Source organism: Hydra vulgaris, chromosome 11 (assembly GCF_038396675.1).
Source record: "Hydra vulgaris chromosome 11, alternate assembly HydraT2T_AEP".
Classification (NCBI taxonomy): Eukaryota; Metazoa; Cnidaria; class Hydrozoa; order Anthoathecata; family Hydridae; genus Hydra; species Hydra vulgaris.
Window position 1 is genome coordinate 18,914,750 of NC_088930.1, and position 72,089 is coordinate 18,986,838.

The 72,089-nt window shown below is 29.8% G+C and overlaps 4 protein-coding genes, 2 long non-coding RNA genes and 1 other non-coding gene across 10 annotated transcripts in view; 2 read left to right on the forward strand and 5 right to left on the reverse strand.

The window, feature by feature from the left end:
• LOC136087488 (uncharacterized) overlaps positions 1 to 1,638 on the reverse strand; it is a 4,587-nt gene extending 2,949 nt beyond the window's left edge. For 2 of the 3 annotated variants that reach the window (XR_010641821.1, XM_065810362.1), the window contains exon 1: positions 1 to 1,638. This exon is cut by the window's left edge and continues 39 nt beyond it. Coding sequence is in view for 1 of the 3 variants with exons in the window: in XM_065810362.1 (XP_065666434.1) it covers positions 1 to 1,558 (1,558 nt within the window). In the remaining 2 variants the exon portion in view is untranslated. The other variant, XR_010641820.1, reaches the window with a different exon arrangement.
• Positions 1 to 3,849, reverse strand: part of LOC136087489 (uncharacterized) — a 14,485-nt gene extending 10,636 nt beyond the window's left edge. The window contains exon 1 of the long non-coding RNA XR_010641823.1: positions 3,782 to 3,849. This is a non-coding gene — a long non-coding RNA (uncharacterized LOC136087489). The remainder of the gene's footprint in view (positions 1 to 3,781) is intronic.
• A 16,856-nt stretch (positions 3,850 to 20,705) lies between these two features.
• Positions 20,706 to 24,448, reverse strand: LOC100205984 (small ribosomal subunit protein uS15). Its single transcript, XM_065810363.1, has 6 exons — positions 24,302 to 24,448; positions 24,103 to 24,151; positions 23,738 to 23,816; positions 23,452 to 23,621; positions 21,153 to 21,253; positions 20,706 to 20,787 (listed from the first exon to the last, which is right to left on the reverse strand). Exons 1-6 carry the CDS (start codon positions 24,322 to 24,324, stop codon positions 20,754 to 20,756), a joined length of 456 nt encoding a protein of 151 aa, XP_065666435.1. The 5' UTR covers positions 24,325 to 24,448; the 3' UTR covers positions 20,706 to 20,753.
• A 9,901-nt stretch (positions 24,449 to 34,349) lies between these two features.
• On the forward strand, positions 34,350 to 43,804 carry LOC100209532 (proteasome subunit alpha type-2). The gene is made up of 8 exons (XM_065810364.1): positions 34,350 to 34,630; positions 40,659 to 40,735; positions 41,031 to 41,104; positions 41,978 to 42,036; positions 42,364 to 42,486; positions 42,570 to 42,725; positions 42,812 to 42,869; positions 43,535 to 43,804. Exons 1-8 carry the CDS (start codon positions 34,590 to 34,592, stop codon positions 43,652 to 43,654), a joined length of 708 nt encoding a protein of 235 aa, XP_065666436.1. The 5' UTR covers positions 34,350 to 34,589; the 3' UTR covers positions 43,655 to 43,804.
• LOC101235420 (cuticle collagen 34) lies at positions 43,803 to 44,994 on the reverse strand. Its single transcript, XM_065810365.1, has 3 exons — positions 44,837 to 44,994; positions 44,557 to 44,648; positions 43,803 to 44,452 (listed from the first exon to the last, which is right to left on the reverse strand). The coding sequence occupies exons 1-3, from the start codon at positions 44,863 to 44,865 to the stop codon at positions 43,998 to 44,000; spliced, it is 576 nt and encodes a 191-aa protein (XP_065666437.1). The 5' UTR covers positions 44,866 to 44,994; the 3' UTR covers positions 43,803 to 43,997.
• A 2,803-nt stretch (positions 44,995 to 47,797) lies between these two features.
• trnar-ucu (transfer RNA arginine (anticodon UCU)) lies at positions 47,798 to 47,874 on the forward strand. The gene has a single exon. It is a non-coding gene; the product is annotated as a tRNA-Arg (tRNA).
• A 16,592-nt stretch (positions 47,875 to 64,466) lies between these two features.
• Positions 64,467 to 66,890, reverse strand: LOC136087490 (uncharacterized). Of its 2 annotated transcripts, none has more exons than XR_010641824.1 (2): positions 66,734 to 66,890; positions 64,467 to 66,314 (listed from the first exon to the last, which is right to left on the reverse strand). It is a non-coding gene; the product is annotated as an uncharacterized LOC136087490 (long non-coding RNA). The 2 variants fall into 2 exon arrangements; XR_010641825.1 differs by having other exon boundaries at positions 66,683 to 66,890.
• Between the last annotated feature and the right edge of the window lie 5,199 nt (positions 66,891 to 72,089).

Sequence of the window (72,089 nt, forward strand, 5' to 3'; positions counted from 1 at the left end):
CAATGTTTGCTGCAATGCAGTCTCTTCCAAAAAGTTTCCCTTTTGAAGTCTCTAATGCTTTAAGTGAAGACTTACAAGAGCTGGTCATTGTGTCTAAGGGGTGAAGGTGACAGTTTAGTTCATTTAATGATTTCTGCCAAACAAGGTTTAACTTTGCGATTGTTGCATGGTTTGTTGCAACTCTGTCACTCATTGTATTTGTTATGTTCCCAATAATAGTGCTTCTTACGTCAGTATATTTGAGCTGATAGAAATCACTATATAACTTAGCGAGATTATCAATAGACTTTGTAATATGACTCTGATAGTCATAAGCTGTACCGCCAGGAAGTTGATCAATAGCTACAACCATACATACTGATTCTGTTGTCAAGTGCACAGCATTTACATGAACACCCTCCTGGGTTGTTGCATCAAAGCCAAGTGTCAGATCCTTTGTTGTAAATGCTATCTCAGCAGCCTGTAAGTCTGAAAGCACACCAAGCTCACGCATCATTTGTTCTACAGTTGTACGATGTGGAATTTGACTAAATCGATAGCCAGTATGTTCCCCAATTTTACGGAGCAGAGATGGCACACTTTGTGTAGGAACTTGGCACACAAGCATGTCATATATAAGTCTCCTAATATCTGCTGAGTAGCATTTTTCATTTTTGGTGTTTTGTGTTACTTGCTGAATTTCCTCCAACTCTTCTTGTAAATTCAGAATGTCATTTTGCAGTACAAGAATTGCAGCATTTTTTTCAGCAAGTTGATGGCTTAACATTGCTTTTTGATAAGAAAATTTTCTTTGCGTGGATGTCAACTGTTGTTTCAAACAAAAAATATGATTTTGAAGTTTTTTTAACTGTAAATTTAAAAACTTTTCTTTTAATTTTTTTCTAAGTTGAGAAATTAACTTTTCCTTACGAGTAATAACTTGATTTAGATATTTAAATCTGTATGCTCTAGCCTTTGTCTTATCTTTTAAACCTTTAATATCCTCTTTATGCTTTCTCTTCTTAATTGCCATTTCGTTTGCCAAAATGGTTAATCTCTTTCTCATAACCTTTTTTCTGGGACTCAACTGGTCAGCTCTCAAACTGGATAGTGGTTCATGAGAAGAGGTTTTTAAAGTAGGACGAGATAAAGGAGATAAGTGATCACTATTTGATACAGATGAAACACTGATTTGTTGAGAAGAAAATGAAGAACATGTAGGAAAGTCAATTGAGGTTGCATTCGATTGCGATGTTTGTGCCACAGCAGATGTTGTTATTTGGTATGCAAAGAGCATGTTGCAGATGTCAACAAATGGTTTCGAATTTCGTGAAAAATGGTTTACAAAGACTTTCGATGTTCTAACTAGTTGCTGAATCTGACTTATACAAATTTTGATGTTAAAATACTTACCGATTAGTTCTACAGTTACTTTATATGAATCGTTGTTAGTTGCAAATATATGCAGTACATGTCCATTTCTACAGCCAATATTTAAATGAGCTGGTATTGGAAAATTACAAGCTAAATAAGTTTTAGCTTTACCATAAAAAAGATTTGTTTTCTTGTGAGGTCCCATGATGCACTAAATTAAATTCAACAATCATAATACTACTATTTAATTGGGTCGGCTATTAATCATAATTAAATAATTTAAAAAATCGCCATTAATCTATAAAAAATTTTTTAAATATACGTATAATTTTTATATATCATATATAGCTTAAGGTGGCTATATGGTAAATTATGGGTATGGAAAAAGCTGAGAAAATGCTGTTTTATGTTTTTAATGAATTTTATGCAGAATCATCGTAAAATAGTGTTATACAATTTTAATTTTAGCAATTTAAATTTTATTTGGCAGAATTTTGCCTTTGCACTAATTTTGGTGGGTGAAAAGAGTTAGTTATCAAAAAAAAAATTAATATATAACCACCTTAATACTTGTTAGTTTTTGTGTACATCATTTAACAATTTTAAAAAGAGAAAACCCAAATACCCTTAGTAGTAAAAGGCTATTAAAAATAAAGTTTGTATAACAGTTCTAATAAAATATATCATTATAATGAATAAAAAAATCAAAAATACTGAATTCTCCACTGTCAAAAACCGCCCCTCCCCCTAACACTATGTAACGGAAGTGGAAATACATACCTCCACTGCGCGGAACAATAGGGCATGTGGTCATGAATATTTTTTGATGAAATTTGGCAGGCACATAGAAAATAGATGTATACAGTTGCCTTAAAAATTTTAAATATGTACCAACATGCCTTCAATATTAACGCACCTCCGGAACAGAAACAAAATTTTAAAAACGAATGAAAACCACTGGTAACTGTAAAAAAAACTACAGAATTTATAACAAAAAGCAACAGTAACAATAGCAGAAACAGTTTTATAAAGTGTAACAGTAACAGTAACACTAAAAGAGGTGGAAATGGTACCTCCACTGGGTCGAAAAATACGGTATTTGGTCATGAATATTTTTTAATGAAATTTGGCAGGCACATAGAAAATAGATCTATACAGTTGACTGGAAAATTTCAAATGTGTACCAACATGCCTTCGATATCAATGCAGTGCCAGAACAGGAACGAAATTTTAAATAGCAATAAAAAAACTGAAAAATTTATTACACGTAAAAAAAAACCATAATTTATTCAAGATAAAACATTCTACTTTTTTAATAAAGTCTAAGCTGATATAAAATTCTAAAAAAAAAGACAAATAAATACATCTTTACCACACCGACTTCGAGCACGCTGTGAAAAAAAAGGTCACAAATTTTTACTTTGAAATCGGTGCCGTAAAAAGCCAGATACGCACGTACCTATATAATATATATATTATTTTTACTTTATTTACAACACCATTTGATATACAACAAACCCCTACAAAGCTTACAATAATTCAGTTAAGATTCAATCTGATTTATTGAAACGTAATAAATTTAACATCAATAGAAAAGTAAAGCTGTCATCATTTAAAATATAAAGGGTGTTGTCAAAATATGTTGAAAATAAAATTGAGTTACTAATAAAATCACGTTCAACAATGATAAACATTCTTACTGTAGTAAAAAATAGTACTAACTGATAAATTTGAACAAATAAATATAGAATTAACAAAAAAAAAAAGAATAAATAAGAACTTTAACTTGAACTTTAACTAAATCTTGAATTTGAATTAATTGGTACTAATTTGTTCAAGCATAACCTTAAAAAATAAGTTTTTATAACAAATTATATGTATAACTAGCTATACATATAGTTAGCTATCAGGAGTTATATGTATAACTATATGCATTTTAAAGCATATTATTTTATTTAAACATCACTTTAGATCATATTACTTTGAAAACTGGACCCTGAGGCTTTATTCTCAATAACACTGTGGTACTCCAGATTAAAAATTAAACAGTTTCTGTAAATATCCTGTTTTTGTTCCTCAATGTAGTTCGTAAGTCCCTTAAGTCTTAGGGACCTTATTATATCTAAAGTTAAAAGTTTTGGAGCATAAAAAAAGTTACAGAAACCTATCTCCATCCTATTTTTTTCTTTTTATAATAAAGAAAATTGGGAATTCTTCGACTTTCAAAATTGCATTTTTTTGTGGGACACTGCAGTGTCCCATGCATGCAAGATTGGTTTTTGACAACATTTCAACTTGCATCAGTTGTTTGCAAATAATTTACTCAAGATATATATTCAAATAACTATTATATTATCCTAATAATAAGTCTATTTGCACAAATCTTAATCTTATTTCTATAAAGAAAGATAAACATTATTCGTGATACTTATATACTTGCTTGCCATTCTCTATATTAATATAAAATATTTTCACACAATGTAAACGTAACGCAATGCTATGTCGATTTAAAAAAAATTTTTTTTAGATTTTTTGAAAATTTTTTTTTTTGTTTCCAGCTTTCAAATTAATTCCCATGCAAATCCCACAGGAAACCCACGTGGGATTTCCCATGTGTGTAAATACCATATGGTTCCCACACGTAACCCATGTGGGATTACCCACATGGGTTTAAGGTGACAAATTTCCATACGGATACCACATGGGAAAAACCGTCCCACGTAAATCCCATCAATCCCACACGGAACCCACGCGTAACCCATGTGGGACGCGGTTTTATTTTTCACTGGGAATAAGAAGAAAACGTTCTTAAACTCATTAGTGCAAATGAATAAATAACGAGTGACAGACAACAAAAAGCAGAATCAAATATTATTGACAGTATGGAAAAAGTTAAAAGACTCAAAAAGGATGTATTTGATATAAAAAAAAGCCTAAAATTTTCACGAAGAACTCATTGAAAAAAAGATTAAAAGTAAAACTGAATCTTCTGAGAAAGAGTTTCTAAAAATGTAGCACATAAAAATATTGAGCTTACCAACCCTAAAAAAAAAAAAGAGAAATCGAAGATCGGTCACGAAGAATCTCAGGATTGATGGACTGAAAGAAAACGAAAATGAAACATGGGCGGAAAGTGAAACAAAGATGATCAAACTGTTTGAACAGAATTTAGGGGCAAGAAATGTTAAAATTGAACGAGCTCATCGCTGCGGACGCAAAGATGCTAAGAACAATCATGATAAAATTTTTAGATTACAAAGATAAAGTCCTCAAGAGAACATACAAATTAAGACTAAAGCAGTTGCAAATTCGTGGATGGATAAATCACTGATAAAATGCTCAAAAAAGAAGCAAAAACTCTATAATAAATTTAAAAAAAATTAAAGCACTGAAAATGAGATAAATTACAAAAATTATAAATATTTTTACTAAGATCTTATCAAAAGGCTAAATATAAATACTACAGTAATCAAATCATTAAATGCAAATCTGATAATAAAAAAACTTGGTCCATCATTAATAAGATAATGGGAAGGAAAAAAATAAATTCAACTTCTTTACCAAAAAGAATTAATATTAACAACACTGACATATTTTGTAGAAAACAAATCTCGGAAGAATTTAACAAATATTTTATAAATATTAGTCCTAATCTTGCTAATAAGATAAGTCCAACATCTGATTCATTTAAAAACTACTTAAAACCCGCAAATAACGCTATCATGTATGATAATGAATTCAACTATAAAGAATTTGAAGTAGTCTTTCCTCTTTAAAAAAAAATAGAAAGCACCAGGGTTTGATGAAATAACTAACGAATTTAGCTATCTTCAATAAAATCAGTCTTAGCAGACCTCTGATCCATATACTTAAGCTATCAATAACATCGGGGATTTTCCCTGATGTACTTAAATTAGCAAAAGAAGCTCCTATTTTTAAATTTAATGAACATTCAGACATAACCAATTATAGACCTATATCAATACTTTCTGTATTTTCAAAACTTTATGAACGTGTAATTTATAATAGAATCTATAATCACTTCACTAAAAGCAAATTATTTTACCCAAACCAATTTGGATTTCAAAATAACCTCTCAACAGAACATGCAATCATTGAATTAGTTAATCAAATAACTGATGGTTTTAAACAAAACAAATTTACTCTAGGAGTATTTATTGACTTATCAAAAGCTTCTGACACAGTTGACCATTGCATCCTATTAGATAAACTAAAGCACTATGGTATAATTAATAAAACTTACAATTGGATTAAAAGTTATCTTACCGATAGAAAACAATACGTGTGTAATATATAATCTGGAGTTTTAAATGTTTTATGTGGAGTCCCCCAAAGATCTACCCTTGGTCCAGTCCTATTTTTAATTTATATAAATGATTTTTGCAATGCATCTTTAAAACTTAATTCAGTCATGTTTGCTGATGACACAAATCTATTTTTTACTAACAATGATATCAAGAACTTATACTTAGGTATGAATATTGAACTAAATAAAGTGAATAATTGGTTTAGGGCTAACTAACTCAGAAAAAACAAACTATATATTATTCGATAAAAAAAATACCAGAAGAAAACCTTCCTCTTAAGTTGCCTAACCTTATCTTAAATGATAACTTAATTAAAAAACAAGCCAGTATTAGATTCTTAGGAGTTTTGTTGATGAGAATTTATCCTGGCTTCCTCAAATAAGATATATTCAATCTAAAATCACTACTATAATTGGTATGATGTATCGAGTTCGCTTATATATCAATAAACAAAGTCTTAAACTAATATATTTTGGACTAATTTATTGCTTCATCAGCTATGCAAACATAACATGAGCGAGTACGCAACCGTTTAAACTTAAAAAAATTTATAGTCCACAAAAACATGCTAGCAAAACCAATTACTCTAAAAATAAGCGTGAACACGCCAAACCTATAATGAAAGATAAGAGAATGATGGATGTTTTTGAAATAAATATCTATCAGCAATTTTTATGTTTCGATTCAATAATAATCTCTCTCCTGCAAACTTTAATAACAAGTTTGAAATAAACATAAATGAAAGCTATTATCTCAGAGCTAATATAAGTAACTCATATAAACTGCCTCGAAACCTTAATAAATATGCTGAATATAGCATTGCATATCGAGGACCAAATATATGGAATAGTTATCAAAAAGGATTCAAATGTATGGCAAAGTCATTAAGTTCATTTAAGTTTCTAATAAAATAAAAAAAATTTTAAATTTGAGTATTATTTGGTCTTAAAGGGATCACCAAGTAATTTTAATTATTTTAGTATTTATTTTATTTGATCTTTTTTTGATTTACTGATTAGCGCAGCAGTTTTGGGGTCATCCATAAATGATGTCAGTGTTTTTTCTCAATTTATCAACTCCCCCTCCCCCATTTGTCAAACTGTCAATTTTTGGCCAACCTCCCGTTATATATGATGTCAGTTTTTGTCACTAAATTATATATTTATATAATAGTAGATCTCATCAAATTATATTATAAATAGTCGATATCTCATTAAATAACCAACTAAGCAAATAGTATTATATATCTTTAATATAATCTTCCCATGGGTTGTTGAAGTGATCATCGATTGAAACAATAGGTAGTGAATGCCCTCCGCGCTCTAAAAGGATATCGTATTCTTGAGGTACAGTCAAATTCGTTGCGTCAACTTCATTTTCATCTAACCATTCAGCAGTTTCCTAACTCTTCTGCAAGGCGATGACTGCCTAAAATTCTGTCTGACGCTTGGCAGCGATACGAACAGGTTGGACCCTTTTGATTAGAGTTTGAGTGTTATAGCAGAAGAATGGATAGAAGCGTGCTTTTTCAACAAAGCTTGAGAGGCAAAGTAGATATTGCACTTTTTACAGATTCTATCAGCTAGGCCATACTGAATTGATGGACAAAACGCATCATACGGCAAAATTGGAAATCCTTTAAAAGTACGAGTAAGAATACTTTCAATGTTTGATGCGACGAGCATAAAGACGGATGATGGAAACAGTTCTTTTGCTCCTTGAGACATCTACTGCTTAGAGCCCGTCTCTCGTTTGGTTAACAGGGACAGGTGGAGGAAGAAATCTTGCTCTATTTAGAGTAAAGTAAGAGCTTCTAATAGTCCGACAACAAGAACAGTTTTCACATTTCACAATTTGAGTAAAATATTGACTTGAACGAAGATGATCGGCAATCCAACGTTGATCTTGTAATAAAAGGCTCTTTGACTTTAGCTCTGATTTGTCAGAATCAATATACTCTGCAATAATTGGATAACCGTCAATTTGTAGATCAGACCAAATATCACCCAAAGCCTGTCCAGCAAAACCAAAGTTCTGTTTTTCTAAATTTTCATCTACTGTCCTGCCTGATTTAAAAATATATGTTGGTTATTATAGGTTAAAAATGATATTAACATTTTTACAAATTAACTTTTGTCAAAGTAATTACCTTGAGAATCAAGATGAGTTCTGTAATATTCGTGCGGAAGAATCATCCCAGATAATTCTTTACTTAGAGGAGCCATTCGTCGCTCAGCTCTGTTGAATGCACTGCGGCCTGAAGCGTTCGTCATGATGAAAAGAGCGTCAAGTTTATTCTTCAAGAAATGGTGAATCCCGATTTCAATTACTTTCTGGTATCTGGGATTTTCGTCGGGTCCTCCATCGACGCTAAACACAACGATAGGCTTAATCATATTAGTTTGAGGATCTCTGGAGATCGAATTAGAGTCAAATTCTTTGATATCTAAGAGTCGCTGAAAGTCTATCCATAGGCGAAGGCGGTCGAGAATGCAAGTAGAAGTTTAAAAAATTCTTTTAAATCAAAGGGTGAAAATATTTTCATTAATGAAGATTTTTACTATGAAAGTAACGTAATAAGGGAAAGAACAAAAACGGAAAGGCAGCTGGGAAAATTTGCATGTATATCGTATAAGCTAATTGCGCGCAATTGGGTATCAAAGAAACCATGTCAAGAAAGCAAGAGTTAAGTTTTATTGTTTTAATTGTGCGCGATTGGGTATCAAAGAAACCGTGCCAAGAAAGCAAGAGTTAAGTTTTATTGTTTTATTTGCAATTTTGTGTATAAATAAAAGTCTTTTTTGTTTTCTATTATTATTATTTTATTTTTTTAAGAAAACAAAAACAGTTGAATAAAAAAATGGAGGAAAACCTAATGATTAAATTCTTTGATGAAAATATCATTCTCAGGGACGAGAATGGCTTTGATAATTTTAATCAACAAATATTTGAAAGTCAATACTATAAAGATTTTGTTTTTTTTTATCATCTTCGCTTCCAACAAGGCTGCAAGCAACCATTAATTAAGGTTGGAAGTTACTGGAAGAGAAAAGATGAAGATTGTAGAGCAAGATAACGATTGACAGACGACTTAAAAGATTGCAAATTATATGAATCAGGAAACCAAGATAAACGAAGCGAATTCCAAAGAACTGATGTTCGAAGAAAAAAACTAGACGAATAAGAGTTTTTGGAGTACTTAGGAACAGTCAAAAAAAAGGGATGAGACTTAATTGAATGACGAGTAACACGAGAATAAATATTAGTAGATGGCACAAGAGATGCTAGCTCCTTAGATCAGTTCTTATTATAGTATTTGTAGAAAAGAGAAAGAGAAGCAATATTACGACGATATGATAATGGTTGGAGGTTGGCTGCAAGACCAGGTCCAACTATGTATACAATGCGTTTTTGCACTTTGTCTAAAAGAGAAAGGGCATCATTAGAAGATTCGCCTCAGATATGGCAACAGTATTTCATACAAGGACGGATTTGGGATTTATAGAGATAAAGAATAGAACCCGGAGTAAGAAAGTGTCGAGCTCGATAAAGAGATGCAACCTTAGCAGATGCTAATTGTGTAATCAATTTTATGCACGGTTTCCAAGAAATATCGGAAGTAAGAGTTAATCCTAGAAGAGAAAGGATAGATGACTCATCGAGTATATTCATAAATATAGGAAGATCTAAACTATTGCAATAACAATTGACTGAAAAAAATAGGTTTTATCTGAATTAAAGTTTACCAACCACTGTGATCCCCATGCTGCAGCAGAAGTGAGATCCTTTTCAAGCTCAAATGTCCCTTCCAAGCAATCAGAGAGTGTTGGCTTCATATTATGACAAGAATAAATGGTAGTATCATCAGCGAACAATGCCACCTTAGATGTGAAGAAGAGTGCTGTCCATCGAGAACAACTTTTATACTACGATGAAAGGGGATTCTGATGATGCAGAAGAACGAGATTATAGTTTTTGAGGGATTTAACCGTTATCAGAAGCACCTAAGAGTAAATTTGGAGAAACTGAGCACTGACTAGGTTCAGAAACAAGACATAGGTCGAGTAGAGAAGATAAATGATTCAGATTGTCTGAAAAGCGAGTTGAAAAAATTACTATTTGAGTTAGAGATTGAGAAAGGCAAAAGTTGTGGGCTTTAATGCCTGCATTAAAGTCACCAACAACAACAATATTTGCTGATGGATAAAGAGAGAGGGGTTGGTCAATTTGATCAGAAATAACATCAAAAAGAGTGCAGTCTTTAGATGAAGGAGAACGATATAGAACAGAGAGAAAGACGATAGAGTGAAATGGTGCCAAACGGGAGCACATAAAAGAATAGTCTAAGGATTCAAACCTAGTCTCCCAACAACTGGACGAATTCTTACGAATGTAAATGCCCAGGCCAAGCATATGACTATTGGAGTCTTTACGAATTAAAAGAAGATAACCATTAACACTAAGATCACAAGATGAGACAGCTGAACTCAAATTAGTCACAAAGAGCAAGTAGGTCTGGCGAACTTTGCAAGAGATAAAACTCAACAGAAGAAAAGTTACACTGTTCAATAGCCCAAGCAATTGCCCCATAACTATTAATAAACCCTAAGCTGTAACAAAGGCCTCCAAATGTGGCCTTGACAATGCACACCAAAATTACAAACACTATGCGCAAGATGGCACTGTTAATACTCTGATATTTCACAGCTGTTGATGGAATCAGCCTCTCTGAGAGCTACCATAGAGTTTGGGAAACCTGACTACCACCTCAGAACCATAAAACTGAGTTTTAGAGGATTACCCTCATTAGGTACAGATAAGAGAATGAGTTGCCTAGTCATAAAAACAGAGACACAAGCAAAACCCATGCATTGAGTCAAGAAGATCCAGCGTTCAACATTCTAAACTGGAAACAATTTATTTAAAATACATCTGCGCCAGCCTAATAGATGAATTTTTCCAATATCTACAAAAAAAGGAAACCTTTTTTCAATTTTAAACAATAATATTCGAAGTTTTAAAAAATTTTTTAAAACTTTAAGTTAATTTTGAATGAATTAAAACACGACTTTAAAATTATTTGGCTTACGGAAACTTGGTGTAAGTGTGGTTAAAAAAATGCGCAATTTGAACTAATTAGTTACCAACCACGTAATTTTGGTATTGGTGGGGGCGTAAGTATTTTTATCCACAGCTCAATTATTTATAGTTTACGTAACGATCTCTGTGTAAATGAAATAGATTATGAGTCATTATGCATTGAAATAATAAATAAAAACACAAAAGACATAATTATAAACGCAACATATCACCATAGATCACCATCAGATATTTAAAAAAAAAATTGAAACTCATCTTAAACCATTCATAACAACTATCAATAAAGCGCGAGATCATGTCTTTTTGGTTGGGAATCTAATCATTGACCTAAAAAAGCATGCTTTAAAATAATAATGTAAAAAACTTTATAAACACTCTTCTTCAAATTAACTTAATTCCAACAATAAACAAGCCAACTAGAGTAACTAACAACTCTTCTACACTTCTTAATAATATAATCACAAATAACTTTCACAATAACCGCCTTAACACAGGTATAATCAAAACTGACCTCTCAAATCGTTTCCCAACATTCTTAGTTACTAATAAAATAATAAATAACAAAATTCCTTCTAAAACTACCTTATTTAGGCGATAGATCAATGAAAATTTAAAACAGTTTTAAAACCTTTTAAGAAACAACGTTGATTGGAATTTAGTATTGCAATCAAACGATGCTAACAACTTATATGATCTATTTCTAGATCAATTCTGCAAGCAATATGAAACAGCGTTCCTTCAAAATAAAAAGATTGTGAACACAAAAACAGTTATGACTCCATGGGTGTCTATTGGGTTACTAAAATCCACAAAAAGAATACAAAATTTATATGGTAAATACTTAAAAAAAAACTTTTAAAAACAAAACAACATATAAAAACTATAAAAATATATTCGAAAAAACAAAAAGAAACTCTAAAAAGCTTTATAATACAAAGCTATTAAACAAAGCAAGAGGAAACGCCAAAAAAACTTGGAATGTAATTAAAAAAGTGATTGTAAAAATATTTATGCAAGAAACGCTCTGCCAAAAAAAATAACAGTTGATGAAAAAAATATTTATAATAAATCAATTATAGTTGAAAAAATAAATAGTTTTTTTATTAATGCTGGTCCAAATTTGGCATCAAAAGTTCCCCTAAATTCAACTTCATTTGAGTCTTAATTAGAAAGTTACGATAAAATTATAAATGAACGTAATCTTAAATTAATTGAATTGCAAACCGCCTTTTATAATCTTAAAACTGACAAAAGTGCTGGATTTGATAAAAATAACGTTAATGTTGTAAAATCTGTTTATATATTCAAACCTCATTTGTTTCACAGCTTTGTTTTTCTTTTAAAACAGGTATTGTCCCGGAAAAATTAAAAATTGCACGAATCACATCGGTTTTTAAGACTAGCAATGACTCCCTTATTTCTAATTATAGACCTATATAGTGTTTCTCAAAATTGCTTGAAAGAATAATGTATGACAAGCTATTTAAATATTTATCAGAAAACGATATGTTGTATTCAAAATAGTTTGTTTTAAAAAAAAATGTTCCTCTCAACATGCAGTGGTTGAAATAGTCAATCAAATAACAAACGCATTGGGGAGAGTGGGGAGAAGTAGAACACGTAAATTTTTTTTAGGGTAAATGCAATATCTTTTTTATTTGATGCATAAACTGAAGCAAACAAGTTTTTACAAATAGACCTTCTTTTGGCACCTATTCAATTCCCTTAGGTTTCCAGCCAATTAAAACTAAGTATATAAATTTTTGAAAAAAATTTATATACTTAGTTTTAATTGGCTGGAAACCTAAAATTATTAAATAGAAACTGATAAAATCATTATATTAAAATAGCAAAAATATAAAAAAATAAATATTAAAATAGCAAAAATTATTAAATAGAAACTGATAAAATCATAAAATCACCTAATCGACATAAAAATGTTCAAGAGATTTCATCAATCGAAATAATCAAATGGCGACGGGAAGAAGCGGGGCATAAATATTTCTTTTTTTTTGTACCATTTCACCCCAATGTAAACACTTTTTTAAGGAACATTTTGAAATTAGGGCTTCTAGCGCACGCAGGGAAACAAAGCAATTTCTGTTAAATATAAATGTTAAAAAGAGGGAAAGAAATTTAATTGTTTACATTAAATAACAGTATTTAGGCATCACTCCTAATTAAAAACTTCAGGCGGTCCCACTTCTCCCGCATCCCACTTCTCCCCACTCCCCCCTACTTATAACTTTACATTAGGAGTTTTCATTGCTCTGTCAAATGCTTTTGATACTGTAAACCATAACAAACTAATAAAAAAACTTGAATATTATGGAGTTTAAAAACAATAAATTTTTTTGGTTCAAAAGTTATTTGACCTACAGAAAGCAATTTATCCAATATGAGAAAATACAAACAATTCCATATGCTGTAACTTGTGGTGTCCCCCAGGACTTTACTTTAGGACCCTTATAATTCCTAGTATATATAAATGATTTAAATTTAACAGCAGACTTCTTAAATTGTATTCTTTTTGCAGATGACTCCAAACTTTTTTATTCCCACAGAAATATTAAAACACTTTTTGAAATAGTTAACGAATAGTTGGGTAAGGTTAATGAGTGTTTTATAAGTAATAAACTCTCTCTTAATGTGGATAAAACGTAAATAAATAAATTAGAAAATATTCCCATTAAATTGCCAGATCTCATAATCGATAACGCTAACATTAAAAGAGAAACTTCATTAAACTTTTTGGGCGTAATATTAGATGAACATTCAGATTGGAGTGATCATATAAAAAGCATTGAGAAAAAACTATCAAAAAATACAACCATGAAATATAGGGCTAAACCATTTCTAAATTTTTAAAAAGTTTATATTTTTCTTTCATTCATTGTTATTTGATTTATTGTAATATTGCATGGGCAAGTACAAATCATACAAAATTTAAAAAATTGTTCAATAAACGTAAACAAGCACGCAGAATATTATTTGGAGCTGATAAAATTGTACCATGCGAGCCTCTTTTGCGTGTACATAGGGCATTAAACGTTTATAAAATCAACTTACACCAAGTTTTAATGTTCATGTATAAAACAAAGATGGGACTATCTCCTAAAATGTTTCAGTCTTATTTTGAAAAAGTAGTTCATAAATACCCGATAAAATTTTCAGATAATAACTACATTGCCCCTAATAATAATTCAAAACAAATTACATACATACATATTCAATTCAATATCGTGGACCTTATTTGTGGAAAAAGTTTCTTATTTGTGGGAAAAATTACATAAATACATATTCAATTCAATACCGTGGACCTTATTTGCGGAAAAAGTCTCCAAAGATTGTAAATACGAAAAAAGTTAGTATACAAAAGTTTAAAAATGAATCGAAACAACTGTTAATACTTATGGATTTTAACATATCCGATTTTCAATGCTTCTTTTAAATTAAAATTCAATTATATAAAATATGTCGCAGAAATTATCAACTTTTTTTTTCATTAACTCAGTTATGGTGTTTCTTCTAATCTTAAAAGTTATTGTTGAAATCTAATCTGAGTTCTTGAATATTTAAAAATAAATACTTTTGGAAGATTCAAAAAGTTTAGCAGGCTACATTTACTTATATAAAAAAGATGAATATTGGATATTAATACTCTATTTGAAAATTTAACGAGAGAAGTGAAATATATGTTTTTCTGCTAAACAGAATTTTTTTTGTACAGTTACATATAAACATTGACATTACAAGCAAAAAGAAGTATTGATGGATTATGGCATCAAAAAATAAAGCAAAGGATTGTGGCATACTTTTGTATTGAAATGATTTTAAAAAGATTTAAAATAACAAAATTAAGTGATGAAAATTAATCGAATTAATGGGAAAAGAGTAATGAAAATAAAATAAATAAAAAAAACTTTTTAAAAATAGCTTTCTATTCAATCGACTAAAAAGTAGAAAATAACTTTTTTCTGTTTCTGGTACTCGTGGAAATCATGTACTTAGTAATAATCACTTTTGTAAAGCCAATACTGGAAGACATTGAAGGCAATTCATATACGTATGTAAACAAACAAACTCATCGAAGTAAAGGAATAGAAAGTTTGGCGCCTTTAGCTTTATGTACATTTAAAACGAATTTGATTTTGAAAGCATCTGACTAACAATAGCTATATATACAAAGATTATTTGTAAAATTTCAGGGCTGTACGATCAAAAGAATTGCTTCAAAAAGCGCTGTGAAGTTTTGGCCTCCGCAAAAAAAAAAAAAAAATCAAAAAATCAAAAAATGCGGATTCGTCAGTGAGTGAATAGAAAGCTATAACTAGTAAATCAAAAAAAAAATTTTTTTTTCAAATCCATGCTTTATGCAAGCAGAATTCTATTGGGCCTAGAAATTCTTTTTTTGTTATCTTTTGTAGAAGGAAAAATTACTGTTTTTTTTTTTAAATTTAAAAAATACTGTTTTTACTAAATTTTTGTTTTTTAACTTAATAACTTAAGACTTATTAACTTAATAACTTAAAACAATAGGTTTTAAATCGCTGCGCTTTAATGTCTTCGAAACTGCAAATAATTTGCAAATCAAAGATTTTTGTGACGTAATACGCAATTCATATCAAATACATAAAATGTATAAGAAAATACAAATTAAATTTTTGTTAACTTAATTTACTTTTTTTGGTCAAATTTTTCTATTTCCTTGTATTGTCATCGAAAATGATTAAGTGTGCAAAATTTGAGCGAAATTGGTTGAGAAAAAAGCTTTCAAAAATTGATTTCAAATTTTGTGGCACACAAACATATATATATATATATATAGAAAGTAACCTTACATAAAGCATGGAAAAAAAATCAAAAAATGCGGACTCGTCAGTGAGTGAATAGAAAGCTATAAAAAAAGACAATAACATTATCAGAAAAAAGAAAAACATCAGAAAAAAGAAAGTCAGTTGTCATGCTGTGTTTTTGTTTAAATTAAAATGGCTTTAGTTAGGTTTTAGCCTTCATGATTTGTAAACAATTATATTTATTGTAGTAAAATTATTAGAGGTATCCATAAAAATTGAAAAAAAACTTGATTTTATACAAAAAAACGTTACGTATTTAATTTTTTTTTCATTTTTCCAGAGCTAACAAATTTTTATTTTTGCTGTTCAAAAGTATTTAGTGTAAAATAATGATAATGTAATAAGTATAAATTTATTAAAGTTTGTTCTTTAATTTAATATAATTTAAAATCAACTGTTGTTAGAGGTTAATTTTTAACTATTTTTTTTAAACAATTATAGAATACAATAACCAGTATTTTGTAGCATAATTAGCTATAATAGTGTTTTGTAGCAAAACAATGTAGCATAATAAACTATTAGAAAAAGTCTATGACCTGAACCCCACAAGTTTGATTTGATATAGTAAATTGATTAACAAAACTTGTATTAAAACGAATAACTCCTAATGTGTAACACTTTTATAGCGAACTAAAGGCAAAGAGGTAAAAACAAGAAAAATTGCAAACATACAAAATCATGTTGTTGTTTATTTCAATTTTAAAAGTACTTCTTTAGATGTACTCCTAATCAGAATTCTCAAAATTTAGGTTAACAAGCAATTTCTTCAGAGATTCAAATGGAACATGGAACCTAGTTCTGTAAAACATCAGTAAAAATTTTCTTTTTGCAAAAACTTGTTTAACTCTTTTAAATTAACAAGTTAGAATAAAGATACAGCAACCAACTTAGTACAACCCCTGCTCCAGCTTAAGATATACAATTTGCCTATTTTAAGTACTTCATCGGTAGTGTGCTACAACTGCATATAAACTTTATATTGAGTTGACAATTGACGAAAAAAAAAAAACTTTAGTAATGAATATAACTTATATATAGGAGTAATTAGGGTAAAGCTCTGGAAAGTAATTTTATTTTTCATATTTTTTCAGCTAAATAATAGGATTAATGGGAATTTAATGTGAAAAAAATCCAAGTTATTAATAAACTATTTATGTTACAAGGTAAATTATAAAACTGTTTTGAAAAATCTATCGTGTGAGAATCGCAGTATGGTCAAGTTTTATCATCTGCTTTATAGTTACAATGATTGTCTATTTTATGTCTTAGAGTTATCAAAACCGTAAGGAAAACAACCTAATTATTTTAAAACGTTAAATTTTTAGAAAATCACGGATGTTTTGATTTGTGAAGTTTTATAAAAGTATAAATACTACAATGTACAAAATTTGATAGAATAATCATTATTTTTTGGCTATTATGATTTCATTTTTTATTCGATTATTTTTTTTAGTTCTTTAAATCAACACGCTTTTTGACGTTTGCTATGATTTTAACAAACACGCACATGCCTCTTCCAAAATAGACTAATCAGATTGCGTATATCACTGCCTAATCCGAGTCTGTATAGGGTTTCAAAATGCGCAACCCCGAAATTGTATATATTTTTTTAAATCATTACAATAAATTTAACCTTTCTTAAAATTTAAAACACCTCGTTTTATTATGCATTACTAATAAGACGGTAAAGTAAATGTAAAAAAATTCAGCATTTATAATGTAAAATAGTAAAACAGGATTAAACAAACAGAAAATTGTTACGCCAACAAGATTCGTCGTTAGATGTTTATAATCCGGAAGCATTTAGATTTACGCCTAGGGATGGCAAAAATCCCGGAAATTCTCAATCCCGGGATTTCGGGATTACAAATTTGTCCCCGGGAAATCCCGGGATTGAATGAAAAACTTACAATCATATAAGATAAAGCCTGCGAAGAACTTTTAATTATCAAACACTATTATATGATTAATTTAACTGATGAAGTAAAGTAATTTAAACTATAAATAAAACCTTTAAACGATAACACAAAATAACAATGTTTAAAAATAATATAAGTATACATTAATATATAAGAGTTATAATTCGTTTTGAAAGCTCCACCTTAAAAAACTCAAAGCGTCCATCATTTCATTGTTTAATCGTGTTCGATTTTTAGAGCATAAAAACCCAGCGGCTGAGAATGCTCGTTCAGACTCTACACTTGTTGGTCGTATAGATAGAATATAGTTATACACTTTTTGAAGGTGATCACCTCTTGTGCCACCACTTTCAAAAAAAAACATTTCTTTTTGAATCTTAGAAGTTATACTTTCTACCCTTATAGGTGTTGTTCGTATAGCTATCAATCCTTTTTCCAAAACTTCGTTTAATTGTTCACTAATTGTTTTGACTTTCTTATCACCTTCGTCGCTTCTTAAAACCTGGTTTAGCTGAACATCACAACTGCTGTCTGCTGCTGATGCTATATCTGCGGGATGAAACGCTTTATCATGCTTACTATAATCTTTTTATTTTGATTACTTGTATTTGGTACAAAAACATCTGTGATTTTCGTTGATGTAACCTGGCCATTATGAAGATAATAAACTAAGCTACTTAATGGTGTTCTCCTCTCTTTAATTCGGTGACTCAAAGCAGCATACAGATTATTCCCGATTTCAGATTTTTGTTGTTTTATTTTGGTCAACATAAACTCTAATGCAATGTCAGCTGTATTTAAAGTTGCGTCTCGTCGACAAAGTGCTTCCACAGTGGCTTTAACAGGAGTCAAAAGTGCTACTAAATCAGATACAATTTTATATTCATTTTCGTCCATCTTAATTGAATCGTCAATTTTGGAATCCAATTCTAAATCTAGAAATGCCTTTTTAACACAATATTTTAATTTGTCAAATCTTTCAAGCATAAGCAATAAGCTGCTCCATCGGGTTTTACAATCCATAATCAAATGGATGACCTTTCCAAACTCAATTTTTACGTACTTTTGTAAATAATTTTCCTTTTTGGTTGGGGACCTTTTAAAGATTTTTACAATTTTCCTGACCTTTGTTATGTCAGGTCCAAAAACTTGGTGTTTAATAGTAACCTCAGAGGTTTCATTAAACAAAAATGAATTATTTGAATCTTGAATACAATCTTCCTCTTCAGAAGCATAGTCATTAATACAATCATTATCTTTTTCTTCATCACTGTGGTTCTCTAAACTTGCAAAGGTAGTGTGCTCATCATCTAAAATTTCATCGATTTCCAAGTAATTGGGGTCATTTTTATAAAGAACTGATATTACTGCCAGCTGTAGAGCGTGGGCAAAGCATAGCTGTTGATCACTTTCTATAATTTTTCCAAGTTTCTTCATGACGCTTGCACCATCCGTGGTAATACCAATGATATCGTCCTCAAGATTTATTTTAAAATTGTTGAGTCTTTCGTTTAGAAGTGAAACGCACTTTTCTGCTGGCATAGATCCTAAAATGCGAATCAAACCTAAATTCCAATAACTTTTCAACTCGTGTACGTTCACATTCATGTATCTGCAGTTTCCAAAAGAATCATCTCATCAAGCGTTAAAAAAAACTCATCAAGCGTTAAGGAAAACTTGAAGCCTCTTGATATTTGATCAATTATTTCCTTTATAACTAGTTTTTTAACCTGTTCATAGTAGTCTAACACCATTTATAGTGTTTCGTGATTTTGGGACATTTTTAAAGCCTCGTGCAACTAACCCAGCTCGTATGTCAGAAGAGTTGCAAATTGTATTAAATGAAATACCATCTTTTGCTGCCATACGGGCAAATACTTCAGGTAGGCATTCATCTTTTTTCGATGTTGTTGGAAAATAACTTGTGATTTTCGGTTTTTTATTTTTCGGTTCTAATAATTCTTTTGAAGTTGAAGGTGTCGTGGATAAACTTGATTCCTGCGATGTTAATTTAATTTTATGTATGGAAAGTAAATGGGTATGAAGACCTTTTGTTGAACCACCAGCAATTTTTAATATTCTTTTGCATGTAATTACTTTGCATAAGGCTGTTTCATCTGCTCTTTTTAAAAAATGTTTCCATATGAGATTTGTGCTGTTGAATTCAGCGTAGTTAGTCATGATATTAGGCTAATTTCTATCTTATTGAAAAAAAAAAGTTATATTTTAAGCTATTTATTCACTAATTATCTTTATTCATAATTCAAAATGAACTTATGTGAAAACAATTATACTTCGAATTAATAAAGTTTATTTAATATACCTTCCGTATTTGATAACTTTTAATGTTCTTTAACATTAAAAGTTATCAAATACGGAAGGTATATTAAATAAACTTTATTTATGTGACAATCACGCCAACGTTAAGAATTTAAAAAATAAAAGGAAAACATTGCATGGAGAATAAGCAGCTCAACAAATTTTATAGCGAAAATTTAGACATTTTAAATAAATAAATTAAGTTTAATCAATTTTTGTTTTTATTTGTTCATCACAATCCCGAAATCCCGGCAAATTTTAGAGACTAATCCCGGGATTTCGGGATCATGAATTTGTCTGTAATCCCGGGATTGCCATCCCTGTTTACGCCATATACTAAAATAAGTTAATATTCAGATTGTTTCAGATACAATAATTTTGATGCATATTTTGGCTATGAATCAATTAAAGCTACTCCTTATCAGTCTTGATTGGAAATTCTGATGCTTAATAGATACTATAGAAATATATATATGGAAAACTTAGTAGATACAGTCGTAAAGTAAACAGGCTGTCTGTCAATTAAAGGCGGATTTTCTGATACACCACCTGCTTCCCCCATTAATTTGTCAGAATTTTTTTCCAACGATCTGAATTCCCTAAATCTAACAGACACCCTGGTACAATAAAGCATTTCAGCAAGTATAATTCAGTAGTGCAAGGAGTTATTTAAAAAATAAATTTAGGCTAAAATCGAAAGCGACTAATATGTTAATTTTTGTCACACAATTATGAGCATTAAATACCGTTCAAATGTTTAAAGAAAAAAATTTTTTAACATTTAAAATTAATCAATTAATAAATTTAATGAAAAAATAACAACAACTAGCTATGTAATGTTTGACAATATATCATCGATTACAAATTACATTTTTTGTTTATGCTACCAAAGCTGAAGCGGTTGAAGATTCACTAAAATTAAAGAACAAATGGTTACATTTGATACAAGTTTTACACATATTTGAATGAATTCTATAAAAAGAGACATTAGTTAACTTATTAACTTTTCTATAAAATTCTATAAAAAGAGGCATTAGTTAACTTATTAACTTTTAGACGGAATAAAAATTAAAAAACTGCAGTTATCATTTTCTTTTTATTGTGAGCGAGAGAAAGAATAAAACAAAACAAAAAACCGTTATATCAAAAGTATATTGAAGTTAAAGAATCTCTTATACAAGATCTAAACTTTTTTAATTCTATTTTTAATAGAACTATAAATACACTTCACTATTACTCAAAACTTGCATAAAGTCATAAAGAATTTAAAAACTTACTATTTCCAATTTGGTGGTAAAACCCTTCTTGTTTTGTAATATCTTGCAAGACGGTGGATTCTGGCCTCAATCAAAATAAGATGGAATTTGGCATCACAATCCTAGAAAATAAAAATAATCCTAGAAAATAAGTCAATACATACTTATAATTAAAAAAAAGTAGATAAATTTAAGCAAGATAAAACTAAAAAGCTTTTAAGAAGCAATTATCATCAAGATTGAAAACTATTAACAATATTAAAAGAAACTAATTTAAATTATTAAAATTAATATAAATAATCAAGTGAAGTAAACAAGCTAATAATCAAAAATTGTCAACCAATCAATATTTCACACACAGAAGTACCGTTTATAATATAGTAAAAATTCTACTTTTTCGGAGAAACAATAAAAATAGTATAAAAATGATTCAAAGCATAGATCTTGTAAAAAAAAAAAAATAATAATAATAAATCAACTTGTGAAACTAAAAATATATACACACTTATAATGACTAAAATACTCTTTTTCATAGAAGAGCAAACAGCACAGAAACTTATTAGACTTGTTTCTGTGCTCCCTAAGTAAAAAAGAATATTCTGGTCACCCTACACATATACATAAACAATTTGTCAAATTATTACTTATTTAAATACTGATTTATAAACTTTATAAAGATTATTTATAAAGATTTATAATAATTATTAAAGTTATGTGTAATAAAAATCACGTTATTAATATGCAGTGTCCTCTTAAATTAATAAAGACTATATTGAGAATTAGCAGCGAGGCTATGTAAACTTGAACATTAATTTACTTAATACCTTCAGAGGTTTTAGAAATAATTTTATAAAATTGACTTTAGGTAAAAAATCATTTAAAAAGAAAAAAACAGACAACGATGCTGAGCTAAATAAGCCTGCTTGTTGTAATTGCAATCAAGCAATTCCTTATATATTGATTTATATAAAAAAATTCTTTGAGTATTAGTCATATCGATAGTTTTAATGCTGGTATAATCAGTTAAAATTCTTAGAATTGCAAGCCCACTTTGGAAACGCAAGTGGTTGCCTGCTTTGAATGATAATTTTTTTTTGTTTGCAACTTAGCTCTTCTAACAAAAACAAAAAAAGTACAAAACTAAAATATAAAAAATCCAAAATAAAAGATAAAAGATAAACCAAAAAATAGCATAAAATTTTTTAACTTAAAAGAGTTTCACTTAACAGAATTTAGAAAAGATTGTTCTCTTTAATCCAAACTTAACTACTTCAAAACTTAATTAGTTGAAACTTTGATACTTTCTAATATCTACTAAGAAAACTAACAATTGCACAAATATAACAATTAATCAACCTTAGCACTAAAGCACTCAAGTCACTAAAGATCTGTTCTTTTCAGTTTGCAGTTTATTTTTATTCTTCTCTTAAAATTAGTTTTTACATGCGCAAATTATCAAAATACATGGTCATCATAAAAAAAGGAAGCGTGGTCATACGAGATATGCAACTGCTTGAGTCTCCAGAGGCTTGAATTGTCAGCTTAACAACTATCAGCATTAAAAATTGTAAATTCTAGCTGTAAGGTGCAAATGCTCTTGCAGATATCTAAGTAAAAAGTAACCCAGCCAGCTGATGAAACAACTTTAAAAATAACTTATTTACAATTAATACATAATCGTGTATATTATAAATTCATACTAGATGGTTCAAGTAGTTGTTTAGCAGCAGGACAATCTTTATAACAATGAGTTTTAATTGTTACCAATATATTAACTGTAGCTTCTTGCATTTTTTACAATACCAATAACTAACATCAGTTTGCAATTAGTCCAAAAAGACCACGGCAATTTCTGAACAATCTTTACATAAAAATATTACTTTAATTGTCTGAAATAAGGTCCAGTTATCTTGCAATATCAAAATTCAAGATTTCTTTTGGTTTCACTGAAAATGTAAAGGTGATTGACCCACATGGCATTCAAATCTAATTCACACTTTTAATTTAAACAACTATTAATATTTTAAATTAAAATGGTTCTAGGTAATAAAATAATTATTTTATATATTCACAATTACAAATAATTAAATTAAAATTTTTTTTAAAAAATAGTTAAATTAAAAAAATTTTGTTACTAATTTTAAATAAAACAGAAAAGTCAAAAATTAATTTTTTAATTTCATATTATACTGCTTAACTATAAAAAATTTTCTACTATTTAGATAGATTTAAATATTTATAATTTGTAAAATTTGCTCTTTAAAATTTTAAAAAGAAAAAAATTTAAATAACTATTAATAAAACTTTATTTGAAACATACTTTTCTATTTCTCTCTAAATGTTTTCGAACTGACACAGCTTTTTTAATTAGACAATGTAAGTCTTCAGGTAAAGTTGGAGCCAATCCTTTAGCCTTTAAAATTCTAAGGATTTTGTTTCCTGTTACATATCTGACTTGAGCAACACCATGAGAATCTCGAAGAATTACACCTAAAAATCATCATAACACAACACAATAATTTAGTATATATTTTTTGAACATATATCAACTAATTAATATATTCACTGTATTATTTTCCTTAAACATAGAAACTAAAAATTAATACCTATTTGTGATGGAGTTAAACCTTTCTTTGCATGTTTATAAATTTGTTCTTTAACTTCTTCAGATGTTAATTTCAACCACTATCATAAAAAATATTTACTCATCATAACACATTGGTTTTAGAAATATATATATATTTTTTTTACAGTTATTAATTTTGGTCGGAGAAACTAATTGAAAGATAAAAAGGCATAAATATTAACACTTTATTTAACATTGAAAACTTAAATATATAAACACATAAATTAACATTGAATTGTGCTAGTATATGATATTACAATCGTAATACCATGAAAATCAAACTAACATTAAAAAATGTTGTGCATTTAATGTATAAATTGCTTTAGCTATATATTTATAACATACCGTTGGTACACTTCTCCTGTATGGCAAGGCAGAGCCGGAGATACCCTTTCTAAAACAAAATTTATTATTGAATATTTAATAAGGGGCATATGCAAGTTAACCATGAATTTATAAATGGAATTAAAAATTCTTGACTAGTATGAACTAAGTAGAATAAAATTCACAGCAAAATATCTGGAGCAACCAAACTTTTTCGTACCCCTTAGAGTGCATACGACCCATCTTGGCGGATTGATATATTAGAAAGAACAGTCCATGTGATGGAAACACATAACATTATTGCGTGGTCACACATTTGTCAACGTTAAAAAAATATTATTTTAGATTTGCTAATACTACTTTTAGTTTTATGATAGACCGTGAGTATATCACTAGATCCATTATTTTTGTCTCTGCTATTCAATCTTGCCAATTGTGCCAACTAGTAATAAAGAAATACACTACACTTCCAAAACATTTGAGTCAAGGACTTTGAATCTCTTAAAATAGAGATACCTAATCTAATGCTTATAATAACACAACAAATTTTAGTTTTAATAATAAACCGGCATCAAATTGAACCGGCTATATATTTTGCGAAAGAAGGAAAAAAGCTTATAGTAAAACCAATAACCAAGTATGTATGATATTCGTTTATAGCAAAATAAACTTTAAAGCATACGGTAAAAATAGAAAAAACGTTTCTGAAAAATAAACTTTCCCTTAAAACATAAAAATGCAATACAAATGCAATAAAAATTCATTTTTTTCACATAAAAATGCAATACAAATGCAAATTATTACTAGAGAAAAAATTACTTATGGTTCAAGAAAGTCTACTAAAAAAATATTACTAACCAGATGATAACGTGTCACATGTCAATGGCAAAGACTGAGATAACGTTATTATTGGTAAAATATTGTTACAAATTGACTGGTGGAATTATCAACCATTATCGTGTATATAATGTTATTTCTTGAGACCAGAAACCTTAAAAAAAATTTTCTATTTAAAAAAGTTGCTCGATTGACCGATAATGTTTTCGACACAAAATTCGGCAAATAAAGAAAATAAGGCGGCTATTATGGGCTCTTAAAAAAAATTACCGGTGAGTTCAAATATTCCAAAATTTCTTCAAAATACCATAATAGAAGCAATACAGTTTTTCATTTTCGAAATTTTAAAAACTGTATCAAAATATTTTGTTATTATCAAAATGCTACAAGATTACATGTTTTTTAATTATTATAATTTTAAAAACTTGATTAAACCCCAACCCTTCCATATAAATGTTTTTAATTTAGAACTTAGTTCAATAGCACTTTTTCTCAGCACTTTCTCCAATATTGGAGAAAGTGCTAAGAAAATTTCAAATCAACCCGTCAAATCGAAGTTCCAAAATATTTTGTTTTTAGGTGGCTTTAACAGAATCTTATTTCAAAGAAAAATCAAATAACAAATTAAAAAATTAAACTTTTCTTTCTTAACGCTCATTTTATTATCAATTTGCTTGATCTGAGTATTGCATCTTTTATTGCATAGCAGATAAAATTTCTGTAAAATATAATTTTCCTTTTTATTGAATCTTATTTTATTTGTATTACTACCAAATTATCTGCTCTATAAATGTTAATAAAAGAGTTCTCAATTCACAAATATAAATAAAGGTATTCTCATATCAGTATCAGAAACACAGAAGTAATTAACTATATTACTGAGATGCATAAACAGTATGAGATAAAACACATCAAAGCTTCTTCTTTTCGCGTTGGCCAGCATTAGTACTAAAACTACGGATTGTTGATAAGAAAGTAGAAAAAGTGGACAATACAATCTAAAGATCAAATTAAGATTTGGGTTAGGATATATGGGCAGACAAATCAAGGCTGATACGGTTGCAAAGGTGTTGCTATGGTGATCACCTTAGCCCATAAAAGCTTAAATTTCTCTATTAAAAACAAATTATTCATTAATAATTATATATATTTAGAATTGACAATTCTTGAATTAGGTGAAGAAAAAAAAATTACTTCCGAAAAAAATTTTTTTTAACATTTTTAATGGGATAAGCCAGTTTTGAAGATTTCAGTATTTTTTTGATGATTTAAGTATCAACCTTCCTTAGATCGCTGAAATATTACATCCATTATTATAAAAGTCTATTTGCGCTTAGTTTTAAATTTTTATATTTCTTTTTATTTTGTTTGTTTGTTTGCTTTCACGTTTTGTCGAATAAGTATATAAATAAGATTAATATAAATACTGATAGCCGGGGTATGAATAGGGTTTCAAAGTGGGTGGGAGGGAAGGAAGGGGAGGCCACTTATAAAATTCTGAAAAATATTCTTTATTTATAAAAAAACAAAAAGGTCCTCAATAAAAAAAGCGGGGGTACCCGGTTCGACGGCCATGTTATTGATTTGTTAATGTTCGATGCATATTTAATTAAATATTTAAAATTTTAGTACCTTAGATGCCATATTAAATAACTGTTAGCACTATATGGTATCAAGGTACCATATAGGTGCATATATTTTACGTTAAAATGAAATCTATTGTTTTATTTAAAAAATACATGCATTTGAAAATTTTTAAAAAATTAATAAATTTCAACTATTTAAAATCTTCTTTAACAAACCTTCCAAACTGGTTTAAGCGTTCGTCGTGTTTGGACACAAATTTGTTTCCAATTTTACATAAGTCTATTTTGTCAGTAAATGTTTTATGAGAGTTTAAAATTGCCAGGTTGTTAAATCTTTTGTTTGTTATTGTACTTCTTAACCTTTTATCTTTCGTGCCGTAAAAAAGGATAGTTTAGCTGTACAGGAAGTCGCAGATTGACAATGAGAAGCTCACAAAGAACAATGCAATTCGGAATCATTTTTTTGTTTGTTTTCCAAAAGTGACTGAATCTCTTTAAGTGTGTCTTTGAAACAAGATGATTTTGAGCTAGAGAAAATTGTTTTCCATGTTTCTAGCTCCAAAACTAATGTTAAGGTCATTGTTAAGGTCAATGTTAAGGTCATTGTCACCATACATTTCACTCAATAACTTTATTTCTTTTCTAAAACAGTTTCTTTTAATTGCTTTAAATAAAAATGGCTCCATCGTCAGATAAGTTTCAAACTAGGATAAGTTTCAACTTGGTTAATGAAATCTATCCTTGATTACTGTAACAAAGGAATCCAAAATCTCAAAATATATCGCACGGTAAAGTTCCTTTGGACATGATGGGTGATGTGCTTCAGCTTTTGATAACCAATCTAAGTTAAAATATTGCTACAAATTTTTGTGGTTTGGCATTTTTATTTTTATTGGAATAGAAGATGAATTAACAGATTGATATTTTTCAGCTTTAAATTTTGTTGTTTCATAAAAAGCATCCGCTTGACTTTCTGATCTCATTTGTTTAAGCGTATTGATTGTCAGTTGAGCTACTTCTTGGGTTTAAATTGCAGAAATATTTTCTGCTTGGACTGTTTTTGATAGGTTATCTTTAATTGAATAAATTGCGATACCTAGATTGATACCATAAAAAAATTTAAATGACACCATTTGAGCTTTGAATCCCAGTATTCTAGATTTTACATCAACTTCAAAATATGAGAAAGTGATTTTGATGAAAGAGGATTATAATTCCCCTTCGTTGCTTGCTTCATAATTTCATAAAAATATTTACTACCCACTATCCTAAAAGGTAATTGTTCGTGAACAATCCACTTAGTCAATGATGTAACTATATTTATATTTTCAATATGGTCTTTGGGCCATTGAGTAACAATACGAGAGGTTTAAGACGCTTTAACAGTTCTTGATTTACCAGATAATGTTAAAAATTGAAGGTATGACTCAGAAGTGGCAACAAGACAAGCTCGTTTAGGTGTACTGATGAAATCGGGTTGTAAAGAGTCGTTATCATCAATAACGCGAGGTTTTTTCACAATCTGTTGGGCATAATTGAGTTTATCATATTCCGAAAAAACTTGGTAGAGCTGGCCCTTCTAGATAATTAAAAAGACCTAAAGTACCGATGTTAGCAACAAGTTCCTTTTCGCACACATTACACTTCGCAAGAGTAGTATCAGTTGTTTCAAAAAAATCCCAAACAAGACTTTCTCGGCATTTTACAAAGTAAGGCAGCTTGCATCTGAAAAAAATATTGTCTTAAAATTTTTTTAAAAGCCTTAAAAGTGAATGTTCCGTCTTCTTTTTATATGCCGTCTTTCTAACACTTGTACTTCTATTTTAACACTTGTACTTTTATTTTTTAAATCTTAATACATTTTTCTGTTAAAACGTCTTCATCATCATATGTCAGTGGCGGCTTCGTAAATGGATCGTGACCTGCAGGTTGTTTGTATAACGTTACTCCGTAATTAGCTGAAAGAATATAAATCAAAGTACCGATATATTTGTTTAACATTTTCAAATATTACATTATAAGGAATAAAATATATAAAAATGAAATATATTAATATATTCTTAAAAAAAAAAAAATTTTATTTAATATTCGTTCAACAAATAATATTGGTTTAACAAATAAAATTCGCTTAACGAATTATATTCTATAAACAAATAATGTTCGTTCAACAAATATTTATTCGTTTAGCTAATAAAAGTAAATCAATATATATTCGTTCTCGTTTATTTGTTCGACGAATATATATTTATTAAACGTTTATTATTTATAAAAAAGAATATAGGTTTACGAATATATTTGTACCCTGCGAATAATTTAAACGATTGGTTTTTACGAATATTCTTTAACGAGCAATTTAACTAAATATTCTCTAACGAATATTCGTACATCGATATTTGATAAACGAATAATCGTCGCACTCTAAATAGAACTAACTTTAGAAAATATTTTCAATTAAATAATTTTTTTTTTGTCATTTTGTTAATTATTTTAATGGATAACGACTCGGTATTATTAATACTGAGGTCATTATGTAAAATAAATTAAATTTATAGATAATTATACTTAAAAAAAATACTGGTCGCTGTCCAAAAAGTTCAACTTTTAGCAAATAACAATCAACGTGCCTAAATACATTTATGGGTTCTTGAACTACTTTGACAAAAAAAATTACCTCTAAGTTTAGTAACCCACAGACAGTCAGTTAAAATCTCTGTTGAAATGCTAAACGATAAGTGTGGCAAATTTTTATTTCTTTTAAAAGTAAAAACACTACAAACCTGATTTTCTGATTATAAAATATAATAAATTTTAACATAGAACTTCATGTAATCAATGCAGCTAAGACATGGTACACGTTTTTCCGAACAAAAATACATAAAATAAAAATATTTTTTACGAAAAAAAGTTTTTTTAATTACAATATATATAAGTTTTTTCATCAAAAACTATTATATATTTGATATGTATGGAAAGGTTATTTTAACCACCATTATAATCTGGTAAAAGTAATACGACTATAACAAATCGTCAAGCGTAGTTTTATTTAGAAAAGATGTAATTCTTAACATAAAGTACCTGTGGGCTTGGCTATGGTCTATGGATTTGATTTTTTCATAAAAGGACGTATTGGTGTTTGTTTTCAATGAATGTAGCATGACATTTATAATCAGACATTATTTGGAAAACTATCCATGAAAAACCATTTTTTTAGGAAAATTGAAGTTGTTATTTTCAATACCACACCAAAATAAGTATGTTTACCAATAATGTCACATTAGACTGAGATAAACTATGGTAGTGTTGATTTTTATACAAAAGTCGTTTTTGCATAAATAATCATGACTTTTAGCCCCATTCAAGAAACTGTTTTCGGTATTTAATACCATTTTTTAAAATACTCGGGACTTATTCGGCCATCTTGAAAAAATAATTTATTCCATTCAGAATGGGTAAACAATTAAAAAACAGGAGGTAAACTTTATAAACAAATTACTTTCATTTTTAAACTCGTTTTGTTTTATATAAATGACATTTGGTTACCTTTATTTTTATAACAATAATTTAAAAGTAACATAAGTTACTTTTAACTTATTGTTATAAAAACAATTATATCTTTGTCTAATAAGTCGATACAAATAGTTATTATGGCTTCATTAATTAATTAAGATAAATACTTTTTGCTGTTAGCAGAGCGCAAAATGATATGTATATATTCCATAATTTATTCCAACTGCTTTTAAAAGTAGCATATTTTTTTAAAATATACCAACACTAATGTATTATATTGTAATTAGGTTCATAAATTATGTCAAAAAAACACTTCACGATATCTTTGTAACTATTATATTGATATATCTCCTGCAAAACTGTTATAACAGACACTTCGGTTGTTTGTAATATTTTGCCATTATTTACGAATTCTTTGTTTGCGTAAACTAAATACCAGTAAATAAAAAGTTGTTCGGTTTCCCACTAACAACCAATCGGATTTGTTTAAAATTATCGGCCTATTTTTTTACGAGTTTGTTTTTTGTATGCCTTAGTTGCATTGAGATATTGAAAAAAATAAAAGTCTAAGCTTCTCAAAAGAAAGGAACTCGAAGAAGACATCAATGGTAAGACAATTACTTCAATCTTTTCATAGAGTCCCTTCAACAACCTTTTTTTAAAAGCTACATTTAATACAATGCCTGCTGTTTTTTGATATAATAGATAAATAAAATAAGTAACAAATAATTATAGCTTTCGTTTTGTGAACAAGAAATGAAAAGAACTGCAAAGCTTTATTTTCTTCAGCTAATATTTTTTCGACTTTTACATTAAATACTTTGATCAAGTCACTTTGGTAATTGCAAGACCTGTAAAGTCCTTAGCGATGTTCTAACTTTATTGTTAGATTTTCATTTGTATCCGAGGACTTATTCATTTTTTCGCAAAAATTTTCTTTGTTTTTTGACTATACTGGTTTCATTGTGACCACGAAATGCAATACAATAATTAGACAATCAAGGAATAAAATAGTACGAAGAAGAGTCTAGGCATAATTTTGATTTTCTTCTACTTCCTTGGATCTGTTGGTTGTAACCAATATAGAAATACATAATTTTTCTTACATGGTTTACATGGTTACGTGGTTTTTCTTCTATTTCTACATTGGTTACAACCAACATATCCAAGAAGCAGGAGAAAACCAAAGTTTTTCCAAACTTCAAATATTTCTAGATTGATTACAACTAAAAGATCCAAAGAAGTTGAAGGAAACCAAAGTTATGTCAAGACACTTCTTTGTAATGTTGGGTTCCTTGCTAGTCTATTTTTATTTCATTTTGTGACCGCAATGAAACCAGAGAGTCAGAAAACTAAGATAACATTAATTTTTTATGGCGTAACTTTCATCATGTTGCTCAAGCAATGCTTTTATATCTTTCTGTTTTGAAAAACCTATATCTATGAATGCATTTTTTTATCTGTCTCACCTTAAAATGTTGAATTTCCAGCAAAATGTCGACACGCAAAACAAAAAACAGGATTCTTTTTAACGCTGTATGTAATCCATTTGTCTTTCTTGAAATAAGTCTAATTAAAACTTCTTTTTTTAGCATCAAAAGGATATACTTCTAAAATAGGCTGCATAGAAGAATAGTATTTTGATTGACTTCAATATCCATATAACGTGAATATTTAAGCCAACAATATTTGGATATAAGAAAATTGTTTGGCAAAATAGAGCATGAAATTCAAATAAATAACAAAAAGTGTCATTAACTCGCCTAAAACAAACTATCAGCTGCTCCGAATTAAAAACCAATATTGTTAACTAAACCAAATACACCAGGTCAAAGGTCATTGTCTTATTTTGCATATTGATAACCAAATCCAAATGATGGAAGTTTAAGGACAAAAGACTAAAGCCGTGTGTCATACTACCCAAGGTACAAACCCACATCGGTGCCCCCTTCTGCCCGGGGCCCCTGATTTTTCGTTGACTGTGACCGCTATTGCTCGCCTAAAAACATGTTCCCAGTAACTATACTCTTCATTTATTTGCTCTTCTAGCTTTTGTAGTACACCGGAGTCTTGTCGACGAGTTAGGTATACTAACATGCAGTTTTTATGAGTAGCGCTTTGTTCGTGATTATCATCATAAATGTTATTTTTCCGTGATTATCATCATAAATGTTATTTTTCACTGAACCCATTTTTATCAGCCTAATTTGTGGAACCTGTAGATGCAAAAAGTTTACAAACAAAGCAGTACACAGATCCCGTGGATGGTGAATACAATAACCACTCTCTCCTGTACTGCTCACCATTTGCTTTTGTGCCATAGAAAAGTTTTTAGGAACAATATCTTGTTATTTTTCCTCCAGCATAAATACGGCAAGATTTATCAAAGGGACCAAAATGATGCTGACAGTTAGTAGGCCCACAGTCAACCCAGTAAGCCACATCATAAGCGGAAAAGTTAATCCACAGTCCTGGATCTATTGCTTGATTAATTTTATCATTTTCACATGAACACGTTTCATTTCGGGGATCTGAAATTGAAAAAATACGAAAAGATGTAAATAAAAATGATTAAATGATATAAAACGAAAATGCAATTTACATAAAAATTAAAAAATTATGCAAAATAAGGCTAAAAAACAACAAACTTAAGGTGTAAGCTTCTATAAATAGTTCCTTAATATCAGAATCAATAAAAATGATAAAACAAATGATAGAACAGCTTTAATAATAGTTTCACGTTGTTAATAAAAAAATATCCTCAAGTGTCGTTAAAGCGCAAAAAAAAGTCATTAAAGCGCGAAAAAAATAATTAGTTTTAAAAAAAGCTAAATAGAAAAAACCGGCTCATTCATAGCATAATTTTTAAGCATTCAAGATTTTATCAAACTTGAATGTGAATTTTTATTATAATGTATTTCTTCATTTTCATAGCTCTTGTTCTACTTTCAGTTGTTTCTGAACTTAAATTTGTTTAAAAAAAATATTTCTTAAAGAATTGTGGTTCCCCCAAACGCTTGGTGCCCAAGGCAAATGCCTTGTTTGCCTAATGGTTAATCTAGGCCTGCGCAACTCCGAGTTTCAGACCACAAGAAAGTAAAGAAATACAAAATAACAAATAATAGTGTTCAAATGCTTATAATTGCTAAAATGGTTTAAAAATATAAGAAAATAAATTCTTGAATAATAATAAAACAAAATTCGTTATTAACATAATCAGTATATGATTTTTTAACACCATCACTTAAACTTCATTGATATATTTAAATCTGTTTTTATTTGCTTGAGCTTTCTTTAAAAGAAACTTTTAAAGTCGGATATTTTCAGATAGACGAATAATAAAAATCGTTTTGATTCATTCTTAATTTGCACTGATGTAGCCTTGTTTTTCTTGACAAAAACTGGACATTTTTTTCATACATTAGGTCCGCGGTATTTATTTGATTTTGAAGTTAATTTTAAATTATATTTTTGATCAACAAAGTTATTATATATTGTGTATATATTGATAATAGCATTAACATTATTAATAATAATAAAAAGATATCAATTGCAATAATAACAGATGCCTGATTAAAAAAAATATTCTCAAGTTGATAAAAAAGTAAAGGTGGTAAAATCATCTGCAATCCATTTGTCGTTTTAACACTTAAGAAAATCTAAAGCAAAAAACTACTAAAAACTAATAAACTTTATTTGGGTGATAATGTAAATAAATTTATTTGGGTGAGATTGTAAATAAATTCATTATTAAATGTCAAAAACTAATAAACATTTTTTGAATATTTTATTTGGAGTCTTTTTAAAGAGATAAACGTTGTTTGATATTATTTTTGAACTGTTTAAGATATGCGGTGTTTGATGGTCATTATATTTTAAACTGTTTGATGGTCATATATTTTAAACTATTTTTACTTTATTTTGATAAATGATATTAAAGAGGCTGTTTAAGCTATTCTAAGCAATGAACATACAAAGTTTTGTGTTAATGATATTGCCTTTCATTTCTTGTCACCCAAGCAGAGGCGTTCCGAGGGGAAAAGGGTGTCTCTAGCCCCCCTACTAAATGTACAAGTTGGCATATTGGACACTGGAGTCGGCAATATTGGATCTGTAGTTGGCAATTGGCAAATGTCAGTTAAAGATTTCTTTTTTTTTTTTTTAATCTTAGTTGGCAAAAAAGTTTTTCTTGGCCTTCGTCGGCATAAAATAAGTACTTCTCTTCCCCTCCCCCACCACTTTTAAGATCTCCTTGTGACGGTCCAGCACCCAAGAGATAAAATGAAATATTATAACAAACTAATATTATTTAAATCACGTGTGTTTTAAAAAAATTGTACTTATGTTATAAAATGTAATCGTAAAAACAATGTAGAATTATTTAAATCTAAAAATTAAGGTATAAATTTATGGTCGTAATCTGTTATTTCTTGATTATTGCTGACTAATCGTTTTTTTAAATGTCCAAAACAAGATGCTGTTTTCGGCTTGGCTATACTAACTGATTCCAACGTCTTTGTATAAAAACATTCGTTTTTATGATTTTATGATTACTTTTGATATAATCAAGTAACAAATATGCAATCTGAAAGATACAGTTTTAGTCTAACTACATTTAGGTAATTCTATTTATTTAAAAGTTTAATGTTGTATTTGTAACTAATTTTTTTAATAAAAAATATAAGTTTATTTATTAAAATTGTTTCATTGAGCATTTTGGTTTGGTTAGGAATGTTTGTATCTACCTATGAAGGACATTTATTATTCCAAGAATTTCTAATTTCGATTATTATTATTTTGGTTATATTGATTTTTTTCTGCAGAAAATATTATTCATTTCATAAATTAAATTGATCAAAATATATAAATATTATGTCAAACCTAATACAAAGTGTTTTATTAAAAGTGACATTTTTACATGGCTCATTAGCTTAACTTTCTTTAAGTCAAATTTATCAGAGGCAGAAAAAAAATTTGCAAATTTGGCAGCTAAACTTTCATTTTAGTGAAGGTGTTTGTATATATGTGAATTTTTCTTTTTTTAGATTCAGACTATAATCTTAAATCTATCATTTTTTAGACTAAAACTCTACAGATTTAAAAATTGGTTTTCCAAATTATTTAACTAGAATAGCCCCTGTCTGATAATATTTCCTTTAAAATGTCTTTATTTGCTCATGATAAAAAATGATTATTTTTGATCACTTAAAACAAACAGTCAAATCTTTAATCTGATCACTCTTCTGAAATAGGTTGTTACTCATGTGGCTGGTAAATTTTAACCCAAACAAAAGTCAGTTATTTACTGCTAATAGTTATCACAATATTGTTGATATTCCTATATTGATGAAATGACTAAGTCCTCAGCACTTTGTCTTTTTAGATTATCATTTCTTTCTGACCTTTCTTGAAAACCATATATATAATCCATTGCAAAGTTAGTATCTACTAATGTTACTTCTCTTTATCTCAAATACTACAATGGTTGCTGCTTAAGCGAGCTATCATTTGTTCCATCAAGCTAAACTCAATCATTATGAATACACAATACAGTAAAAGGATCAGTTACAATAAAAGGATGTGACAAAGACTCATCATTCAGCAATGTTGCATTCTTCCAGAGTAACTGTTCCTTCATGCTGAAAAACTTTTATATAGTTTTTTCTTAAACATTAAATTTTTTTCTATCTTTATGTTTTAATGACTTATTCAATTTAAAGTTTTTTAAATCTTCTTAAATTTTATTCTATTCAAGTCTCTTCTTTGTTTTCTGTTAACTTCCAAATTAAATAGTATTTGCTTGCAGCCTTGGTTAGAATAAGTTTGTTTAAAAAAAGTTATTGTTCTTTTTATTTTTATTATCATTACCTTGGTGTCACTCATTTGATTAAATATAATTTATTAAGAGCTCTTGAGAAATTTTAGGTCGTGCAACGATTCTGTGAATAAAAAATGCATTTTAACCCAATCAGTTTGATGTTTAAACCATCTTCATGGCCAAGAATAAACAAAATAAATAGAAATTTATGATACAGGTTGCAGATAACAATATTACGCCATTTATCATATGTATATGTGTGTGTGCCATTTATCATATGTATATGTGTTACGCCATTTTTCATATATATATGTGTGTGTTTGTTATGCCATTTATCATATATATATGTGTGTGTACACCATTTATCATATGTATATGTGTGTTATCATATGTATATGTGTGTGTGTATATACATGTATATATATATATATATATATATATATATATATATATATATATATATATATATATATATATACATATATATATATATGTATATATATATATATATATATATATATATATATATATATATATATATATATATATATATATATATATATATATATATATATATATATATATATATATATGAACCAAAGTTTTAGGATTTCAACATGGACCACCTCAGATTTTGATGAAACTTGTTGGGTTTGTTAATATCAATGAGAAAAGCAATTCCTGAAAATTTCAGCATAAAATCTTTTGTGGTTCATGAGATATGGTCAAACAAAATTTCAGAAAACTTTGTAGTTTTTTTTATTGTATACAACTCTAGACTTACTTTAATAAAGATTTGACATTTAATTCTTGAATGTCACATTTTTTACATAATGGATACCTAAAAAACCGAAAAAACTGTTTTGCAAGTATAAAAAGTTGATTTTTGATGAGCCAATATACAAAACCTGCAGTTTAAGAAGTGAAAAGAAATATTTTTTTAGTTTCTATATATGGTAGGCTTCTAAATTTTTAGAAATTTGCTGATAAGATACAATTCAGTAAAAAATTATAGATCTCTAAAAATGGCTGCGGCTAAAACTTAGTAAAATGTGCCTCCACTTCAAACCACCAGTAACCTAGGATCAACACCGGTTTTAATAAGATTTTTTTTTCTTCTAATTTAATAGACTTTATTACAGTGATTTCAGAAAAAAATATTGGGGGCTTTGTCAAAAGACTTATAGCTATGGCCGGTTTACAATCACTTACAGATCCTATCAATTCACCTGAGAAAACATATGATTGATGTAGACAAAATATTAAAGGATTATATTTTCAATACATTTCAAATGATGTAATTACATTGCATAAAGTTTAAATTAGAAGAATGTTATGCTACTTGTTCAACAATTCCGGGAACAAAAATCACCATTGTTTTATACCACAATCATTATCTACTATACAGACAAGACAGGTGTTATTTGACAATATGTATACTAATATAAATGTACCTAAAATACAGCATATAGCTCCACTTGCTTCTCTTCACCAGGAATTAATATAGCATGTATTTATGATGCAAAATTGTTTTTAGGCAATATTGTGGAAATATCTAAAGAAAATTAAGATGTTTTTGTCAAGTTCATGAAGTAGTCTATTTCCTTAAACTTATTTACTTAGCCACATAAAGAAGATATTTGCTGCGTTCCAATAACACACGTTTTATGCAAAATTAGTATGAACTATCAGCTCAAGAAAAAACTGAATTATTACATTGTACAATAGTATAAGTAACATAATTAAATAACTGTAACAAACGTAGCTTGTTACAGTAATTTAATAAGTACGTTTTATACATAGTTTTTTGCTAAAAAAATCAATGTTTATATTGATTGTTTATTACATAATAATATTCTTTATTGCATAATCAACTTTTGCATTGTGTTGACAAGTCAACTCTTATAACTTGGTATAAATTGAAATCTAAATTTGAAAATGATAATCAAATAAATCAAATTTATGGGAAAGGGTGGAATAGTGACTTTATTGGAAAAATATTATAAAACTTTTAGTCATGTTATTAAATATTAGGTAAATTAGACTTAAAGACTTTCATTTCAGTTTCACCTAATAGGCTACTAATAAGCTTTATATGAAAGCATTAAAAACTAAATTTCAGTTTTTATATGTGTATGTTTAGTGGTGTGTTTGGGCATAAAAGCACTTCATATAGACTTATTTCTAGTACTGATTATGAAATACTTTTAAATTCAAACAAACTTTGTATTACAATATATAATACAAACTAAAGTACAACAATAACTTTATATTTATTGTTTTAATGCATTCTGGGTAAATTTCATTGTTCTGATTTTGTAACTTCCCCATGATAACCCACTATATTTTTTTCTGAAATCACTGTAATAAAGTCTATTAAATTAGAAGAAAAAAAAAATCTTATTAAAACCGGTGTTGATCCTAGGTTACTGGTGGTTTGAAGTGGAGGCACATTTTACTAAGTTTTAGCCGCAGCCATTTTTAGAGATCTATAATTTTTTACTGAATTGTATCTTATCAGCAAATTTCTAAAAATTTAGAAGCCTACCATATATAGAAACTAAAAAAATATTTCTTTTCACTTCTTAAACTGCAGGTTTTGTATATTGGCTCATCAAAAATCAACTTTTTATACTTGCAAAACAGTTTTTTCGGTTTTTTAGGTATCCATTATGTAAAAAATGTGACATTCAAGAATTAAATGTCAAATCTTTATTAAAGTAAGTCTAGAGTTGTATACAATAAAAAAAACTACAAAGTTTTCTGAAATTTTGTTTGACCATATCTCATGAACCACAAAAGATTTTATGCTGAAATTTTCAGGAATTGCTTTTCTCATTGATATTAACAAACCCAACAAGTTTCATCGAAATCTGAGGGGGCTCATGTTGGACCTTAGTATAGTTGGCATGGAATGACTCATATATATGTACAGCCCTCGGAATTAGGGTCGGTATTTGCAATACCAACCTAAATGCCGATCTCAAAGTGTTTGAGGTCGGCAAAAATTCGCCAACCTCATTTCTATGTTTTATATTAATCCTTTGATGTCAAATATTTTTTTCTGACCTGATGCTGACCTCTAATAGTCTGAGGTCGGCAATTAATTTCCGACTTCATTTTTCCTAATTCCGAGGGTTGTATATATATATATATATATATATATATATATATATACACAATATATATACAAAATATATATATATAATATATATATATATCAACAAGTGCTTATCAGAGTCTTGTTTTCCAGCCTGCTGGAAAGCCGCATCTGTTATCCCTATCTTCAAAAATTCTGGGGAGCGATCTGATTCGTCTAACTACCGTCCCATAAGTCTTCTTCCTATCATAAGCAAGGTTTTTGAATCTTTAATTAACAAACACTTAATTTCTCATCTTGAATCTAATAACTTACTTTCTGACCATCAATATGGATTTCGATCTTCTCGTTCTACAGCTGATTTGCTAACAGTAATAACTGACAGGTTTTATCGTGCATTAGATGAAGGTGGAGAGGTTAAGGCCATCGCTCTTGACATTTCAAAAGCGTTTGATAAAGTTTGGCATGCTGGTCTTCTCCATAAGCTTTCTTCTTATGGTGTATCCGGCAACATCTTTAAGATCATTGAATCCTTCCTTTCCAATCGTAGCATAAAAGTTGTCCTCGATGGACAACACTCTTCTTCTTATTCTGTAACTTCAGGGGTTCCTCAAGGTTCTATCCTTGGCCCTATACTCTTTTTAATTTACATTAACGATCTTCCAGATATTCTCACATCTAAGGTGGCATTGTTTGCTGATGATTCTACCATTTATTCTTGTCGTGATAAGAAACCAACACCCTCTGATTGCCTGGAGGGGGCATTTGAGCTTGAAAAGGATCTCACTTCTGCTACAGCATGGGGCTCACAGTGGCTGGTGAACTTTAATTCAGATAAAACTCAATTTTTTTCAGCCAATCGTTATCGCAATAATTTAGATCTTCCTATATTTATGAACGGTGATGTACTCGATGAGTCACCTACTCTTCATCTTCTAGGATTAACTCTTACTTCCAATCTTTCTTGGAAACCATATATCAAATCGGTTGCAAAATTAGCATCTGCTAAGGTTGCATCTCTTTATCGAGCTCGCCACTTTCTTACTCTGGATTCTATTCTCTACCTCTATAAATCTCAAATCCGGCCTTGTATGGAATACTGTTGCCATATCTGGGGCGGATCTTCTAATGATGCCCTTTCTCTTTTAGACAAGGTGCAAAAACGCATTGTAAACATAGTTGGACCTGCTCTTGCAGCCAACCTTCAACCATTATCACATCGTCGTAATGTTGCTTCTCTTTCTCTTTTCTACAAATACTATAATGGGCACTGCTCGAAAGAGCTAACGTCTCTTGTGCCATCTACTAAAATTCATTCTCGTGTTACTCGTCATTCAATTAAGTGTCATCCTTTTTCTGTGACTGTTCCTAAGTGCTCCAAAAACGCTTATTCGTCTAGTTTTTTTCCTCGAACATCAGCTCTTTGGAATTCGCTTCCTTCATCTTGCTTTCCTGATTCATATAATTTGCAATCTTTTAAATCGTCCGTCAATCGTTATCTTGCTCTACAATCTTCATCTTTTCTCTTACAGTAACTTCCAACTTTAATTAGTGGCTGCTTGCAGCCTTGTTGGAAGCGAAGATGTTTAAAAAAAAAAAAAAAATATATAATATATATATATAAACACACTTAAAAGTCTAAATAAAAATAATATTCATAAAATTATGTTATCAATAGATAACAATTTTCATGTCATTAACTTTTATAAACATTGTTTTGGTTTTTTAGCCCATCTGGAAAGTTAGTTCAAATAGAATATGCGTTAGCGGCTGTATCTGCAGGAGGACCATCAGTTGGAATCAAAGGTGTAATAATTTTATGAGGAACTCTAAAATTAACTATTTAATGTGATACTAAATTCTTGGCACTTTAGGCAATAGAATAAAAGTTTTATTTTATATTATGAATGACTTTAAATATAAATGTAATAAAAAATTAAAAACATACTCTATAAGTAGCGTTTATTTAAAAATAATTAACATTAAAATTGTTTAATTAACATAAACATCAATATTAATTATTTTAATTGTGTCATTAAAATTCAATTTTTTAATGATTCTTCTACACAGTATACTGATATTTTACTTTTTATCACTTAAGCTGTAAATGGAGTTGTTATTGCAGCTGAAAAGAAACAAAAGTCTATTTTATTTGATGAGAAGACAATATCAAAAGTATATTAGTTTTTTTTTTTTTTTTTAATTTTGTATTTATTACCAAATTTTGAGAACAATGTTTATATTTAGCATATGGTTAATACAATAAATTTCAGTTTATTTAAATTGTAGTCTAAATTGAAATAAATTTTCATAATTTGTCATAATAAATGGTCATTTGTCATGATGTATTGACATATTACAAGTATTAATAAGATGTTTCAAATTGAATTTCTTTAACAAATTTGTTGCTTTACTTTACAAATATCTTATAAAAATCATTTTTACAACTTTTTATTTGTCATGGAAATCTTGAGATTGATTACTACCTTTCAGACTAACTAAAGCTCTGCAACTTTCAGTATTAGCATAGTTCTGATTACAGCATATGTTAAAATTGTTTCCAGGACTAACGATACCTAGAGCTGGTGGACACGTGCTAAATTCCATCACCCCTGACTTTTTTTTATCAAGAACCCTTTCTCTTTTTTTTTAGAAAGAACTTTCTAGAAAAAACCTGATAGCACATGTTTCCAACTTGCTTCAGTTAATATTTTGGAAATTATGTACCATTTTAATATTTGCTATAAAGTTTATTTACAGTTTTCTTCATGTTGCTATTAGTTTATATAAAAATTTTAAGTTATCAAAAAAAGTATGTAATATCTTTCATAATGTAAATAAGATGAAAAATTATCTACCATAGTGTAAATAAGAGTCACATAAAGTATGTATTTGTCATAAAAATATAGTATATACCACAATGTAAATAATATAAAAGTAAATCATTTTATATGGTAAAAATAATGAAAAGATTTAAGTTATTTGTATAAAATTATGAACTTTAGATTGCATATTTAAAAGAAACAGATATTTGTATTATTTATTTAGATAGAAATGGTTACTAATCATATTGGTATTGTCTATAGTGGTATGGGACCAGATTTTAGGTTATAATTTTTTTTTATGAAGTTAAAAAATTTTATTTTTAATTTTGTAATTAAAAAATTAAATTTAATGTTAGTTTTTGTTTGAAATTGTATATATTTATTAAAAAAATATGTAGTTTAAAATCAAAATGTATTAAGCAAAAACTTGTCAACTCAAAATATTTTAAATATTCAAATGTTTGAGTTATTGAATGAGCAATTTATATTAGAAACAAAAAAAGGTCAAGAATCCTAAAGAATTTTAAAAAATAAATTGTCTATCAAATATGATAGTATATATAAGTAAATATCATTGTAAACATAAACTTTATGAAATTTTTTCATTAGATTGCTTGTTTCAGAAGCTCGCAGAATAAGTGTTAATTACAAGTTACAATATGGTGAGCCTATTCCTACAACGCAACTAGTACAAAAAGTTGCCAATGTTATGCAAGAGTATACACAGTCGGGGTATGAATATCGTAATATCAATGTTTTAAGATATTTTTGTGACATTTGTTTGCTAATATAAAAATTCTTTTCTTTTTTATAAGAGGTGTTCGTCCATTTGGAGTATCTCTTTTAATATGTGGTTGGGATGATGATGTTCCGTCTCTTTACCAATGTGATCCATCTGGAGCTTATTTTGGATGGAAAGCTACAGCTGTTGGTAAAAACTTTGTAAATGGCAAAACATTTCTTGAAAAAAGGTTGGTTCTCAAGTTGATCTTTTACTTAGTGTTTATTCAAATAGTTTGTTGTATTATTGTAAGCTAATCTAGTTAATTGTTTTTAGATACAATGAGACAATGGAGCTGGAAGATGCAGTTCACACAGCCATATTAACTCTCAAAGTATGTTGTTGTTATGTTGTTGTTATGTTGGTGTCAATTATGATGATAGTTAAAGCATCATTAAAAAAATGTAACACCTTTATGTGTTCTTTATAGTAAAACAACATCAGATTGAAGGAATTAGCTTTTAAAACATGTTTTTAAGGTGGCCTCTTCAGAGGCCACCTGAAGAATTTGATGGGTTTCTAATATTATCTGGTTTTATATTTTTATATTAATCTAGTTCTCAAAAGAAGCAAAATTATATAAAACTTTTAAAAATAATTCTTTTTGTTTTATATAAAATTATTCGTTTAGATTTTGTTTTTTTAAACATACGATTGAAAAAAAAAGAAGAAATTTAATAGTTTTTCTTTCTGTGGAAATGCTCTTATAAAATAAGTTTTTAAAAAAATTTATATGGTTTTGCTTTTGTTTAATTTTTAATAATAATTATTAAATTATTATTAGGGACCCATCAAATCTTCCAGGACCATGTGGCACTTCAATAAATATTTTTTTAAATAATTGATAATTAAAAGCTATTTTTTTCAATTTAGTGTTATTTTAACATATAGAGCATTTTTAAATACAAGGGGTGTAAAAAGATGTTAAAATAAATGTTGCTGTAAGTACCATCCTACAGTCATTAGTGTTATTTGATTTTTTTTGATTTTTTTTTACAGGAAGGTTTTGAAGGTCAAATGACAGAGGATAATATTGAAGTCGGAATATGTAATAAAAATGGTTTTCGTAAACTTACTCCATCAGAGGTTAAAGACTATTTAGGATCAATTCTGACATAATATTGTTATTTATATTTTTTTAATGTGCGTTGCACATAAAAAACATTTGATGGTTTAGGATAGAGTTAAATTTGCGAAGCTATGCATTCATTGTATTTGTTATCTTTGGTTATTGTTACAAGGGTTGTTAGAATAAAAAACGTATCTATATGTTATTTGCATTTATATATTGATAATACGTATCATTTCCAATACAAATATATAAAAATTAGAATTATTTACATATTAATATTTTGAACTAGTTTACAATTCGGGTTAAAAAAGCCATTAATTAAAAATAACAGCTTAACGAGTTTTAAAAAGTGTTCTAGCTTATCAGGACTTATCTCTCTAAACGCACGAGTTATCTGAATGGACAGCAAGCAGGATGGCACGATAAAGTGCAATGTGTCATGCAATCTTCTGGACACATTGGGGCTGGAGGTGGAGCAGCTGGAGGACCGGGTAATCCTGGCGTACCTGGAGTTCCAGGAGCCCCTGGAGCTCCTGGTGGACCAGGATTTCCTGGTTTTCCTGGTGGACCAGGCAATCCTGGTGTTCCAGGTGGACCAGCAGGCGCTCCAGGTGGTCCCGGCGGTCCTGGGAGACCTGGTGCTCCAGGTGCACCAGGAGGACCCATAGGCCCGGTAGGTCCTTGTGGTCCCATAAGTCCATTTATACCTGGAGGACCAGGAGGTCCCGCTGGAGGAGCAGGAGGTAAAAGAAGAATTATACAACAAGCAGCAGGGCAATCTTTTGTGCAAAAAGCAGGTGAGCATTTCTCATTACAACCAAGAAGCTGACGTCTATATGCTTGACCTATACAATGTTAGAATTTTCTTGGTTAAAATATATAATTGTTATAGATAAAGCATGTACAATATTTTTATATAAAAGCTATGGCCATTAATTTTAAAAATAACCTGAAATGTGTCGATGTTTTTCAATGTAGTCGGTAAGCAATGATCCGTGTACCACCAGCACGACGCTATGCATTAGAAATAAGCAAAACATCCTAAAATAAAATTTTGGTTTATTTTAAACAAGATTCTTTTTTTTAATGTTCTTCGTAAATAAAACTTTCTTATATTCTTTTTTTATCTAGCTCTCATTAAATTCGATTACGTAAGAAAACTAATCTGAGTATATTTTTTTAACAACACTTTAATAAAAATTTCTTTTCTTACGAAGATTTTATTTTACCTCTCTGAATATGATAATCGGTTCTTCATATTAATGAGTAGTTTTCTATGTTACTTTTATGAATTTTATTAACTCACAAAGCTGATATCAAGCATGCACTTTGCTTGAATTCGGCATTGTTAGTACTTAACTGACGTTAGAGATAAGCACGCACGGTTTAACTACTCAACAAGTATAATCAAAGTTTTGTGATTAAAAAATCTTTCATCTAGTTTAAAGAAAGAAAGTATTTTTAAAAATTCGTTTCCGGTAGAAAATTAAAAAATGTATGGGAAATTCTGTGAGATACCTAAAAAAACATTTTAATTTGAAATAAATCTCAACTCATTTGCTTGTTTTGAAATCAGCTTTAATAGAAGCTTCCGCATGATTGGTTTTTTTTTTACGCTATGTTTTTTTATGTATCAAGGTCCGGAGACAGATTTTCTCAAATTAATGGCGATAAATAGAAGATAATGAATTCTTTATAAATTCGTTTTGAATAAAAAAATGTACTTCATATAAAAAAATAAAAAAGTATATAATACTCGGAATAAAGCAATAAACTTAAAATAATTTCAAATCTTTTTATAACATTAAACTTTTGAGTGTTTGGATGGGAGAAGCTTAACATGAAAATTGATGCGTTGAAATGAAAACAGATGCGTTGTAACTTAGAGTAAAAGTTTTTTTACTATATATATTTTATAGTTTCAGTAAAATATATATATAATGTAGTAAATTATGCTGAAAAAAATTAACGACCTAGTTGGTGAGTAGATACGGTAGAAAAATAAAAAAAATCTTTAGCAAGAAACGAAACTGAGGTAACAAGTTAAACTAAGTAAATACATCGTTTTTACTTTAAACACTAAGCTCAAGAGTATAAAAGTGCGTTTAAAATTATATAACTAGTATGAAGATGTCAAAGATAGGCATTTTTTAAATTTGTATACCAAAATAGAAAAAACTAAATACAATATACGAAATGATAACTACATTATATGCATAACTTGTATATTACTTGTCTGCTACCCCCCCCTCTCTCTCTCTCTCTTCTGTTTTCTTGACAAAAATTATGCATGAAAAAAAAACAACCTTATTTTTAAAAAAACAATTTTGATTTAATTAAATAGGAACCAGTATGTTACACAATGCAAGTTCAGTAAGTACAAGTCCTAATGAAAGTTTTTCCTTGTCTGTATAGCTGCAAATTGGTCTATGACACCTTTTAAATTTAATTGAGCTGCTATTTCTGCTTCGGTAGTTATTAGGTCTAGTGCAAACAAAATAATTTGCGCCATTGTTGTCCTTAAACGTGTTTTAACGTGCTTAAGAATCTTTTTGCAGTTGTTACGCTAATGGGTAATGTCAAATATATAAATATAAAAATTTGTAAGGGTTTGGACAAGGACTGCTCAAAAATGTGTGCTTCACTTGGCTTTACATGAAATAATGACTCCTAAATTACGTACGTTAGGGATTGATTTATTATACTTTTTTATTTTGTTTCCCATTTATTCCGGATTATCTTAATTTTAACATAAATCTGTATTGAGAATCATCGCTTTGACGAAATCGAGATTACATCAATAAATTGGTGAAATACTCTAGAAGATGAAATAATATCAAAGTCTCTATTAGATTAGTCACGCAGTTTATGGTGAAGAAAGCCGTATTGATTTGCAGAGAGCATTCTATTATCGTTAATGTGCTTGAAGATTTTATTCTTAACAATTGCTTTGACTATTTTGCAGGAAAAAGGATTTTAGTGAAATCGGTCGAGAGTTTTTTAGCAAGTAATTTTTTTTCCGTTTTTTTATAGACCGAGCTAAAATTCGCTGATTTTTAGAGAGTAAGTTGTAATCCAGAATTAAAGAATTTATGAAAGAAATTTGTAAATGAAAAAAATATTTATAAGGATTTAAATTGGTAAGTTAATAATGTCTGAAATATAAAAACCCAAGTTGTCATCATAGGTTTATTCAGATGGAAATTATTCAGAGCAATGTTACTATTATTTCTTTTTTGTGTGCTCTTTTTGCTTTAAACATCAGCTTTTAGGAAACGATTAAGAAGGCAGCCGTTTTTTTAAGTTTATTATTTATCAATTTAGTTTAGCAGTTGATATACCAAGCGGATATTTTTTCTCGGATTCGGTTTTTAATATGTGTAGCAACCCAAAGATCATACTTTTTCTTTATTTAATTAACCTTGGGGATAAAATACTTGCAAATAGTAAATTCTTTGAAGTTATTAAATTAAGCATTTGATCCGCGGTTTTATGCAGAAATAAAATATTCCGTTTGATTGATGCAGTAAAGTTTGATATCGAATCGTAATCACCTGCTGTAACTAAACATAATTATAATTTAACTACTTCATCATGTACCATTGTTTTATGTAAAAAAAAAACCTTGCATCATACCATTTCCAGGCCATGCGTTTTTTAAATTAACATTCAGCAAGGTTAGTTTAACGCAGCAAACGACAAACCCGCCATTTTCATTTGATTAGCTTTTGGGCGACTCTACGTCATATTTTAAGGTTTATGATTTATTTTTTATCATTATATCTTGTATTTTTTTAAAAATTTTTTCTAATAAAAAAAATTTCAAAAAAACGCATTTTTTTCTTTCCTTAATATCTCAAAAAAATCTACGAGAGGGTTAAACTGTTGTTGTGCCGCTAAACAGATCATATGTAAATATATTTTATTTTCTAATTATTAGGGGCTTGGCGATAAGAAAATCATCAAACGTTTTTTTCTTGTCCTGGCCATTTGTATACAAATACGAAAATTAACAGCAAACTTATAGAATTAAAAAAAAAAAGGAATTAACTATTAGTAGCAAATTACTAATCGTAAACGATTTGCACTTTATTTTGTTGCGAAATGCATTAATTTTTACTGTAGATTCACAAATTTAAATTTTGTAATTACTTAAAAATAAGTATTAACTTTTATTCCATTTTAGCGAAGCCGCTGTGGCGCAATGGCGCTGTGGCGCGTTGGACTTCTAATTCAAAGGTTGTGGGTTCGACTCCCACCAGCGGTACGAAGAATATATTTTTACACAAGGAAGTTAAATAAAAAATAAATTTAGCCAAAATTTTAAGGATTTTCAGTAGTTAATTAAATTTTGATGTAAAACTAAACGTTTTAGTGCTCTGACGATAAGGCTGTCAACGGTTCCCCTAGCTTTAGGGGGCACTAGATTCCTCCCCCTCCATTGTTTTTATGATTGATAATGATCGAATACATTACACTGATTAAGAAAATGTCTACTGCCACAAGAATTCAGAAGACCGTTATTTTTAGTTTATTTTTATTTTCACTATTAGACTAATATTAGTTGCAAATTTAATGCGATAATATTAGTCTAATTGGATATTCTTACATCCAGTGCATGCACAGACATTGCATTTAATGTCTTTCCGCTTTCTATGCTTTCTTTCTAACTCGGCTACTTCTGGCTTTAATTCTTATTTATTTCTGTTGTTCCTCAAACTCACTTACTCTTGGTCCGTTAGCCTGCGTTTATGATGCTCTGATGCTCTGAATTAGGGTTGTTCGCCGGGGGCGACTGAATAAGTGCGAATCTGCATAAGTGCGACTGGCATAAGTGCGAACTGGCACAAGTGCGAACTGGCATAAGTGCGCCAAAAGAATTTGCAAACATAAGTGCGAATCAATTGCAAAAACTGGCATAAGTGCGAACTGGCACAAGCGCGAACTGGCATAAGTGCGAATCAATTGCAAAAACTGGCATAATTGCGAACTGGCACAAGCGCGAACTGTCATAAGTGCGCCGAAAGAATTTGCAAACATTGGCATAAGTGCAAACTAGCATAAGTGCGAACTGGCATAAGTGCGAATCAATTGCAAAAACTGGCATAAGTGCGAACTGGCACAAGCGCGAACTGGCATAAGTGCGCCAAAAGAATTTGCAAACATTGGCATAAGTGCGAACTGGCATAAGTGCGAATCAGTTGCAAAAACTGGCATAAGTGCGAACTGGCACAAGCGCGAACTGGCATAAGTGCGCCGAAAGAACTTGCAAACATTGGCATAAGTGCAAACTAGCATAAGTGCGAACTGGCATAAGTCAATAAAATTTGCAAGTATCTACATAAGTGCATACTTGCCTAAGTGCGCCGAAAAAATTTGAAAATTTTGGAATAAGAGGGCGGTAGCATAAATGCACTGAATAGATTTTTCAACTTTTTCTTAGTGGGGGACTCTTGAATATTTTTATTTTAAAAAAATACTCAGTAAATATTATTATTTTGCTATTGTTTGCTATTGTTTCGCAGTGGAAGCTATTAAAGTTCCATTACTTATTTGGAACACATCAGGATGTTGTAGTTCTGAGGGAAGAGAAGAGATATTTTACATAAGTGCTAGAGAGTGCAAGGTAAATTACCATATTCGGACAGATGTCCAGTATTGAGAAGTGAATTTCAGAGTGGAATATGATTCAGTGTGCAGTTCTGTGTACGGTAAGTGTCCTTTAAGTGTTCTGTACGTTGTTTTGATTATTGTGTTTTGACGTTTCTGAGGTGATTAATTAGTTGACGTTTACCGGAAAATAAATGCGTTACAATTAATAGTTAATTGTTATAGTGGAAATATTAATTTTTTCTAGAAATTCTAAGTTATGGTTACTGTATATTTTAGTTTATAGTTTATAGTTGATATCGTTTAAACCTTTGTTTTATCCTAGTTTAAGTTTTATAAATAATATAAATATATTTATTATTTATGCCAGTTCGCACTTATGCCAATTCGCACTTATGCCAATTCGCACTTATGCCAATTCGCACTTATGCCAGTCTTTGCAACTGCTTCGCACTTATGCAGATTCGCAGTTATGATATTCGCACTTATTCAGCCTCCTCGTTCGCCGTAAACAAAAACTTACGAATTTTCGCATTTTTATCTTCCGTATTTCAAGTTGCAATTGCGGAAGTCGTACATGCGCAAATTCACCTTCCGTAACGCACTATACGAAAAAATTAAAAATAATTCCGTAACAACCCTTTACGAAAAGAAACTTGCGAAACAAATCATTGCAAAAGAATACTTGCAAGACAGTTCCTTACGAAAGGAACGTTTCGGAATATGCGCTTCGGAATATAACAGTTTAATGAATGCTCACTCGAAAGCATTCATATTAAACTGTTATACAAAAAATGTTATTATTTATTATTTAAATAAAATAATGTTGTTAAATGATTCTTCAATAGTTTATACATATATATTTGACATACATATATATTTGGTATACACGGCTAAAATCTAAATAGAAAAAACTGAAACTTTGAGTTAGTTTTAAGGGAAAGGGCAACGCTCCCTCCGCAACATGTCTCTATGCCAGTATTTATATATATTTATATTTATATAAAGAACAGACTTTGTTTTACTTCCGACTTTCGGTTGTTTATTGCCTTTAGTTAGTAGAAATGGGGGTTTACTATTTATATTCTTATATATAAAAACTTAGTACTAAATTTGGTTCCATTACAAAGTTTAATTGAACTTTGTTTGTTTGACCGTTGTCATTTCTTACTGAATCTTGCGATTAATTTATCACTACCTTTCAGACTAACTATAGCTTTGAAACTTTCAACGCTTCTATAGTTCTGGTGAGCTTCTATGTTAAAATTGTTTCCAGGGGCGAAGACCCGGGGAAGGGTTGTATTGTACGTGCCCACTTTTTTGCTACAAAATCTTGTAACTAATTTTTACTGCTCTCCAAAATAGCTAGAGCTTTAAAATTTTAAGCGGATTTATAGTCCCAATAACGTTGGGATGTTAAAAATGAAAACATTTTCCAGGGCCAACAACACAAGGGGCAACAAATGCCCTTACCACTTCCCCACCCTGACTTTTTTTTATAAAGGAAAACGTTTTGGAAAAATCATTGAAAAGAATGTCTTTAAAAATTTTTTAAATTTATTTGTTATTTTGAAGGTTAAATACATAACAACATCATCTATTAAAAATTATATCATCTATTAAAAACAATATCATCTATTAAACACCTGTCCAATAAAAATCTATTAAACACCTGTCCTAATCGAGCAAATTAAAATCACTCGTCAAATCGAACTTGTCAGTTTTTTTCTTCCCGCAAAAACTTTCAAATAGTAAAGCCAAGTATATTTTGAGAGGGCAAAGTCTAAAACTAGAACGCCAGCTTGTGCGAAATTGTGAAGAACGACATAACTTTTTTTCAAATAGAGTTGCTGTCCTATGGAATGAACTTTCCCAAACAGCAGTGAACGCTCCATCAATCAATGCTTTCAAAGACAGCATAACAAAGTAACTTTTAGTGACACAATTGCTGCTTTGTCTGTAGCTTCTGGGTATTTTTTTTTGTCAGCATAGAGCGGCCTTGTGTAGCACCTCTCCATCAAACTATAAACAGATTTATTCTTTTTATTTTTTTTTTATCACGGAATAATAAATAATACTATTTTTAAAAATAATTCATTCTTAGAAATAATTTTATCTTTATTCTAATAAAGAAATCTCAAAATGAATTTTTTTTTGAGCCTATAGTACTTTATTAAGCATATATGTGACCATATATATATAAATATATATATATATATATATATATATATATATATATATATATATATATATATATATATATATATATATATATATATATATATATATATATATATATATATTTATATATAAATATATTGTTGAAACTCAGAGATTTATGCCTGGCAGCATAATTTGCATGAACTTGTTGTCAGGTTATACGCTTCACATATTCTAATTATTTCCAATTAACCGCAGATTTTTATTATTACCGTTTAATGATTTTAAATGGTTGGCGTATCTCAGTTTAAAAGGTGTTTCACTAATACCGGTGTATGATCTTTTTATTGAAAGGTTATCCGAAGTGATAGTTTCTTGGTATACAATTATTGAGTAAAAGACAATTGTTTTTATTAAGGCAGTTGCAGTTATTCTTACTAATAGTTGAATTTTTAAATAGTATGTGATTGTTGCGTAAATTTATTATTGATTTCATGTTATGCATGCAACTGTAGCTGATTTTTACAGTGTTCTTGTTGAAAATTTTATGTAGTTTGTGGTCAATTGGAAAATGCTTGGCTATCAAGTTTAACAAGCATTTTTCTATATTTGTGGTGACATGCTAAAAGGAGGGTTGTACCAGATTATTTTGCGTGTACGGTTTTTCTTTTGTTGTTGTTTTAAGTTAGATTGGTAAGAGAGTGAGCAGGAACTTCCCGAGGGTAAGAGGGGCATAGGGGTGTCTAGCCCCCTTACGAATTTTATTAGTCGGCATATTGGACACTGAAGTAGGCAAAATTGGATCTAGAGTTGGCAGTCAACGAGGAATCTTTTTTTTTTTTTTGGCTGCAAAAATATTTTTCTAGGCCTTAGTCGGCAAAAAACAGATATATTACCCCCCTCCTCCTTCAAGATCACTTCGGAACGGCCCTGAAAGAGGGAGATATTATATATATTGGTGTGTGAGTATACGTATGCATGTGTAAAAAATATATATATATATGTATATATACGTACATATGTATGTATATATATACATATGTATTAGGGTGTTTCTTATTTTGAAGATTCGATTTTTGCATGGGCCACCCTGCCATTTGGTTCATTATCATAAAAAAGTAATACCTTTTTTTTTTTTCTTTTTCAGAATGATTTTTAGGGGTCGCTACCGACCCTACAGTATTGCGCAAATATACCCTAAAAATGCTTATGTTGCGTATGATGTTATGCAACAAAAGTCATTGGTGCTTAGCGTACAAACCTCTTTTAACTAGTAATTTTTTTACTTTTAGTGTGCAGAATTGTGTCTATAATGCTTAATTATTCCTTTTGCAGGTTAAACTAGTGTAACTACTGTACAATGATGGTTTCATCAACCAGTGCAACGATAGCTACCAGAAAGAAAACGGAGATATGGCTTATTGGACAGATGTCCTCTTCTTTAGATATTGTGCTATGCTTCCATCAAAAAGAGAAGTGTTGGCCCTTTTCTTCCATTACAAGCAGATTGCTAAGCAAAGCATTAGGGAAGCATTACATTCCACAGCAAATGATGTTTTTGAAGTTTGGTCAAAGGCCCGAATACCAGTGCAATTAAAGAAATTCGTTGTCCCTAAAATCGAAAACATTTACAAGGAATAGGAAAAATTGAAGAAAAATAAAGAGAATAACGCTAAGCGTTCAGATTATTTGAAACAAAAGGAAGACCAACGCATTGGAAATGATCACCATTCAGGAGGATAAGGACTTCCTATTATGCCAAAGAGAGAAAATTCAGAGAGGCAAAATGGTTCCAGTCGATAAGAAATTAGCAAAGCAAGAAGAAGTATCAAGAAAAAGACAAAAAGAAATGAACCAAAAAAGGGACCGAGAGGAGATGGCAAGAAAATCTCGAGAAGAAACAGTTGTTCTTTCATCATCATCTGAAGGTGAAGATAACCCTAAAAAAGATAGCATAACTCAAGAAGATGCCTTGCCTGGTAACCAAGATGACCTTGAGCCATCAACTTCAAGTACACCGGCTCCAAAGCATCCTAGACGTGGCAGGAAAAATATATTGAATGAGAAGTTGACGGCTAATTTAGATGTGGCTAAATTGTGTGATCGTGGGGCGGCACTTGTGTTAACACCGGCATTACAACTTCTTGGTCATGATCCAACAGAATACAATGTTAATCCAGCTTCCATTCAAAGGGAACGAATAAAACACCGCAAGAAGGTAGCAGAAGATTTAAGAAAGGGATTCAATCCAGAAGTTCCTTTATGTATTCATTAGGATGGAAAATTAATCGCTGACATCACCGGTAAAGAAACTGTTGACCAACTTCCAATTCTAGTATCTGGAGTAGGAGTGTAGCAGCTTCTTAGTGTCCCAAAACTACCATTAGGAACAGGTGAAAATGCGGAATCTGCAGTGCATGACGTGTCAGTGGCATGTGGAATTAACGATCAAGTAAAGTGCATGTGCTTTGATACTACTGCAGCCAATACTGGGCCAAGAAATGGGGCTTGCATTCTTCTAGAGCAGAAGTTTGGGAAAGATATGTTGTGGTTGGCATATTGTCACCACATTCTGGAAATTATTTTGGAAGCAGTAGTTTTGCTGTGTCCCGGCCCTTCAAGTGGATCTGACATACCACTCTTTAAAAGATTTCAGAAAAGTTGGGTCTCATTTGATTCTACAAAGTACCACACAGCACATTTTGATAAGAACGCTTCAAATGCACTTACCGATATCACTGATGAAAGAATCGTCTTTTGCAAAGATCAACTACAAATCTTTCAACCTCGTGACGACTACCGAGAACTTTTGGAGTTGTCTATTGTTTTTATGGGAGAAGTACCTGTGAGGGGAATTTTATTTAGAGCTCCTGCCGGTCAATACCGTGCTCGCTGGATGGCGAAAGCTATTTATGCGTTGAAGATTTGGATGTTTAGAGACCAATTCAGGTTGACAAAAAGAGAGAAGAAGGGAATAAGGGATATTTTCCTTTTCACGTTTCGAATCTACATTACAGCCTGGTACAGATTTCCTGAAGCAACCTCAGCTCCTAGACTTGATCTGCAGCTCTTGAAAGACTTAGATGCCTACAAGACCCAGCATTTTGAGATCTCAAAAATTGCTGTGAAGAAGTTACAAGGGTATCTCTGGTACCTATCAGAGGAACTTGTTGCTTTAGCTTTTTTTGATGACGAGGTTCGCCCTGAGACGAAGGTCAAGATGGTCCAAGCATTGAACAATGTTTCAGATCAGATACCTATGAAACGGGCTACTGTGGACTGCTCAGTTATCCAAGAAAAGAGACTGGAGGACTTTGTCACGTTTAATACACGAAAATTTTTCAGCATCTCAGGACTTCCATCACACTTTCTTCAAAACAGTGTGAGCCAATGGGAACATGATGATGAATTCAAGACTGTACTGTACAAGTCCACTGTTCGAAGCATGAAGGTTGTCAACGACATTGAAGAACGCGGCGTAGCACTAATGAACGAATATAATATACTACATACAAATAACGAAGAACAAAAACAGTTTCTGTTGTTGGTCGTTTAAAAATATAGACAGAAATATCCTGACAGAAAAAAGACAACTCTCATGAGCGATTAATCTTAGTACAGTAACTATTGTCTTAAATAAATCTTCAATCAAAGTAAAAAAGCATGTTTATTGCTGTCTTTTAATAAATAAGTAGAAATGCAATGACAGAAAATGGATGTTTTTGATGCATGTAATAAGTAAATAAATGCGTACCAAGTAAATGAGTCATTATCACCAGTCTCCATAAGTTTTATGATTTTTTCCTATGTTAATGACTAAGAGCACGTAGTAAAATATGCCTTAAATTTCAATGACACCCTAATATGTATGTATCTATAATATATATATATATATATATATATATATATATATATATATATATATATATATGTATATATATATATATATATATATATATATATGTTTAAATTATTCAGTGTTCAGTTTTTATGACCATGTAAAGATTACCCCCTCCCCCGCCAGTTTGAGGGGGCCACAAACTTTATGTGGCCATAAAACTGAACACTGAATAATTCCAAGTTCGATCCTCACCACGTCCCTGGTAGTACCGCGCTCATCTTATTTCTCCGCGCAGCGACCTTGTTTGTCAAGGTTTGTGTTTTGGAGTTATAGAGTTGAGAGAGAGGTTATAACCACAAATAGCCTTCTCATCTTTAGTGGCCTTCTCGGCCTTCTCGGGAGATGAAAAAGGTGAAAAAGGTAAAAAAAAAAAATGTAAGCATAAAATTTGAAATCTGTTGATGAATACATAACTAGTTTATATTTAAGAAAAAATAAATAATTCAACTCATTGCTCTCACGTTTAGGGGAGGGGGGGGGGAAGGTGAGATATAAGAATTTAGGGTTTCTTGTTCCCATTCTCTTATCACAGTAATTTTTTTTTGTGAAGAATCTTTTCGTCATACAAATGGACGTAAAAAACTTTGGAATATTTTTTTTGTTTAAAAGTTGGCTCTTTCAAACATTTAAAAACCTTCCTATTACACTGTCTATATATATATATATATATATATATATATATATATATATATATATATATATATATATATATATATATATATATATATATATATATATATATATATATATATATATATATATATATATATATATATATATATATATACATTTATACAGTCCTGGATTTACCTATAGACCAACTAAGCCGCGGCCTAGGACCCCGCGATTTTTTGGGACCCCAAAACTTAAATGATAAATATTTAAATTTGCTAAGTAAAGAATAAAGCTATGAAGTTAATTCTTTTAGCGTGTATTTTAAAAACTAATTGTTATGCGGACATAGATAGAAACATACATAAATGTTTAATGTTCTCAAACATTTAAACATCTAAAGTAATAAAAATTTCCTTTGACTTTTTGAACTGATTGCAAAATTTGATTCATTCCTATCAGAACACATTATACATTATGGTCAAATTGGTTCAGAAAAAACTTCGATGAATTGGTTTCTTTAATGGCAAAAAATGTTCTGAAAGCGTAACTGATATAAAAGTTTTAAAATATTTTGGAATTTTAGTAGATTCTATGCCTGACTTATCTTGTCACGATCAACTTTGTGTTGTTCTAAGATACGTGCGTGAAAAATCCCTAGAACTAATTGAATGATTTTTACAGTTTGTACAAATTGAAGGTCATACCAAATCAAACATAGCCATTTTTACAGTAAACTCCTTGAATGAAATTGGAATCAACTTTTCAGACTGCAGATCTCAGTCATATGATAACTTCTAATATGTCGGGAAAATATCAAGGAATGCAAGCAAAAATTTTTAGAAAAAAATAATCTTGCCAAATATGTTTCTTGCGCTGGACATTCTTTAAACGTGATTCGATCTTCTGGAGCTGATGTTTGCCTAGAAACTATAAAATATTTTGGCATCATTCAATAAAATTACAACTTATTTTCAGCGTCAACAAAAAGATGGAGTGTTATTGAAAAAAAAATAGTTAGCATGAAAAAAAATAGCTAGCATGGTCCAACCACTTTTGAGAACAAGAAGGAATGCAAGATCAGATTCAGTGAAAGTAATCAAGCTCTCTTTTGAAAATATTTTGAGTTCCTTCACGGATATTTTTATCAAAGTTTTTTTTTTTCATTTTTTAGGTGCTCCCAGAAGTCCTTACGGTCTTATCACGGAGCACCGCGGGAGAGCATTTAACTAGAAGTTCACGCCTCCTTCCTTACCAATGTCGCTTATTGGGCTGGAGCCGGGATCGAACCCGGGACTTCTGGGTTCTGAACCAGAACTCTAACCACTGCGCCACGGCTGCTCTAAAAAAAAATTCGGCAAGGCAATTTACTTAGATTCAAATAAAAGGATCATTGTATATTAAGAATCTTACACAACCTTTGGATTTTTAATTAATGTGAACATCGATAATGCGAAGCTGAAGAAATATGTTGTAGAAACCGTTAAAAAATATCATGAAGATATCGATATGTCTTTGTTTAAATAAATTTTGCAATTTCATAACTTTATCAAAACTAAATATCAAGAAACAGCTATGACTCACTTATTCATTTACAAGCTGATAAAAGAAAAAAAATTTAGATATTTCATTTTCAAATCTTGAGACATATATGAGAACACTATTATGCTTTATTATAACCAAGGAGATATAATAGTATGGAGGGAGTACAAAGCCAAATATTTTTTAAAATCATAGTACAGTCATTGTTGAATAATTATTCCAGAGGCAAGTTTTTGCAACTGCATATGATGTAAGCATTTTAGCAATTACTAATTATTAATTTGTATATTTACGCCAATATAGTATGATATTTATAAATCACGATTGTATAAAAGTAGGGCTCTGTGATAAGACAGAATTATGTCTTTTTCTTGCTCTAGCCATTACTTACTTTGTTGTATATATATATATGAAAATTGTATTTATTGTAGAAGGCAAAATAAGTTTAAAAATGTAAAAAAAAAAAAAAAAGTCAAAATGGCGCTTTTGCTTTGAAAAATAAAAACTTTGAAATGTAATTTGTAACCATTGTAAGGGATTGGCCTTAAATTACGTAATACAAACTGTCACAATGAACAAAACAAAAAAGATCAAAAAAGATCTTCCCTCGCAGAATCTTAGTTTAAAAAATCTGAAAATTTAATTGTGAAAAATAGTCATTTCATACACCCTGATATAAATGTTTTAGATGAAAACAACAGAAAGCACTACACAATGAAGTTCTCCAGGCCTCAAACAAATTATGACCTTATGATGAAAATGCTTTGCAGCTACGTTACTAAAGTGTCCGGAATAAAAAGTAGTCAAGGAAAAGTCAAAGGCTCCAATCAACCTGAGGAGGCCAAAGGCCTCTTGATGTACTAATGAATGATATATGTTATCACCTAGATTTATATATATATATATATATATATATATATATATATATATATATATATATATATATATATATATATATATATATATATATATATATATATATATATATATATATATATATATATATAAATCTAGGTGATGACATATATCATTCATTAGTACATCAAGACGGATCCAGCATTTTTTCATGTGGTGATCAACAGTACCAAAAGCTTTAGACAAATCGATGAATACTCCTAGAGTAAAATAAGAATTTTTAAAAGCATCAGAAACGCTACGTGTTAGTTGGAGTATGGCGTGTTCAGTAGAACTGTTTCTCTGGAAGTTGAATTGATTATTATATAAAAGTTCAGTATCAACAAAATAATTGTAGACTCTGTTGTACATTATTCTTTCTAATATTTTAGAGAAAACTGGAAGAACTGAAATAGAACGAAAATTTGTAATGTTGCAATGGTCACCTAATTTATAAATAGGAGTTATTTTTGCAACTTTTAGAGAGCCTAGAAAGAATCCTTGAGCAATAGATGCTTTACAAATTTTAAAGAGTATATTTTTCAAAACGTCAAAGGAGTCTATTAAAACATTTTCATTGATGCAATCAGCTCCAATTGCCTTATTTCGTTTTAATGATTTAAACGCTGCTTCAAATTTGCTGTGTTGTTAGGTTTGAAAAATTTAAAGTTAAACTAGGTTATGTTATAAACTCATCAATTGATTTGTCATTAAGATAAGGAGTTTTATTTGATAAGCTCGTTCCGATTGAAGAAAAAAGTTTATTATCTTATACAACCCATGGAATTAGCAGTAGATGAGCATAAAATATTGAGGAAAAAATAAATTTTTGATGATCTTGTTTTGTTCTGATGTAATTATAAAGTATTTAATAATAAAAAATTATAACAGGGATGGTAAACTATTTTTAACATTAAAACAATCAAAGAATATTAACTATACAACCAAGTAATCAAAATAATTAGCACCGTCGAACATGTATATTGAATAATATTGAATACTTAACCAAAAAAATTCGCAATAAAATCAGTAGCCTACCCGTAAAAGACGTTATACCATCTAAGGAACCTGCTCAACTTATGCAGCTTTCCCCTACAATTAATTATTTAAGTTGTTAACTTTTAATTGTTAAATTTGTTTTTGTCGCTTTTATAAGAAAATTTTCTATTTTTTAAGATAAGTTTTTATCTTTATAAGATATCTTTCTGTCTGTAAAGATTTTTTTTTACCATTTTAACCCAGCTAGCACATCTACGTTGGTAAAGTGTTCGAACGATGTTGCGAGTTGCGTTGGCACAACAACGGTGACCAACGTTGTTTTTAAATTATTTTGCTTATATCAGTTTAACTCTTGCTTGGTCACCTTTAATTTTTACCTCAAAATGTAAGATTTATGTTTAAAAAAAAATTATTTAGGAGACCGAAAAAAGTTTAAAAACTTAATTTTTTTTTAATTGATAGATTGCCTGTTCAAACCCAAACCCTCTCTCAATGTAGCAGCACTCTTTGTATGTTTTTCCTATTTTTCAGTCAATGTAGCAGCACTCCTCGCATGTTCTACCTGTTTGTCACAACAAAAAGGTCTTTCATAGACTAACCGGAAAATATCTTCAAATGATCTTATAAAGATTCTTTTTAAAGTATTGCTGTTTGTGCCCAATTTAAATTAAATGTGTTTTACGGTAAATGTAGTATTTTAATATTTTACCGTAATATTTTGCGGTGCGCAGATGTGCGCTTTTCGCAACAGAACAATTTAAAGATAGATACGTTAAAAACTATATAAGTATATCTAATATCACAAACTTGTAACTTAATAAAATTAAATTACAAGGGAAATGTTAGATAATTTTTGTAATATTTTCTTTTATAAATACTAAACACTTTGTAATAAAGTGTTTAGTATAAAACTTTGGTCTGCATTTTAAGCTCGTGAATGCAAATATGATATTTAGCGCCAAACAAAAGATACATTTGATGCAAAATTAACGCAAAAGTGTCATTGAAACGACTGAAGGTTTCGCCATGTCGCCAAAAATTAGATTGGAACTATGATATCTAAAGTGCATATAAAAAGATTTTGGATTGAGTTCAAATACAATTTTTTGTACATCTTGACTGCAGCTTTTCATATTTGCTTCGTTATCATATCTTTGCCTCTACAATTTTGAAAATTTAAATTTAAATCTTAAAGCTTTTATAAGCATGTTTCTGCAAGGCTTGAACCAGCGCTGTTATTGACAGGTAGAAATCCCATAAAATGTATATTAGATTCTACTGATCTACTTCCAATCTTGCATATTTGCAAAATTATGGTCATTGCTCTTGTTGACTAGCACCAGGTGTGCAGTCTAAAATGATGGAATAATACTTTAAATTTTGAACATTATTTATAATTTTTTGTTAGGCAACTTTATCGATCAGATATGCGGTAGTGGCGTAGTGATAGAACGCTCGCCTCATAAGCAAGAAGTTCCAAGTTTGATCCCCAACACTCCACTGGTAGTACCGCGTTCAACTTGCTTCTCTGCGCATCAACCTTGTTTGTCAAGATTCGTGTTTCGGAGTTATAGAGTTGAGAGAGGGTTGAAACCACAAATATAGTAGCTTCCTCGACTGTAGTGGCTTTCGTAGCCTTGGGGAGGTGAATTGAAATTTAAAAAAAAAGAAGAAAATACCTCATTTTGAATTGTTTTGCGCAAGTAATAATCATGAATTTCTGATATATATATATATATATATATATATATATATATATATATATATATATATATATATATATATATGCAACACAAAAGGCCAGAATTGCCTAAAAATGGAAAAACTATTAATGGGGTTTATAAAGACACATCACATATGTTTTTAGGGGTTTTCGGGGCCAAGGAGTTTTTCGGGATTCATTTTAAGTCTGGAGTGGTCTTGGCTACACAAATGATCATTTTAGGGGTTGTCAAGGGTGGTCGTGAGATGTCTCAATGGTTTTTAAATTAGATGGAACATGTTGTATGTCTAAATATAGGCAATTGTGGTCAGGGAATTCAAGTCTGAGCATACTAGGTATTTAGAAGTGGTTATAGTTGCGCAGGTAGTCATTTTAGCTATGGTCATGAGTTGTCAAGACAATACTTTCATAATTTTTTTCTTATGTACTTACCAAGCCGGCATTTGGACCTATAAAAACGTCTTTTTAACGTTCAAAAGAAGCTTTAAACGTCTTTTGAATGTTTAAAAGACATCTTTTTAGAACCAAATCCAAGCTGAGTAATTTCTTTGATATTTTAATTATAAACATGTAACGTACAACAAAGTCAAACTTTACTAACAAAATTATTTTTTATAAATAAGAATCTAGGCTATAACGTACGTCATACATTAGTACATCAAGAGCTCCTCCTACTCATGTTTGTAAAAAAATAATCATATAAGATGAATATTTTTCACAAATAATATGCTGCTTTTCCATTCTATGGGGATTTATTTAAATGAACAAAGCACATTTGACCCGTTTAAAGTACAATTTTCTCAGTGAAAAAGTGGTATTTTAGAAAAGCCAATCAGACAACATTAAAATTAAAAGTACTAGATGATTGTAGTTTTCTCGCTTTCAACACGACGGGAAATTAAAAATTCTTTTTTCTCGTAAACAAACTAATTTCTCTTTACTAAATAAAACTCTTCTTTTTACATAAATAAAAACTCTTTGCATATATAAAAAAAAATAATACATTTTTCATTTCATAAATCATCTTTCACACAAGCTCACATAAATTTAATACAATATAATAAACCACAAAAATGTACATTAAAAACCGCTTAAACGTAACAAAAATAATTACTAATAAAAAACTCTCAAACGAAAATCACATAGTCGTTATAAAATGTTCCATAACTTTACAAAACAACATTAAAAGTGCTATTTAAAATAACCTTTAACAAGATTTAAATGATTCAAAATCTAAAACTGTTCTTTATGCCTCTTAAGTTTTCTTTAAATCAAAATATATGATTGGATATCATTTATAATAAGACAACTTATTAAGGGTTTTTGCAAAACACTTTAAAAAAAAATGCAAGGATAAAAAGTTTTCATATTTCTTCTTGTTTTAATATATGATGTCTGTGGACTAATATTTATAGTTAAGAAATTTAAATGGTGTAAAATTGTCTTACTGGTGTCATATTTCTTTTTTATGTGATTTTTTCATTTTGCCCAATATTTGAAAGGTAAAATATTGCCATGGTAAAATTGATATACTGAACACAAAAATCAAAGAAGAAAAAAAATGATATCAGTTTTAAAATGCTGGGGGTTTCTATATTACATTTATAGAAAGACGTTATTTCAATATAGAAGTTGGTTTTGAGGGGTTTTGCTCACCTCTGGTCAACTGTACGCTGAAAGCAATCCTATAAGCATGAATCCTACTTTCCTAACAATTTGACAAAGCCAAAAAAATTTTTACTTTATAGAATTAATCTATAGTGCCAAGAAGTGCTAAGTTCCGTTCTACAAGAAACTGCATAACTGAAATGATTATTTGTAAAACATTTTTCCAGTGCTCTTTTAAAACTAGAAAAGTCTCTTTTTAGACAAGGAGACATAAAAACTGTTTCCTTGTCAACGGGAGTCTGAATAAGTACAAATTACATAGGTGCGAACTAACAAAACTGCGAGGCAGTTGCAAACACTGGCATATGTGCGCAAAAAGAATTTGCAAACATTGGCATAAGTGCAAACTCGCATTGATGCAAAGTGACATTAGTGCGAAGCAGTTGCAAGTACTGTTATAGATGTGAACTGGCATAACTGCGTCAAAAGTATTTGCAAACATTGGCATTAGTGCGAATTAGCATAAGTGCGAAGCAGTTGCAAAAACAGGCATAAATGCAAACTGGCATAAGTTAGCCAAAAGAATTTGAAAACATTGGAATAAATGCAAATTGGCTTAATTGCTCTGAAAGAATTTAAAAGATTGGCATTAGTGCGAACTGGAATAAGTGCAAAGCAGTTGCAAAAACTGGAATAAATGCAAAATGGCATAAGTACGAGATGGCTTAAGTGCGTCAAAAGAGTTTGCAAATATTGGCATTAATACAAAATGACTTTTCACGTTTACGCTAATTCACACCTATACCAATTTGCACTTATGTTAATGTCAATAAATCTGAGAACAATCGAAAGCAAAAGAGTACAGCCTTTTTTTGGTTCAAATAAACTAGCCAACGACGATCTGAGAATTCGCCATTTCCCAACTTTAAAAAAAAAATTCTCATCTAGCGGATTCTTTGCTCCTGAATTACAGAAAGTCTTAATTATGATTTATACTAAACCCAAGTAATGTTCAGAGGAAACTGTATAAATTGTACAATTATCGAGAAGACTTGTACAAATTTTTAATTTGTACAATTAGTTAGTTGTAAAAGTCAAAAATTTCATTACTTAATAATTGAATTTTTTAATTTGTACAATGTTTAAAAGGAACCAAATGTAGCAACCATTACAAACCACAATTAAACATAGTTGTACTTTTAACAGATTTCCAACTTTTTTATTTGTATTAAATTGAACAAAGTAAGACGCCGACAGGATTTTTTGATGCTTAAAATATGACACATTCTAGAATTATGCAAACTCTAAACTTAGATGAGCTCATGCTTCTGTCAAATAAGAATGTTTTGCAAAAAAATGCGGAGACTAGACCGTGGAATCAAAAAACATTAACTTGTTAACCACTTTATCCCAAATTTGAGGGCAATGAGTTAATAACATTTTTTTTTACAATATTATATTAAACTTATAACCTTTGCATTTTTGCGTTAGCTTGCGCGAAAGCGTTGAGCAAACAATCGGGCGAACCGCATCATCCTTGATCCAACAAAGAGATGGTTACTATTGCGTCAGCGTATGAGTTTTGAACTTTTGCAAACGTTTAAAAAAAGATGTTGCGCTACAAATTACAGAACTAGTTTAGTATAATCTATATGTTTAAAAACCTAACATAAAAGTTTACTATGTTTTGTTATGCTATATTAAATTGAAAAAATCAATATCACTTGCTTGTTTATCAATATGCTCCTCTTGGATGCTCCATTATTAGACTATATTTTTGATACTTATTTTGATGACTCCTTTCTTAAAATTTTGTAATTTAGGGTAGAGCGGGGCATATAGGAATACTTAAGAAACAAACGCTAGTTGCAGATAAACTAATCAAAGTTAACACTGCTTTTTATAAATTTCTTAAAATTTTATTGATATAAGAAAATTAAAAAAAAAAAAAAAAACATTTAAAAATAAGTTACGACAACCAAAGTACAAAACTCTAGGCTAGCAAAACTTTAACATTTTGCAAATGGGTGGGGCAAAACGGGACAGTTAAAAAGCAGCAGTTATTCTTCAATTGTAAAGCTTTAAAAATGATGAAAAATGACGGCTATCTATCGCTTAAATATGTTCAGTCATTAAACTCTCAAAAAAAGTAACACACCCTTAAAACTTCACGTCCATACACCCATGACAACAAAAATGAAATAACAGCTAAAATAAACATTTTTTTTTGTGTTTTTTATTATAAAATACCTATATATTATTAATACAATAACTTATATATTATTAAATTGGTAACTACTACTAAATTTGAAATTAAGCAAAAAATTTTATGGATCACATAACTCACACAAAAAGTATTATGAAAAAATTCGGCAACATTTTTGATGAGCTGGCAATTATTATTTTATTAATTATTAATTTATTAGCAATATGCCAATGTTGAGCAAACTTAAATATGCCATGTGTATCAGCAGCTTTGCTAATTCTAAGTTCCTTTTTACTTACAGCTAAAACTACATTTCATTCCGTTTTGGGTGATTAATCTTTCTTATATAATTTCTTACTTTCTTTGTTTACATTAAACGCTATTAATAATCAAAGTTAAGTTATAAAAATAAGAATTTCTTTGAATTTATTACTTAAATTGATTTTCTAAATAAAAAATTATAATATTTTAGATTAAAAATGAAATCATCAAACTGTAAACAGTCTTACGAAATGGTAGTAATATACTCAATTATATAAATAACTTGTTGTCCCGATATATCCCTACAAAAATCATTTTACCGAAAATAATACTATTCAAAAAGTTCAATCACAAGTATTTTTTTAAAACCAGAATCTAAAAGAGGATAAAAATACTGTCTGAAAAATATAAACTTTTTATAAATAAAGAAAATTCGCAAAGTTCAAGATAAATCTTTTGTCGCTGCATTGGTTAAGAAAATACGCATATTTTGTTTTTCGCAAATTTACTGATGCATTTTAGTACTTTTAATGCATTTTGATATTTCTAAAATTTCTTTCTTTTTTTTAAAGTAATGAATTACAATAATTTGAAATGTTTTATCAAAGAAAATTTTTGAAAAAAAAATTTTTTTAGCTGAGATATAAGGCTTCAGGCATAACTGTCCCGTTATGCCCCGCTATCCCGATATGCCTCGCTCTACCCTATGATAATTTTTTTCTAGTAAGTTTTGGCCAATCAATCTTTTGAGTTCGGGCTTAAATGTTATTTAGTTGAAAAATTTAAAAAATATAGTAATTTTTTAAAGGATTTTGTTTTCTTTTTTTCTTTTGTTTAAGAATTAAAGAAAAAAAAATTAAAAAATATTTCGGACTGCAAAATTTATATTTTTTCCATATGTAACGTAAATCTTTAAAAATATTGTTTGCATATAATATAACTCTTACACTAACGGTACTTGCTTGCATACCTTTCTACACTAACTGTATTTGTTTGCATACCTTTCTACACTAACGGTATTTGTAAATAAATGAAAGATCTTTAGGATAAGAGGATTTTCCTAACGTTTTCATATATTTAAAAATTTCCACTTGAAGAGAAAGCGGTAAGAAGTAACACAACTCTTTTATAATCAAAGGATCGTGATCTAGTAGTTGCAAGATGGTATAGATAGCAAGCTTTAGATCTACCCTAGCAAAATTTTATTCATATTTATAGATATAATTATAACTAATAACTTAATTAAAGTCCACAAGTTATATTAAATTTAAAAATAAACGATTCAATGCAGGGCCGACGACACGGGTTTCAAATGGAAGGGGCACAATCGCGAATTTCTAAAAAAAGTCCTCTACATCAAGAAATTTGAGGAAAAAAAAAGTCCTTAAGAAGTGAGGAGGGGGCCCAGGCACATATGTTGTTTATATTGTAATATATATTAAATATATAATATATTATATATATTATGACACTATTTTTAGAGCCGGTGTTGTTGACTGTGCATTGACGACTGTTTAGTGGTTCGACGATAACAGATTTTAAATTATATTCAAAAATACCTGCTTTAATATGGTTTTTAAATCTGATTTATATAAGATTTTTGAACGTACCATAGTTTCAATGATTTCAACCGAATAATAGTTAATAGAAATAATTTCCATTCGTCAACTTCGCCTGATTCTAAAAAGTGTTTATAACACTGTTTGAGAAATCTGTTGGCTTGCTCCAAAGCCATCTTTTATAAAAATCAATAAAACGGTTGTTTTAATATTTCATTCACTCTAAGAGTTTCTTGAGCAATGCAATGTTTTAACGTTTGCATTGCAAAAGTTGTTTTTAATTAATATTTTTTAATTTAACAAATAAAATAAAAAATTAAAAAAAAAGTTATAAAAAAGTCTCACTTTTTTTAAACATGTTAGATTTAATATCATTTTAAAGGTATAATCAATTACTGCTTTAAAACAAAAAAAATCTACATCTATTATAGGATTACCAGACGTACTCTTTTTACGAAGGAGCGCGCGCTAAAATATGTTTTTGCTCTTAGTTGTCAATTACATTTAGTTCTTAATTTAGACGGTTGCCGCCGTGATTAAATTCTAGTATGATTGACTGTCATGTAGTTTAGCAAATTCTCCTACGGAAAAAGAGGACGTTTGGTCACTCAAATCTATTTGTATGTATAAAAAATGATCTATTTAGTGTATATAAAAAATCTAGATATATCATAAAATCGCCTTAGTTTAGTCGCCGTGTAACTCTGGTCATTTAAGTATTTTTTTGGACTCAGGCGATTTTACCTTAACAAAAATGAATGCGTATTTTAATTTTTTTTTTCTTCAATCTTTTTTTCTCTAATAATAATAATAATAATAATCACTAGGTATAATAACATAAGAATCATAAAAAAATGATAATGATTGTTTGAAACCTGCTGATATGAATAGTATGCAAAACAAAAGTTTTGAAATTATGCACACTATCAAAATCTAAAATAAGCAAAGAATTGAATATTATGATCAAATTTAGTACTAGTATAATAAAGAGTCACCAAGGTAACTATATTTAAAAAAAAATTTTTCTTGATTTTTTAAATAATAAGTACTCTTTTTCTTCAGAATCAGCGAAGTTTTCAAATACTATAACTTTGGTCACTTGTGAATTATCCGCAAGATTCACAACACGATTAAGGGGTCGTCCATAAATTGCGTCATGCAATTTATCAACCCCTCGTCACGAAATTGTAACACTTAAGAAGCAAGTTTTGTATGAGTCGTCACAAAACCAACAACCACCCCTCCCCTTTTATAGCGTGACGTTTTTATGGACGACCTCAAAACAGCAATTAGCGGAAATGTCTTGAAATGTTGATTGCGAAAATCGTGACTTTTTTGTTTTTACATTACCAAAAAAAAAAAAATTAATTACACCGCAATGAAATAATTCGTTTGCAAATAAAAATTTCAAAATCGTGCATTTTACAAAAGCTATATAAAAATAAGCGAACTCTGAAAGTAATGATAAAATTTAACATAAAGACACTTAGAGCACCTTAATAACTACAAAAAAAAATAATAATAATTAAAAGTCTTGAAGATATTTTAAAAGTTATACTGTGCAATTTAGAAATTACCAATAATTATCGGTTATTTTTCTAAAAGATGATTAAAAATACTTTAAAGTGGCCCACGTGGTGAACAAATGTAAAAAAAATACATTCTCAAAAGTTACATTATTATATACTATTTTATAGTTTAAACATTAGGGTATCCCAAAAAAAAAAAAAAAATGCCTCTCAAGCTTTCCCAATCTCGAAATTGGGAAAAGATTGAAAAGAATTTTTAATTTATTTGGAACATTGATCTATGGTCCAAATAAACTAAAAAAAACCTTTTTTGTTCATTTAAAAGGGATATCTGTAAAACTTCATTTTTTACAAAAAAACAAATTTTTTAGGAAAAAAAACACGTATTTTAGGAACTCTCTTAAAATTATATATTTTCACTTTAAAAAATTAAATATTTTTGAGTTGCTTCTTTGTCAGGTCCTTCTTTAGTTTTCTTATGTTGTTTCTGGCAACAAGCATAAAACTCTGCTTAATGTCATCCAACTGTTAGCCTCCAATAAAGTCCTGAATCAGTCTGATATTCCTTTACGCGCAACCATGGACAGATAAAACCAACTTTAAAAACTTTTTAAATAAACAAAACATTTCATCGGTATCTGCCTTAATCCATTTCTCTACCTCTCCGAATCCAGAGAGAATCCAGTTCTGGGAACCTACCATTTCAGTAAGCTCCGTTGACCTCGTAAAAACCGGTAGTTTTGGTTTTCCAATATGAAACTGCTTTCAGACATCACATTTGACCAATATCTCCAACATCTTCTTTTTTACATTCTCATTAACATCAACGTCAGCTAGAGCCAATATAACTAGCTGTTCTGTTAAGTACCAAGCATGCCATTCCATGCTGACAAGAAGGACCTGTCATAATTTTGGGTCTCTTATTATGAATAATGACTTAAAGACAGCCAAGTCATTTGAATTTGACTTGTTTATAACATAGGCTTTTAAGAACCAGGTTTCATAGCATATAGAAATAAATAAAGCTGGTCTATTATATAATTTAACAATACCTGGCTTCATGACTGGCTCCAGGTTGATAAAAATGAAACTCTAGTATATCTCCACCTAAATAGAAGACAACTAGTACACAGAGTTTCGTGTAGTCTCTCCTATCAAATTTCTTTGTGCTTAATGCATTTTTGAAAAACTTTAAGATATCTCTTGCAATGTTGTACGGAATTGTAAATCCAGAGAAAAGGAATGTAGCGAATATTTGTAACAATGGTAATGGCGCCAAGAAATTCTCCAGTGTTGAAAGCAGTGGTGTCACAACAAATGGCGATAATATGATCAACAATTTCGTAAGGAGTATATCATTTAAATGATATACTCCAAGGAGTATATCATTTGTGTCATCAAGATCTGGTGAAATTACACTAACAGAAAGTTTTTCAAACGGAACAGTAATATTCAAATTTTCCTCAATTTCTTTGATCTTTTTAGTGTCAAAATGCAGGACAAGTCTCTTTCCCTTTCAAAGTTTTATTTTGAGTTATCTGTTCTACTGATTACATTGCACAACAAATTTTTAAAAAAGTCTTGCTTCCTGAAAAGTTTTAGGTGATTGTGACAGGTACCTATAGGTATGCACAAATATAGTTTTTGTTTTACTGCATCACGTAGGAACTCTAAGAAATAGACATTTATATGTTTACTTATTTAATCACGTTTATGTTCCGTGTGAGCCATTAATTCAACAGAGTTAAAAATGTTTTGCTCCTGATTTTTTTTTATATTCAACTTCTGGTGCATCACGTTGCAGTGTCCAACAGTAGTCAGCAAGAATTGACGGATTCCAGTAGCCCTGGTATCGTTTCTCCATTGTAGCAATATCCTGGAGAAACCGCTCACCGTGTTCGTAACTGACAGCACCGAGATTCATGGGAAAGAAGTTCAAGTGCGAGTAAAGGAAATGAACCTTGATTGACATGTTGCACTTAATTTTCTGGTATGCGCAGATAAGTTTGTCTACAACTTCAACGTAGTTTGGCGCTCTGTAATTGCCCAGGAAGTTGTCAACAACGTCTTTAAAGGTTTTCCAGGCATTTTTTTCCTGGCCAACTAACAGCTCTTCAAACCGCTTGTCACTCATAACATGTCTGATCTGGGGACCAACAAAAATGCCTTCTTTGATCTTCACATCACTTATTCTTTGAAACATCTGTCTTACATAGTGAAAACCTTCACCTTCCTTGTTCAGTGCTTTCACAAAATTTTACACGAGTACAAGTTTTATGTGTAGAGGAGGCAAAAATATTTTTGATGGCTCGACAAGTGGTTTGTGTGAAACATTTTTCTGTTCTGGAACTAACTTTTTGCGGAGTGGCAAGCTCTGTTGACAATAATGGGTTTTTTTGGCACGGCTGTCCCATTCACAGATAAAACAACAGTACTTGGTATAGCCAAGCTGCAGTCCCAGTAACAGAGCAACGACTTTCAGATCTCCACAGATATTCCAGTTGTAACTGCTATACTTGATGTGCTTGAGCAACAGCTCCATATTCTCATATGTTTCTTTCATGTGTACCGCGTAGCCAACAGGTACTGACGGATAAACGTGGCCATTGTGTAGCGGAACAGCTTTCAGGCTTAGCATTGACGAATCAATGAAGAGACGCCACTCTTCTGGATTGTGATCACAACCCAAGGCCGAGAACAATCCTTCAATGTTTCAACAGAAACAGAGACTGTCGACTTGAGCAAAAAATTTGGTGATATCATGGTGCCGGCTTCTGAACATAGAAATTTTCGTACCTGGTGACAGCAGACACCATCCCTGCAGCCTGGAACCCCGCAACTCGGCTTTTGCATTTGACAGACACAAATCTCTAACCAAATCGTTCAATTCTGACTGTGTTATTAGATGTAGATCATCTGATGAGCAAGGTTCAAAATCTGGGTCAATGTCACTGTCAGTAACCTGCACAGGAGTTTCTTCATCTGGTTCATCTAGGGTCCAATCCTCTGGTGGTCTCAGAATTGGGAGACTGTCGTCATGTGGCACAGGTCTCATTGCTGAAGGCAAATTAGGATATTCAATTGACTTCTTGTTTTTGGAAGAGAACCCAGATATATTAGTCAAACAAAAATAACAGTCCGTCACATGGTCTTTTTGTTCTCGCCAGATCATCGGAACAGCAAACGGCATACTCTTACTAGCCAGGCTCTTGATTGACACCGCATGTTGTGCAGCAAATATGAGGCGCCCATTCCTTGTCTTGGTCACCAATTTTGCAGCCAAAATACAGATAATAAGCTTTCTTCACAAGAGCAGTTATAGAACGTCTCTGAGACGCAAGTGTATATTTGCCACAGATATAGCAGAATGTATCGCGGCTGTTACAACATTGAGATAGGAACATTTTTAAGATTCACGCCTGCTTCCTTGCATATTGCTGCAATAATTGCGGTGTAAAATTGGATCCCAACCCTATACCAAGCAGATACTACAGAAGTACAATCCACCAGATCCTCGGGACTAATATTTATCATTATCTAAATAATACATAACAATGATATTTCTACTCTAATTGAATTTTAATTTAGTTTACTCAAACCTAACACAATCAGCTTTATATTTTGTAATCATCATTTGTTTACCTTTGCTTTTACTGTAGAATCAGAGTTTTGAATTAATTTATCAACAGAGTGTTCATCTGTGAAAAATATATCTTCTGAACCTGATGTAAAGGAAATACCATCTGAATTAAAAGAAACTTCACATAGAGCCAGGTCCTTTTTCTTTTGTCCCTTCTCCGCTTCTGTATTTTTATGTTGTTTATTTCCTGTCTGTTTTTAACAGATATTTCAAATTCTTTGTCTAACTCTGTTGTAAT

Bases quoted from the DNA above. Each gene is read 5' to 3' on its own strand.
- LOC100205984 (XM_065810363.1), bottom strand. From the start codon at position 24,324: ATGGGTCGTATGCACTCTAAGGG. The intron at 23,622-23,737 runs GTATTAATTTTT...GATGATTTTTAG, and splicing joins TTTAACTCCATCACAAATAG to GTGTAATTCTTCGAGATTCT. The intron at 20,788-21,152 runs GTAAGTTTTTAA...CTTTAATTTTAG, and splicing joins TTACCACCAAATTGGAAATA to TGAATCTTCAACCGCTTCAG.
- LOC100209532 (XM_065810364.1), top strand. From the start codon at position 34,590: ATGCAATCTGAAAGATACAGTTTTAGTCTAACTACATTTAG. The intron at 40,736-41,030 runs GTGTAATAATTT...TTATCACTTAAG, and splicing joins ACCATCAGTTGGAATCAAAG to CTGTAAATGGAGTTGTTATT. The intron at 42,870-43,534 runs GTATGTTGTTGT...TTTTTTTTACAG, and splicing joins CAGCCATATTAACTCTCAAA to GAAGGTTTTGAAGGTCAAAT.
- LOC101235420 (XM_065810365.1), bottom strand. From the start codon at position 44,865: ATGAAGAACCGATTATCATATTCAGAGAG. The intron at 44,649-44,836 runs GTAAAATAAAAT...ATTTTATTTTAG, and splicing joins CGATTATCATATTCAGAGAG to GATGTTTTGCTTATTTCTAA. The intron at 44,453-44,556 runs GTTATTTTTAAA...AACATTGTATAG, and splicing joins AAAACATCGACACATTTCAG to GTCAAGCATATAGACGTCAG.